Raw genomic sequence first — 72,089 nt, forward strand, 5'->3', positions numbered from 1 at the left:
CTCATTCACTCACTCACTAGGAATCATAAACTATTGAAGTCTAAAGTAAATATTTTATGTCATTTGAAACTTTGCATTTTAAAGATGAGGAAAACCCCAAGAACTAATGTCACAAAGTATTCTATAGCCCTGGCCTATGCACTTTCTACTAGTTTATGTGATTTCATTATATGATGCACATTCATATGCATATATGTGCATCTATACTAACATATATATATATATAATCAGTTCTATGTGTTTTCTACATTTCAATTGAAGACACTAAAAAACTCAAAGCTTACCATATAGTCAACAAAAGTTTTGAATAACTCTTAAATTTAAGAAAATTTAAATGGAATCATATTTATTTGTCTATAACCAAGTTTTCATTTTTTTGTTATTTTTAATATTCACTCATTTGATAAGAAGCATGTATTGAACTATACAGTATTTGGTGGAGTGAGGTTGTGTTCTGTAGTTGTCGATTACCCGTTATTCATATTCCTTTCCTACTTTGGGAGAATCATGTGTTGGGCAGAAATTAACAAGAGAAATTAACAAAAAGTACCGAATTCTTGCTATGAAAGAGAAAGTAGCCTTTTCCCATTTGCATGCTAGATATTTTAAAATGGAGCTTTTGGGAAAGTAGAATAGTAATATGTGGCAAGTTTTGGCCATTAAAGTATTTCTAAGACATTATAATTCACTTCTGCGCAATAATTTACTGGTGTACCTACTGGGCGGGCAGATGTGCCAACTCTATCTGTCACCAAATAATTGTCAGAAGCTGGAGAACCAGGCTCCACCAACGAGTGGGAATCAAGCAAGACCAAGCAGATGAGACACAGCTATGGTCACAGCATGGCACAAGCCTGGTTTAGGACATGACGGTACTTCCTGGGCCACCAGCCCCTCTCCACCAAGAACACTGTCTGCTTCCTCACCTTGCCTTTCTGGAAAGACTTTGAGTCACAATCATGTATGCAAGCTGCTTCTTTCTATTTCTTTGGGGAAAATTCTTTGATTTTATTTTCTAACCAGTTCACAGGCAGATTTTCAATACCTTATTTTTAGGCTCTCAGAACATTTCCTGCTCCTGGCACGCTGTTCCTCCTTTATGAGCATAAAATTGTCTCGAATTTTGCTGAAGATTCTTGCTAGCCTACCATTTACTCTGAGTCTGTCTTTGCTTGAGGGCAAAGTGCCTGTTTATCTTTGTTGTTTTATGTTGTAGACTTTCCTTTAGGGGCCAGGTGATCCTTGAGTGTTCCTTTATATTTGAAAACAGGTAAGAGAAAGTCTCACCTTAGAGCGCCCTGGTGTGCAGGTGCGGCTCTGCAGTTGAGAGGGGTTACTTTTGAGGGGGTGGACTGAGATCTGTAGTTATCTTGGAACTTCTGTATTTCTTGGTTCACCTCAGACATATTATTCCAATTCTGTACAAAAGCCTGAACTTTCCCTGCTTGGGATCAGCATCAGTTTGCTGCTTTCAGCCTTGTTTCTCACCTGTACTGCTCTGAGTAAGTACTGGCTTTCCTTAAGCTGGATGCCCCTTTGGCATCCTGCAGGTCTGTCTGCACCTTCTTGCTAGCTAACAGCCCCAGCACAGGAATTCCAGCTGTCTCTCACTCTGGCTTATGGGTAAACACCTCAGCAAACTCTCCCTTTTAAAAAATTTATTGAAGTTTCTTATGTACTTTCTCTTATGTGCCATCATTATTTCAGTTTGTTACTCTGATTTTTATTATTTTTGTAAAGAGGGTTAATAGCTAGGCTTGTACAAATGGTTTCCTAAGAAGAATATTTAAATACTTAAAAACATGCATAATTTTAAAGTCTTAAAAACTCCTGTGCAGGCTGGGGATGTGGCTCAAGCATTAGTGCACTCGCCTGGCATGCCGGGGCGCTGGGTTTGATCCTCAGCACCACATACAAATAAAATAAAGATGTTGTGTCCACCGAAAATTAAAAAAATAAATATTAAAAAATTCTCTCTTTCTCTCTCTCTAAAAAAAAAAAAACTCATATGCACAAATTACATTGATTTAATCCATCTATTTGTTTCTGGTCTTGGTAAATAGTAATCCATTTGTATTGATGAATTAAATTCAAATAAATAAAGTATATTTTAAGCACTTAGGGTGTTTCTCACTTTATTTTTGATTATGAAATATGGCAAATAAAATATATAGGAAATGACAGAGAATAACGGCTACCAAATACTGATACTTTTACATTGTCTTTAAAGTATTTTAAGAAATAAAATATTACATATATAGTTAAATTCCCCAACTGAATTTCCACTCTAAATTCCTTCCATCTCCACTGAAAATCATTATTTTGAATCAAATGTTTATCATTTTCAGCTGGGCCTATAGCTCAGTGGTAGAGCGCTTGCCTTGCACATCTGAGGCTCTGAGTTTGAACCTCAGCACCACATAAAAATAAATATATTTTCTACAATTAGTACAAGAGGTCATAGCAGTGTTGTTATATTGTTCACCTATAGAGAAACATATGATAAACAACAAGTTGATACTTGGTTTTTGTATTCAAAATTATGGTTTATAATGTTAACCATGCACCTCTAGCTCATTTATTCAGACATTTGTAATATTCCTTTGTATGAACTATGTATATATGTGTGTGTGTGTGTGTGTGTGTGTGTGTGTGTGTGTGTAAATATGCACACAGACATATCTATTCTTTTCGTGATGGATATTCAGATTGCTTAAACTTTTGCTATTAAACAACCCTACAGTGATTTTTGTGATAACATATGAGTTTTGCTTTAGTACTATGTAGAAAAATTTCTTCATGAATCTTACAAATCTTCTGGAAAATAGTTTAGCAGTTTACAAAAAGAACATGAACTAAATATATACTTACTATAAACCCAAATTTATATCCACATAAAATCTGTACCTCACAGCTCTATTTGTAATAGCTTAACCATGGAAATAACCACTGGTCCTCAATAGGCAAAGGGTTGGGCAAACTGTAGTCCTGCATGCTACAGAACACAGTGTAGCAGGAAGAGGGAAACTTTCAGCATTGAGACACCTTCAATGGACCTCAAGGATTTTTGTGCTGCATGGAAAATAAACAATGTAAAAATATCACTCACTATATGACTTTATTCACATAATATTATCTATATAACATGGAAAATAGGATACAGATTGCCAGATATGAGAGACAGCAGGCAGGGCAAGCAGTGGGTATGAGTTTGAGGTGGCACAGGGAGGTCTTTGTGAGGGCGGGCATCCCTCTGTCTTCACTACAGTGATGGTCACATAAGTTTACACATGTGATAAAATAGCATAAAAGTAACATGCAAGACACCATTGCAAATTTTCGGTTTTGACCTTGTCCCATAGTTTGTAAAATGTGGCCATTTGGTGAAACTGTGTGGATGCTAAAGGGAATTTCTCTGTACTATCTTTGCAACTTGCTTTGAATCTATAATTATTTCAGAATAAAAAGGAAAAGGAAAACAAAAAACTTCAAAAAAGACAGCAGTGAGTGTTCCTGGAATCACACCTGAGAGTTTCTGTAGAGCAAATAGGTAAAAGAGAAACCACTGGTCAACTTGAAGGATTCTCCAAAATGATCACATCATTTTACACCTCATCAGCAGGGAGTGAAATTCTCTGCATCTGCAAATTCCTGTGAGAACTTCACCTTGTTAGACCTTTTTGACACATGACACTCTGATAGGTATCTGTTAGATTTCATTGTTGTTTGACTTGCATTTTCTGGAATGCTCATCTTTTCTCTTTAATTCATTGATTGTCATGTGCTTTTACCAATTTTGTAGTGAATTATTTACTTTTGGATTTGTGCCGATCCTTCTTTGTCTCTGTGTAGTTAAAATGCATTTCCCATTCTATGGTATTGTTTTAAAATTATTGTATATTTGTTGACTGTGAGTTAGTTTCCATGCAGACAAATTACCCATTGTTTTTTACCTATTTCTTTCTTTTTTTTTTCTTAGTGGTAAATTTTTTATTATGCATACTCTACCACAATTCAAAAATCCTACTCATATTCCAAAATATTACTAACTACATAATCTTGTGCTATAGTTTGAGTCTGGAACATCTTCTATAAGGCCCATGTGGTCCTGAGTATGTTCTGAAAATGTATATTTGTAAAATATGCTTTTTAAAAGTTTGGATTTCTCTTCTCCATTATTGGCTGTACCGCATTTGTGGGCAGAGTGAATTAGATATGTAATTACACGTGCATATCTCTGTCATTCATCCATCTCTCCTAACACCATTTTGCCAAGTGTGTACTTCTTCCTCTGACTTGATATAAATACATTTTTTTAAAAATCACATTTGCAGTTTTCATACGTATGAATGTGTTTGACTGATTTTGGTTTTTTTTCCCTCATATTTATTGTTATCTCCATGAACCAATATCATTATTATTATATCATAAATATTATTATGGAAATATTTCTCTGATGACCAGTGGTAGTGGGTTGGGAAGGTTGTTAACTATTAATTTTCTGGTTTTTCTTGGCGATTGTTTCCTTTTCCAATATAACTACATTTGTCAAATTTCTTAACCTCTTTTAGAAATTTTTATAGCACTTGTACAGAATATAGAATACTTTTTAGGCAATTGCTAATGTAGAAAAATAATCTCTGTAATTTATTTTGACTTTGGGAAATATAGCAATTTTATTTCTAAATAATGATTAAAGGAGACAACACATTGAGTTGCATATCAAATAGTATAAAAGTCACTATAGTTTTTTTTATAGTATTTATGTACAAATAATTTGGGTACAAAAACAAAATAAGTTTTAAAGTTAGGTAAGTTTTATGTAACTTTACATAGAAAAGTGATTTCAAATAAGTGTACCAAACAATGTCTACTAACATTCCTATAAATATCTACTAACAGTCTAATAAACATAAGTACATTTAAATGGTTGTATGTGGATTGAATTACAATAAAACAATTTGGCAAAAGAGGCCTTACCTCTTTAAATTCAATGTCAAAAAATACAAAGCAAGTTTCATATGTGAAAAAGAATAGAGAAAGATATTAAAGGTTATATGAAATATTCACTTTAGTTCTGGTATTTTGGTTCGCTTTAATCAAATATGAGTCTTTGCCTGATAAACTCAGATACCCACACACTATTTAGTATTTCCCTTTAAATATATAAACATTATTACCAAATCTCAAGCAGAACTCATGATTTTTTGGCACATCTTCCTTCTCCCCATCAAACATATTCTCTGATTAAAGGAATCTTTGATTATTATAGGAAGAGTAATATTTCTGATGTAATGTTTTCTTTATCAAAGAGGAGGTTCACATTATTATTTTCAGAAGATCTTTGTGATATTGAATCCTCCGTCCATGAATATAGTATATACTTTTTAACTTTCAGGTCTGCTTTTAAGCCTTTCAGTAATGTCTTGAAAATTTCTTCATAAGAGAATTAAATATCTATTTAACTTATTTCTAGGCATTTGTGGGGTTTTTTTTATGGTATAATACATGAAATCTACACCTTTTCTGTCAATTACTAGTACAATAATAACATTAATCTTGCACCTAGAAAACATGATAAATTAGTTCATTACTCTTGCTATATAAGTTCTAAGTTGAAAACAATCATGTAGTTTGCAGGTAGAGAGTTGTGTAATTTGAAAATATTTTATAATTTGCTTTATAACTATTTTGAAGACAATTATAAGCATATAAAGTTTATTTTAAATTTCACTTAAAGTTCCCTTTTTATAATTATGCATTGCTTGTGACTTACTAATCATACAATAGCAAACATACATTAACCTCTTACCAGATATTGCCCTAAGATTTATAAATGTATTAAACCATTTAATTGACATGAAAGACTCCATAGAAAAATACTATTATTATATGCTTATCAAAAAGAAAATGAAAGCATAGAAAGTTTAAATCATTTTTTCAAGCTGACACACCTGATATCTAGCTGGCTGGGATTTGAACTCAAGAAATCTTGTTTCAGAATCTGTGAAAATACACTTAACAATATTGTTATATAATATTTCTTTTGAATAGAGTGCTCTATGTTGTCATCCTTCTCATTCCTTTATTGTCTGTAATTTTAGAACAATATCATGCTGATGACACACCATGTTTGGAACAGCATCAACCACCTTAAGCTAGTTTTCTTTCATTCTTTCCTTTGTTTTTTTTTTAAAAAAGAAAACAAACATTAAGCCCAGGGTCTTGATACATACTAGGCAAGTGCTCTAACACTGAGATATACCTTCCCCCCCTCCCGCCCATCTTGAGCTTTGAAGGAATGTACTATCAAATGCTGAAGTTCAGAAGCCACCTATATACTGATCACATTATCATAACTTTGAGTGATGAGTCCCTAAAACTGTTACATTTTACTTCTTGTTATCCACAATAACATTTCTTCTTATTAAGCTTCTTTGGCTAGATGTTTGCTTATTTGTAATGACAAACATTCTAGCTGTCAAAGTGGTATAAACTGTTTCCTCCTAATGGTTGACCTTGGATAAGTCTAGTCTTGTGGAGAAACCCAACAAACAGAAGCAACCTTCAGGATGACAGGTCACCCTGGAAGATAATATGCTTGATGGGAAGAAGGAACATGTACAATAAAATCATAAGTTTTGTTTTGGCCTTGGTAATAATATTTATGCATATAAATGGAAACATTGAATTGGAAGCGAATATCTGAATGCATCCTGCAAGTATGGTGTCTGGGTAAAAGATATATATATTTAGAAGTAATAGACATTGTGGTTGACACTTGTCAATATGGGAATGAATGAGTTTACCTAAAGAGAAAATCAAGCCACTGAGAATTTTTTAAGATATGTCTGTTCTTTACTTGCAGGTGTGACAGCAACTTTGAGGATGTGCAGATATCCAGTTTATTACACATTCAATAAAATATTTTTCTCACCCTGCTTCATCTCCATCAGATTCTTCTGTCACCAATGGCTCTTAAAACACTTCAGTGGGTTTGTACTTCACTCAGAGCAAAAGAAAAAGAGCTTTAATATCAAGGATAAAACTATGTTGTCCACAAGGATCGCATTTACTTCTTTCTTCATCTTCCCTTCTGTCCAAGTAACACTGTTCTACTCCTTTCCTCCAAAATAATTCCCTTACTTTATCTTGTGCCTTATTATTTTCCTCCCTATCCTTTTAGCTCTTTACCTCAAAATCCTAAAGCTGCTTGGGTCAAAGAACCTAGGACTCTTCCAATTCAGGAGAGGACAATGGAAGAGAAGAGAACAGATATCCCACCCTAGAAGGCAGGTCCTCAGACACTCCAGGAGAGTAGTAATTGGTTGTTCCTTCATGTAGGACCTGAAATCCATGAGGAGTGTTTTAAGAAGGAAGATGGGCCCTTCTCTTTGCTGCTGAAGAATATTGAAAAGTGGCCTTTGGATTTGGTGACAGTTGCAAGAGCTATTTTGGTAGCATCATGAGGTAGAAGGAGGCTGGAGTGGGTTAGGGAGGGAGAGGAAGGCAGGGACATGGAGTGAGGGGGTAGGTCATGCACTGGGAAGGTCTGCCTTTAGAAGAGTGGACAGGCAGGAGCTGTGGGGTGCTCGGGAGAGAGGACGAGATTGGTCATTGTTTTGAAGTGGGTGAAACTGGTGTGTGTTTAAAACCTGCGATCTAGTGTACTTTGACCTTATGGAAGAGAAAAGGAGAAAATCCTCAGATCATATCCTGGGAAGAAGCATCGGTGTCTAGAACCCAGAGCCCAGGGGGAGGGGTTTCCCTAGATTGAAGACATATTCTGGACCAAACCAGACAAGGAGGAGGCAGGACCATGGACAGAATGACTGTTGTTTTGAAGATTTGAGGAATTTAGGAATGTTACAGTTCACTTTGATTACTTTGTGTTACTGTTAGTTTTTTTTTCCTGATACGTACTCTTATGTATTTGAAAATCCTTTGAAATTCTAATCTACGATTAAAAAGAAAGGACTGTCGTTCCAATGTTTTTATATGACATTGAAAATAATAGCTAAGCTAACTATTTATTGTCATAACAAAGACCAGAAGCAAAAATCAAAGGCCAGGATCCTAGAGCCTTTCATGTTGACCTCTATTCTATTATAAACTTAAAGATCTGTTTTCCATCAGACACTGCAGGAAATAGGATAGGAGATCACGGGAAGAGAGTATGTCCTGCCAAGGATTTCTAGGCCAGGGGGATTGGTGATGTTACCTAAGAGAAACAAGCAGCTGTTGATGAGAGTGTTCAACAAGAGTAAAAATGCTTTGATGTTGGTGGATTTTTAAAAAAAGAGAAAGGAAGATTTTAGCAAGAAAATATCAAATAATACAGATTGACCAAGGTAATGTCCAGGAAGGAAAGTAACAGAGGGGTGAGTATGAGCAGAACAGCAGAGCACAAGCACCCGGGCTGCTATTGGAGCTGGTGGCATTCATGAAGAGAAATCGTTCTAGTCACAGGAATGTTTTCCTCTTATTTTGGGGATCAACACAGCACCTTGCTCATGAATACTTTGCCCCTGAGTGGCACCCTGAGACTTCACATAAAGTTTAAATTAAACACACTGTTGTTGTTTTTTTTTTAAATAGAAAATGTGATAAATTTAGAAGAATAAACTTTAAATATGATGAACTATTCAGATCCCAGTTTTCAGTGGATATTCTGCATTTCATTCAATTTTCAAATACTCTCTTTTTGCTTTGTAGAAACCATCTTAGAATATTTTTTATTACTCCCCCGGTTTCCTTCCACCCTTCCACTCTAGTCATTGAATTAAAAACTATTATCAGTGCAATGTTATTTACCCTTTCCTGACAAGGTTAAAAGCATTAATTGACCACGGGTGTCAATGGATGTGGTGTGGTAATAATTACAGTAATAAGTAAACAAGCTGTACAGCTACGAACATGATACCCACGGAAATGATCCGTGGGAGCCAGCATTTATACATTCCAGTGGAATCTTCCTCCCAGATGCTCATTCAGCACAGGGGTTATGTCTGGGAGGCCAAAGTCCATGTCCACATTATCCACTCCACAAAAGGCCCAGCTTTTCAGTTTCATAACTCAATTCCTCCTTTCCCAGTTGAGGAGATGCAGTTAGTAAGAAGGAACACAATGTACTCCCACTGGTGAATAATACCCCTTCTTTCAAAATTCCTTCTGTGTCTCTGGCATTCTATGTACTCTCTCTAAATGGCCTTCCCCTCAGCAGAACTGATTTCAGTCTCCTTGCACTTCTACTTTGGGGAGAGGATTAAGGAGAATAAATCTGAACTACTTCAATTTATTATTAATTAGATTATTTATCATATATATGCATAATTTTAAAATATACTGATATTTCTGTTCTGTAGCAGGATGGATTCTTTGTTTCCAACAACATACTAATCAATCTTGCATTTGGAAGGTTATAAAAAATCGGCAATCAAAATCTAAATAGAGTTGACTGACTATGTATTTTGAATTTGTAAATGAGACAGATTTAAAGCCAAGAAAAAAAAGTAGACCTAAATATCTTTTAATAATAATTCAGAATTTAGCTTGCAATAAATCTCGAAGAAGTTGACCTTGGTTTTGCTTTCCTGAAATCATTCTTCTTTTTCTACTAAGGGAAAAATAGGGAGAAGAAAAGCAACAATATTCTTGAGAAATTTATTTTATTTCTTTAAGCAGACTCAGATATTATAGAAATTCTGATGCTGTGCCGATTTTGAAAACTAATCATCTTTCATGTTAGAAAAGTTTAAATTGCCAGCTTAAGCCTGTTAAAAATATTTTTATTGCATTCTTAGTAATTTCCCTTGGAAGCATTTCTAAAGGCTCAGCAAAACATTTACAATTTTATAAAACCTTTTAAATTAATTTATAACTTAGCTGTGAGCTTCTTTTTGGGAGACTCAAAACAGTGGGTGACCTTATATCCATAATGTGTATGCTTAAATGTTTTATTACAACCAAGTGGATTAGGCTGGAATTATTTAACTTTAGATATCCCATTTCATTTAACAGCAATCTGGCCCTTTACTTAAACCAATTTAATTCCATTTTATACAACTGCAAATGTATGTTCTGTTTTGCTTGATTTTCAATTGCCGAATGGCTTTAAGTAGGGAAAAAACACTGACCAAATTTAGCAATTATCATTGGTGTTTTATTCCATCAGGTGTCTAAGACAATCACTATTTCCTCCTACTCTCCATTGGCAAGACATGTTCTGAATTTCTTTTGTGCCAGTGTCGCATTTTCTTGGTCTTTTTTTTTTTTGGCTTAAATCTCACGTTACCATGGAAACCAAAGGTGTGCAGGTGTAACTCGACAGCACATTGCCTCAGCTGTCCTCTTTACTTTCCGTCCAAAGACAGCTTGACATTTATTTTTGTTTCTATTTGTTTCCCATCCGTGCTTTACAGAAGACCCATGTTCCTCTGCATGCACTTCAATCATATTCTCATGATGAGCTAGATGGTGCTCTAATTGTTCATGTCCAATTAGAATTAATTGTCACCTTGGTCTCCCAAGTCAACCCAAGGGTTACTTCAAGAAGCTTTCTTAGTATCTGAGGAAATATTTGCCTTTATTTCCAAAGTTTATTGTCTAAAAATCTAGCCTGGGTGACTTCTGATTTGGAATCCTAATTTTCCTTTTGCCAAAAAATTAAATAGTCCTGTTTAGGCAATTTCCATCAATTATGAAAAATTTTCATGTATCAAGATGTGTTAAAGTTTAGATGTGGAGCTGCTCAAAAGCTCACGTGTGAGACAATGTCAGAAGGTTTAGAGGAGAAATGATTGGGTGGTGAGAGTCTTCACCCAATCAGTGAATTAATCCCCTGATAGTGATTAAGTTGAGTGGTAACTGACTGTGATGTGGCTAGAGGAGGTGGGAATTGGGGAGTGACTCTGGGTGTATATTTGTATCTGACCAGTGGAGTGTCTCTCTGTGCTTTCTGATGACCATGTGAGTTGTTTCCCTCTGCCACACTCTTCTGCCATCATGTTCTGCTTCACTTAGATTCCTGAGAAATGAAGCCAGCCTTCTATGGACTGAGACCTCTGAAACCGGGAGCTCCCAAATAAACTTTTTTCCTCTACAATTGTTCTGGCTGGGTTTTTCAGTCACAGCAGTGAAAAAGCTGACTAAAACCGGATGTTACATTGGAACTCATTCTACCTCAAGTTTGGCTGAGGTCACAGAAAAATTCAGTGGCATTGCACCCTGAGGGATTCTACCAACTCATGTATGTCTTCCAAAAGAAGTCCTGAAAATCAGCTTTGCTACCCTTGCCTGCCAGCCACCCCAGCCCATGAAACCATAAGCTCAGACCTGAATCAGAGACAAATTAATAAATGGGAAGAGATAGAGGATTTTTCTAGAAAGAACTGGGAATGGCTGATAGATACTGAGCATTGAGTACCACCTACCCCTTGGTGAAAGGGATGAGGATTCCAAGCATCCTGGGAGGAGATGTCACTGATACTACAGGGCAGCTCCATAGGAGTTTCCTAGAGTATCAGACACACTCCTGAGAGACTTAAAGAACGTAGATTATATGAAGCTCTTGCAACATCAGAGTATAAGGCTGTCATGAATTGTAAGGGCAGTTCTACCAACAGAGGGTCAAAGATGTACACTTTCCATTGTCAAGGCTACATGGGTGGAGAGTGGTCTAAGACTGACATTCGCTCTGTGACTGTTGTAGCACATGACGAAGGCGCAAAGCTAACCTTTCTAAGCAATTCACATCTCCCAATTGGTTTAATATATCTAAAATAAAGGAAAATTATTCAACCGATCTGGACTCTGAACGTTCATATTAAACACAGACTGGTCACATACTATTTTGGGCAATGGTAAAAGTCCTTTTACCCTTTAGGGGGAGGACATTTCCTTGTGGCAACAGACTGGGCCATGGCCGTGGAATCGATCCAGTAGCAGTGACTCTTTTTAGAATGAACTCTTCATTGTCTAGACAGATTCTTCAAGTGTTGGGAGAGGAGAGGAATAGCCAGGATCCTGCACTGGAAGAGAGTGCCTTCGAACTGTTTGTATTATTTATTTATTTATTTATTTATTTTACATTCTAACAGAATAGTTTTATTTTATTTTTTATGGATTAAATATTCTGCATTTTTATTAAAATATATCCATGGTAAGAAATCAAAAATCAGGTGTAGTTAAAAAATGTTAATCCCTCTGTTGTATCTCAGGGATTTTCTGGCCCAAAGCAATGAATGTAGAAAGTCCTTTTCTTTTTTCTTTTCTTTTCTTTCCTTTTCTTTTTCATTTTCCTTTCCCTTTTCCTTTCCTTTTCTTTTCTTTCTCTCCTTTCCTTGTCCCTTATTTTCCCTGCTCAGTAGCAAGGGAAATAGAACAGAAGGGAACACAGCCTGATTTTCCCATTGACCACTTCCCATTAAGACTGGAGACACCAGGGAGGGCTGGGCAGGAACTCCCGTGTCATCTCAAGCTCGGGCTCCAGCAGGGCCTGGATATTCTAGCTACTGAAATAGGTATGCGTGGAGATTCAAAATGAATGAGGCACTTTTTCAATTTCCAAGACTGATACAAAATAAAATGAAATAACTTAGATTTCACCCCAGGAAAGAAAAATGCTAGTCCCACAAGTGGTAGTCTAAGGTGAAAGTAGTTGCTTTCTCCTTGTTTCCTATGGGTCAGTTTCTTCAGTAGTTGTTTATATATTTACAGATAAACTTTCTTGTGCTACTCAAATCATCTCTATCAGAGGTTGGCAAATGGCAGACATGGGCCCAATCTGGTTTATCACCCAGAGTAGTGAATAAAGTTGTATTGGAATAGAGAGAGAGATCATGTGGCCCTCAAGGCCAAAATATTTCTGTGACTCTGCAGAGAAAGCTTGCTGCCCTTGCTTTATATCCTAATTTTTAGTCAGTTAATTGCTTCTTTTCTTTCTTTTGTTTGTTTTGGATCAGGGATTGAATTCAGGGGCACTCGGCCACTGAGCCATATCCCTATTCCTATTTTGTATTTTATTTAGAGACAGGGTCTCACTGAGTTGCTTAGCATCTTGCTTTTTTTTTTTTTTTGGCTGAGGCTGGCTTTGAACTCACAATCCTCCTGCCTCAGCCTCCTGACCTCTGGGATTACAGGTGTGCACCACTGCACCTGGCAGTTAATTGCTTGACTTCTGAGAGGTATGTGACAATGTCTCCCATTGTAACTGTGCACTTCTCAACAGGTAAAATGAAAACGACTTGTTATTTACATCAGCTTCTACTTTTTAAAATACCCCAAAAATATGAGACAAAGTTTCATGACCGCTGTGTCTTTTCATTGGCTTACTATATTATCAGTATCCAGTAGAGCTCTCCTCCTATTGGATTCTTTCATCTGGTTGTAAAAATGATATAACTGCTTTCTTTAAGTTTGTTAGCATTTGCCATTACTTACTTATCATCACATAACTTTCTATTTTTCCTTGTTCTTTTTTCTTTTTTCAGGATAGAGGATTAAACTCAGGGCCTTGTGCATGCTAAGCAAGTATTCTGCTGCTGAGCTAAATCTCCAACCTGAATTTTCTACCTTTCTATAGCATTGCATTTAAGCTTATCTTTATCATCTCTAGATTAAAGATTTTAACTGCATTTTTTTATACCTTTGACTTGGTAAATTTAATTAGTTTCTTGTTTTGTGAATTCTAAAATGCCCGAATTTTTCCTTGCCTCATTATTGCATTTTATATCACTCATATTTTTTCTCCTCTGATCCTGTATTTTCTTTATCTGCTTTTAATTTGATCCCTCAAGATTTCTATAAATGTTTAGCTATTTATAGGGTGAAGTTGTAAATCCTGTTTCTGCCTGTTGTATATCCTTCAAATCTTACCACATATATTTCTCCTTCTGTTCTGCTGTTATTTGGATGGAACCACATCAACTTACTCCCTGTCATAGGAAGAGAACCTTGTGCATGGCTCGTCTTTCTCACCTCTCCCATTACCGTGTTGTGAATGTGTGGAATGCTATGACAGATATTATAGGAATATTGTTTTTTAACCTTAGCATCATTTACTTATTCATTTTATGAAATTATTTTTCTTTATTTTGTTTTGTTCTCTACATTTTCCCTTTAAGGGATCATTATTTGCTTTGCTAATGTATATTTTCCACTTTGTGTTTTTAGAATTCATGGATATACACTTTAGGAGTCTTTGCATGGATGAAAAGTGTTCATTTTGATCTCTCTCACTTGTGAGATCTCAATCATGTTCCTTCAAATCTGTTAACTCCTCTGTAAAAGTCCTATTAAACTTTTTGCACTGAAAGTTGAGTGTGTATTGAATGTGTTCGTCCAGCATCCTGAATATGAGAGATTTTATAGCTTGAAAAATCAAAGAAATTGCAATGAAAGTCATCTCCATTATCATTTTGGTAAATTACTTGAACAGTATTGAAAACCTTTTATGAACATGTATGAATATATATATGTACACACATATGTATACATGCACACATGTACATATATAATATGCACACATAAATGTATACTTTGCACTCACACACAAAAAAAAGTGCTTAAGGTAGTTAACAAAATTTTTACATCACCTATGAAATAAATTAACAATGAAAGGAAAGCATAAAGTACAAATTTTCATAAATTCGTCTAGTAAACAAATTTCATTGATGTACAAGGAATATGACCTTAAAAAACCCACACACTTCTGAAGAGTGTATCAGTTAGGCTGGGTTCAGCTGAAAGATGAATGATGAAATGAAAGTCAAGCCTCCTGAAACCATACAGGCACTGCTTTTCAAGATGTAGCCGTCTGTGAGCGCACAGGCCCAGATCACCTGGGGTCTTGTGACAGATGCAAATCTGAGGCTTACTTCAGAAACACTGAATCAGTGTCTCTGGAGGAGCCGCCAGGGGTCTGTGCTTCAGCAAGCCTTCCAGGTGACTCTGTTCATACTGAAGTTCTTGAAGCAAAAGTGCAAGGGATTTAGTGGCTTACAAACTGCACATTGAAAGTTCAATTCAGTATTGAATAGGTCTTTTTTGCTTGTCTGTTCTGCCTTCAACTTGTCAATCAAATCCGTATTCTGCATCCTTTGGGGGATCTCTAGGCACCACCAAAATGTCAGGTTCTAGACTTCCTGACTTGAGGAAGAAAGAAAGAATAAGCTACATGTGGAAGTCACTTTGTGGACACGGGAAAATTATTTCTCAAGAACCCACAAATGCCTAGCCTGAGTCACAGGAATCTCTGTAAACATGAGCCAGGCAATGGGAAAATACTGATTACTATGTGTCACATACCCCTACCCCAGAGACATAGGAGGATTCATCATCTCTTAAACTCCTAAGATGCTTAGGGAATATGTGAACACTGATATTAACATCAAAGCTCAGGACAAGAGGAGAAGGAATAGTCAATGGAAAATCAACTGCAGGCACCAATTCTGTATCATGAAAATGCCAATCCGGCTATAGAAAATCAATTGGAAAAGTCTATTGGAATGTCTGTTAATACAAGTTAAATTTGTTTTAAAATTGCAATAGAAAATTGCAAAAATTTTTAAGTAGACAACCCTTAAGGGAGAACTCACTAAGGTTTTAAATTTATTGCTAAGTTATAATAATCAAAATTGCACACTCAATGTCTTAGTTTATGTTGATACAACTAAAGTACCATGGACTCACTTGGTGGCTTAAACACCAGAAACTTATTTCTCAGGATTCTGGGGTGTGAAAGTCAAAGATCAAGTTATTGGTCAATTTGGGCCTTACGAGGCCAGTCTTCCCAGTTTGCAGGAGATACTTCTTGCTCTACCCTCACATGATTGCTTCTTCTAATAAGGACATTGATCCCATTTATAAGGGCTCCACACTTATGACCTAATTACCTCCCCAAATTTCCACCTCCAAATAGTGTTACTTTGAGGACTAGAGTTTCAGGGTATGGATCTGGGGAGACACAAACTTTCCATCCATAGCACTGAAGAAACCGAATGAAATGAGAGCAGATGAACAGATTACTGGGAGTGAAAGCAGATCCAAAATGTGCAAGTGGGATCTTGTTGTATCTTAAATATGGCATTTCATTTTATTTTCTTCTGTTAAGTGCATTTCACATAGTCACCTAGTCATATATATAAAAATAGTTGGATGTTTTTTGTTACAACAGTCATCAACATAAATTCCATGTAGATTAAAGATATAAATGTAAAATACACACAGTACTAGTAAAACTTGAGAATGTTTTTAAAACCATGTAGTGGAGAAGACTTTGAGAAGCAGTGTAGGAAACATGGCAGAAAATGACTCAGAGAATTGATTACAAAGAAGTTTAAACTTTTTACATGGAAAAACATATCACAAAGCTCATGACTGAGAGAAAATATTTATCATGTATTCAGCAACAGTAAATAGATCAATAGAAAGTATATAAATACTCAATAAATGTTGTCAGTGGGCCAGGCATGGTGGTGCACACCTGTAATCCCAGCAGTTCAGGAGGCCAGGGCAGGAGGATTGAGAGTTCAAAGCCAGCCTCAGTGGTTTAGCGAGGCACTAAGAAACTCCGTGAGACCCTGCCGCTAATAAAATACAAAGTAGGGCTAAGGATGTGGTTCAGTGGTTAAGTGCCTCTGAGTTCAATCCCTGGTACCCCCTACCCCCAAAAAATGTTGACAAGGCATAAACCAGCAAGTCATAGAAGACGATCTACTAATGGACATTAATGTATGAAATGATGCTTAATTACACTAATAATTAGGAAAAATTGAAATTCAAAGGATAATGAAGATTAGCTTTTTCAATCAATGAGATTGGCAAAATGTGTGTGTATGCATGTATGTGTGTCTAATGGATTTCTGATCTAGGAGGCTGTAAGAAATTGAGAATACACATGTCCTGGTGAAAGTAGGAAATGTATGACCACTTTGAAGCAAGTGTGCAAGTATCTATTAAAATGAAACATGCACACACACACATACACACACACACACACACTCACCCTTTAAGCAGGTAATTTCAGTGTCTGGGAAACTTATCAAATAAAAAAACCCTACAAACATATAAGGAAATATGTATAAGTACATTTATATAGCATTATATAAGTGGCAAAAAATAAATCAGCAAATGATATTGTCAATTAATAGGAGACAGGTTGAATAAATTAAGGTACATTCATGCTGTGAAATGCTATGCAATTATAAAAAAGGAACGAGCTTATTCATTATTCATTCAACAAACATTGAATATGCACCTACAATGCTCAGGTCCTGTTTTAAGTGCAGACATTAAAGCTAGTCAGAAGGGAAAACACATCTTTTGATAACTCTTGCCTTGTAATGAGGATGAGAAATAAATAAGTAAACAAAACAAGATTATTTCAGAGAATGATTATTTACCAAGAATAAAATAAAATGGAGATATGACAAACAATGATAGATGGCAGGATAGGCTGGGATCTGAAGAGACAGAAAGATAATCTTGCAAAGATAACAGAAAAGGAATATTTTAGGCAGAATGAACATTTGCCTTATAGCCCTATTGAGAGATACAGAGGAATTCACAAATTATATTAAAAAGAAAAGTCACACGAAAGTATAGTATAGTGTGATCCAATTCTTGCTTTAAAAATATTTTAAAAAAATTACTCTACCTGGGAAGGTTGTGTGGAAATTTGTTAAAAGTGAGCATAAAGCAAGGAAGAAAACACTTCAGTTGAACACTAATTAATGCAGGTGACAGTACTGGGTTGGAGAGGTAAAGAGAGAATTTTTTCCTTTCACAATCTGTCTTTTGGCTCATAGCAACAAGCAGATTTGTACTTGATAGTCTGGGGTAAAACATCTAATCAAGATTTTTAAATCATTTTTTAAAAAATAATTTTAGTACCTGGACTATCTCAACTTTCGCTTACTTGGCAACAAAAAACTAGTTTTACGTCTTTGTTTATTTCCTCTCCATCTTCTCTCTAACATTCTTTATGGAACATATCTATAGATAGGTGGGTAGAATCAAGCAGCTTATCTACTCTAAATTCCAATGAATTATTTCCAATTAATTTTCTGAGATTCCACTAGAGCTGATTACTGTTCAGGGTCCTGTTGAGGATGGTTTGTCAAAACCTCCACCAAGTATCTAGTGTAGACATTTTTTTTTTTTAAACTATGGGTTTTTCTCTTTTCAGAACTTCTTCCTCAAAAGTAATTTTAACCCGTCTTTCCCTGCTCAATGTCCTTTATCTGTTTGTGAAGAAATAAAATACAGTCTCCTTGGATTTTCTGGCAGGGAAGTGTATATGGCCCCCCTACATTGTCTTTATCTAACTGCCTCCACTCCTTCTGCCACCTTAGAATGTTTCTGTTAGCTTTGAAGGACAGTATGGGCTAAGCGCGAACACTTACAAAACTGAAAGTTTTTAGAATGCAAATAACTCCACGCACTTTCTGAGTTTCAGCCTATTGCAGTCTTTAGTTTTTGGTTATTTTTCTCTCCACACTATTGGTTTTTAAGAGAGATAGGCATGACTGCCAGGGAGTAGCTCCTCAGCACACTGGGTCTTTTATTTCTCTTTTAACCAGATCCAATTAATTTTTATCATCATTATATTTTACTTATCTGTTTTAAGGTCTCATCACAAAAAGGGTAGTTATTTTTTAAATGTGGAAGCATCATCTTTAGAAGAAAAGCCAAATCAGTCAGAAGTCATGAGTTTATCTCGGCTCTCTCCCAGTACTCCCCTCAACCTTTGCTCATCTCTACTCCTCAGGACCTGCTTCCAGTGGCTTCCCCACAAGCTGTCCTCAGGTCCTCAAGCCCTGAGGTTCAGGCTTCTATCACGTGCTACCCAAGGGATCCAGAGTAACCTTTCCTTCTTCCCCAGTGAAAATGTAAATTCCACCAGTACATCAGATCTTATCAAGATGTTACAGGCTTATTTGATTAAAAATTCACAGGTAGATATTAAATGTGGAAAGGAAACCACCAGGAAGTTGGCTGCATTTAAAAATTAGATTGCATTATCCTCACTTATCTTGCTGGTAGATGATATGCAGGTGTGTCTGTGTCTGTGTTCCCTTCTCTCCCCTGTCTGATCAGGGATTCGATATAGTCTTCATTTTGAAAAAAAAAAATAAGACATGTAACACTACAAACTCCTTCTATGTGTCCAAACTGGTGATTCTCAAATTAGTGAAATTCTTTCGATGAATCTTTGGTGCATCAAGAACCAAATAAAGAACGGAAAAAAAAAAAAAAAGAACACGATAGTGCCTTTTCTTACAACCAAATTGATTCAGTTTGAAGCACTACCGGTTATTTTGTGAATTTTCTTCTGTTTTGATGAAATAGTCATTATGATAGAAAATGATCTTATTTCAGAACGTCCTGATCCTGATAAAGCAGGACGCTCGATTTTGAAAACAATTCCTAAAATGCCAACACTTTGTGTGTGTGAGTCAGGTTTTTGTTGCTGTGACCAAAAGAATTGGCAAAAAAAACAATGTGGAAGAGGAAGAGTTTACTTTGTCTCATGGTTTTAGAGGTTCAGTCTCTGTCTGACGTAGTCCGTTGTTCTAGGTCCAAGATAAAGCAGAACATCATGGTGGAAGGGCATAGAGGAGGGAAACTGCTCAGTTCGTGGAGAGCCAGGAAACAGAAAGAGATTGAGTGCAAGGAGCCAGGATAATATACTTCCCAAGGTCATGCCCCCAGTGACCTTCTTCCTTCAGCCATGCCCCACCTTCCTATAGTTACCACCCATTAATCCATTTTAATTACTAATCCACCAGATGGGTTAATCCATGGATAAGGTTACAGTTCTCATAATGTAATCATCTTAACTCTGAGCCTTCCTGCATTGTCTCACACATGAGCTGTTGAGGACACCTCAAATCCAAGCCCTGACACTTGAGGCACAATACATTCTGGGCTCTGGGGGTGGGGGGTGGGGAATGACTTTGTATTATTTTGCATGACATTCTTCAAGCTTCCTTATTTTGTGTCCATTACTTGGAGAATTGAACGATGAGGTCTTTAGAGAAAGCCAGGTCTTTTGATGTGATTCTCAGAGTTCATGCTGTACTGCCTGGTTTTAGCAGAAATCCTGTCAAAGTTTCATGTGATGAGCACCACTCTATAAACCTCAGACGGTGGTATAGGCCTAGCAGTGCTCTCTTTTATTTTTCCAATTAGAATTTTGCAGTTTATCCACCTGATCCCAGAGACTCAGCAAGATGCTTTAAGTTTTCTGCCTTCCCACTTGTCCATATCTTCATCTCTAGAAAATGGCCCCTTAAGGCAGGTTATAAACTTTTTACCATTGTACTAAAGCATGTTCTCAGCCATCAACACCTTGAGTCCTCTTACTCTCTAGCTCACTAGCTCCTCATCCATCTTTATATGTAAATTGTGCTAAATTTAACTAAGAGACAAGGGGGCCTAATTAAAAATTCCTCTGGCTCATTAGTGACTTCTGATGGTGTTGGAAGTATTTTCCAAGCAATGTCTTTCAGTCCTGGGAAAGTTGAAAAGACTCAATGTGTCTTGTTAGCAGTGATTCTTTATCCCCTTGGAACTTTAGCAAAGGATTCAAAGAAATATTCGTGATATGTATCTTACCCTGTATTAACTAGACTTTTGTTTTTCTCCAGTTTAATAATTTCATTCATATAATTTAACTTGGGCCAGTGGAGCTTTTCTGGATGATCATCTCTAGAAAAAAACCTTATTTATTCAATTAGAAGCCTGACTTGTAACAGGCCATTTCCCCTCTGCAATCATGCCAAGTACTGTTTTAGCTCAGTTTGTCATCTCCTGACAGAAACAAATCACCCATCCTCTTGGTCCCCTAAAACTGCCCCAGCCCATGGGAATACGTGGCAGTGATTCTGCTTAATGAAGACTCTCAATATAGAGGCGGAAGACAGGTAAGACAGTGGTTAATAAAACTGTTTATCTGGAATATTTGTCCCAATGCAAATGGGTAGCATAGGTATATAGCACAGTTCAGTATCAGTGGTTAAAATATTGCAAGTTCCACCTTGTCTTTCTCATCAGCTGCAGCTAATCATGCACGCAAATTTCTGCTGCTGCGATTCTTGGCTTTTGATCATTAATGAATGACATAAAGGACAGGTGGATAGCAAAAATGTCCATGGGGAAGCACAATGTTTCAATAACCAGGGAAAGACCCAGGGAAAATATCTTTAAAGTTGACCTTGAGCTCAGCTGCACTTCTGCTTTGAAGGGTCTCCACTGTATGGACATGAACTCAAATTGGGCTCTTAATCACTTCTAGTCAATCACACACCAGTTGTTGTAATTATTGGTCATTTCCAGGACTGTCATACTTTGTTTTCTATTCACAGAATAGATGGAATAGACCAGGAGGATTTAGTTTACATTTATGCCAAAAAATATATCTGTGTTATCATAATGCATGTATAGCTGAGAGTATATGTTCATGGCTTCATTTTAAACATGGACTTTTTATTCTAATATGCATTTTCTATTGATTAAGCATGTTTTGTTTATGATACCAGGAATTGAACCCAGGGGTGCTTGAACCAATCAGCCACATCCCAAGCTCCTCTTTATTTACTATTTTTATTTGAGACAGGGTCTCACTAAATTGCTAAGGGCCTCCATAAGTTGTTGAGGCTGGCTTTGAACTTGGAATTCTCCTTCTCAGCTTCTCAAGCCCCTGAGATTACAGCTGTGCACCACTGTACCTGGCAGATTAAGTATGTTTATCATTATATTTTTCCTCAATGACTCACAAAATATTCTCTTTAATTAAATTCTGAAGTCTTACTGATGGGTTTTTTTTTTCTGTATTTGGAATTGAACCCAGGGATTCTGAGCTAATTTCCAACCCCTTTGCCCTTTTTTTTTAATATTACAGATTTTTAAGAATATCTGCATTCTTGCTATCAATTGAATCTTGTAAACCTTCTTTGTATGCATGATGGTGAGCTCTCAAAATTATGGAAACATGTCACAGTCATATGAATAGTAGAAGTATTAATTTCAGAATTGTGAGAATATCATGGGGCTGATATCCTTAACTTAAATACTTCCTTTTTCACTACTTTGCTTTTAGAAACAAACTGTTTATTATTTCCAGTTTCAAAAAAAATGAATCAATCTTTTGTCTTAGTAGGAAATATTAAAAAATAATTTTGTAAGGAAATAAATATTAAAATTAACTTATTAATTAATAAAATTACAAAACTGGTTTAAAGAAAATTCAAGATGCCCCAAATGTTTAGCCAGGTAAGAAATACTGAAATAATGTGTTAACCAATGTATAAAAAATTGACCAACATGCACAGGTCAAAATATACTGGTGAAATGTATTCTACCAGTCAAGCTTATGTATTTGCAGAAAAATTATTTGCAATTCTATTAGATAAGTTAACGTTTATTTCTACAGAGTTGAAAAAATGGGATAATCAAAGACAAAATAAAGTGCATAGATTTGTAGGGTCAGTTAATTCACAGAAACTGTGATCTTCCATAGATAAGACATACAGTAGTTTCTCTTCTCCAATTTAAAGTTGTCTGTAATTTATTCCACCATTGTGATTATAATAAATGACAAAGGAGAAGGAGAAGGGGAGGGAGAGGATAAAAAAGAAGAAGGAGGAGGAGGAAAAAGAGGAGGAGAAATTATTCATGGTCACAAGCTAAGGAGGGATTCATTAGATTTGGCCTGATTATTTGCATAAATGCAGCAAGAGTAAAACCCAGAACCCAATGGTATTGAACAATCATAAAATTAACTTCATAGAGATCATCAGGAGAAATCTCAGACTGGATTTTAACTTTAAAGAACTTAATTACTTACTATCCTGAAGTCAGAAAACCAAATCTAAACAACAACAACAAAAAAAACCTCTTTAATTAATTTCAATCTCATGAATGTTGGATGATTTTTTTTTCTTTTTCAAATCTCTCGTGCATCTGTATTTTTCTTGACCTGTTAGCAAGTGAGTTTTGTTACCACCAATAAGGCTTCAACTCTACATTCAGATAACAGGGCCGTTTCCTGCAGAGAATTCTGTAGGTATAGGCTTCATTGGGAAAGTCACAGTTTCATAAAAGTGACTGTCACATCTGGTTAACTGAGCTTTCCATGTTCATCCATGTAAAAATCTACCTTTGTTGAAGTAGAAAACTTCAATAGCCTTTAGCAGATTTGTGAGACAAGTAGAAAAGTAAAATAAAGACTATGGTAGATAGTAGACACTTAATAGCTGTTGTTAATCTATTACTGAGAAATTTCAAATCTCAAAGGACAATAATGATAGTTCATAATAATGATATAGAAGAATGAGGCTTCATAATAATAACAAAAAATTATTGTTTCCATGGCATGGAAAAAATAATTCTAAAAACAATTTATTTTGTTTGTGTTGGGGATCAAACTCAGGAGCTCATGCATGCTAGGCAAGTGCTCTATCCCTGAACTATTATCCCAGCCCTCCAAAAATAATATTAGATAAACTTTCTCTAGGAGTAACTCATTTGCCCATTTTTAAAAATTCAGTGAACATTATACTTGATTTATAAAACTAGATGAGTCTATTTTTTATATAGAACAATTCTGAGAAGTTATATGCACAATATACCAAAAAATGTATCTAGAATATGAAGTAAGTGGATGTATTAGGTAAGGAGTAAGAATTAGACATCTGTATTTTTATATAACTCTGTGGGTAATAAGTTGTATCTTCAACTGAGAACCAAGAATCTAGCTTTGAAGATAGATTCAGATTAAGGATACAAGATTCTAGTCAAGTATACATTTAGATAATTACTGAAATTATGACCAATAATGCTATTGATACTATAGTCAACTAGTATCTTTGGATAAATCATCAAGACTATGAAAAATATTTTAAAAATCAAATGAAATATTTCATAATATCTTAAACTAGTGTTTCCTTGAGCATAAAAATTATGATTAGTGAGGATATTAGCCATTTGATCCTCATTATTCACTGATTTCACACCAGTGAATTTACCTACTCACTAAAATATATTTGTTACCTTGACATCAATGGCAGGTTACCTTTTAGAGTCAAATAAGACAACCCTCTGCTTTCTTCCTTCAGCTCTCATATTGCATGTTTCCCCTTAAGGTCAGCTTAAGGTAAAACTAGTCACAACATGCTAGTGTATTATCTACATAGTGAAAATGGAAATACTTCCAGACTTTGCCAAGTTGGTCCTCAATTGAGAGTCACTAGCCAAACAGCTTTGCCACTCACTAGTCGCTAATTAAACTTGAGCAGGTTGCTTAACTATTCTGAGTCTTAGAATACTCAGAATACTATTGTCATCCAGTAAAATGGCACTTTAAAGAGATAAAAGCTAATACATTTCAAGTCCCCAACAATAAATCTGACACAAGGACCCAAACGGAAGCTTTTACTATATTATTATTTATGGTAGATAGTCTGGTGAATAAGTAATCACCAAAAAAAATTTTTTTGCTACTTCAAAAAGTGTTATTCCATAACAGCTATTTACAATGACTAATAAGACAAAAGTAGTTGTTTTCCTAGAAGGTCTATTTAAATTATTTTATTGATTCAGTTGCATTAGCATCAATGAAGTGATAACATTTTTCCCAATACTTTTTTGAGGGCTGTCATCAATTACCTAGGAAACCTTACACTTTATGTGCAGATTTGTCACTGAAATATTGCCATGAAGAAGCCATTGTCTATTTCCCCATAGTTAAGTAGGCTTCCCTAATAGAAGAAACAAGTTCCCTCATGCCAATTCTGTGTTCTATTTATTTTCTATGCAGTAGGCAGACCACTATGACCTTTAATGAGTTCAATTGGGTAGTCTGCTCTCTTCTGGGAGAAGCTTTTAGAACTGACATTAACTCTTGGAGAGTGCTCACTGATTATATGAGCTACCTGAGGTAGCTAAAGAAAATCAAGTCTCAACACAGGTAAAAGAAGAAATGTATGAAATGACGAATGCTGAAATACCTGCTCACTTCAAAGCAATGCTACTTCGGAAGTTCCCTTTCCACTAAAACATTTCCTCATTAGCATATATTAATACCTTAGTCTAATAGAGAGTAAGAGAAGGGGGCATAGGAAGATGGGCATGTAGCTCAGTGGTGAAATGCTTGCCCAGCCTGTGTGAGACCCTGGGTTCCAACCCTAGTACAGAAAAATAAACACAGAGACTGTGATGTGGGGGAGGTGGGTGATGCTGGAGTACTCAAGGAAGGGACTTTTTTTTTTCCTCTCTCTTTTTTCATGAGATTCCATGAGTGAGTGAGAGCCAGTGGCATTCCAAACAGAGGATGGAAAGGAACATCAAGTGAACCATGGCCAGTAAGAGGATCCAGGGGAGCAGATCTGGGAGATGGTGGAGTAAGCAGAGACCAGTCCTTCAGGATCTAATGGGCCCTCCAAAGGCTCTGGGTCTGTATCCTAAGCTTAACAGGTAATCACTGAAAGTATTAAGCAGACAGTAAATGATCACACCTTTAGTTTAAGAGTACTCTTTTGATAACTGTGGTGATTGGATGGTAGTCTGTTATGATGGTTAATTTCCTCCTTGACAAAGCAAGGCATACCCAGATACTTAAATGTGATTCTGGGTGTGTCGAAGGTGTGTTTTCCACGAGGCTAATGTTTAAATCCACAGCCTGTAAAGCAGATCTCCTCCCTACTGTGATGTTATCTCTTCCAGTGAAGGCTTGACAGAAGGCCCAGGGAGAAATCCCTGCTCTGCCTGGCCATCTCAGTGCTCCCACTGGAACTTAGACCGTCCGTTACCCCATTTTCTCAGGCCTGAAGCCATAACATCCACTCCTTTGGGTTTCCAACTTGTCAATCACAGACACTGGACTTCTTAGTCTCCATAATCATGTGAACCACTTTTTAAAAGTGAGTCTCTTACATAAGTATAAATGAGTAAATATCTGTTTATCAGCTGGGTGTGGTAATACATGCCCGTAATCCCAGCAACTCAGGAGACTGAGGCAGGAGGACTGCAAATTTGAGGCCACCCTCCATTACTTTGTGAAGCCCTAAGCTCACAAAGGAAGACCCTGTCTCAAAATTAAAAAAAAAAATCTATTTATTATCTATATCTTTGTCAATCACTATACTCTTGATTGACTTTCTCTGGAGATCCCCCAAGAAAAACTGGAAGAAAGAGAGGTTATAGGAAGTTCCTCAGTAGGCTGTGAGGCTGCTTTAATTCTAGTTAATTATACATCAGTTTATATGAAGAGCCGTGGATGAGTGCGGAGATGGATCACAGGCCTACCTGACAGGATTTGGTGATGGGTTAGACTTGGGTGTGAGAGAGGAAAGCATCGTGTTGATACAAGGAGTCCTCACTTTGAAAACTGAATGGATGGTGGTGCCCTCTGGTCCGGTCTGAAGATGAAGATCCCAACAACACAGAACAGTCTGAGGACTCTGAGTACCAACCACAGGTGTCCAAAAGGCAGTTCTGGTCTGGAGATATAAATCTGTGAGCCATTTCCTAGTAAGATATCAATTGAATCCATGGACCTAAATGAGATTTCTTAGTGCAAGACAATAGAATTAGAAGGAAAAGAAAATGAAAGCTGAGCCTTGAAAACTTCCACTGTGTAATATTGATTAGAAGCAAAAACCTCAGAAAAAAGAATGAAAAGGAGAAGACAAAGAAGTAAGAGAAAGGTAAGCAAAGTGTGGCACCAACAAAGACTAGAGAAAAGTGCTTTGGCAGAAGAGAGAATCTCAAGTGAACAAGATGGGCTGCGGAGTAAGGAAAGACAAGGCTTCTTTTGATCTTAGGGCAACTGTTGTACTTACATAAAACTCAGCAAGAGATGTTGTGCTGAATGTAGGTGCAGCCTCCTGAGGGCGTTTGAGTCAGAAAGAGCAAGAAACAACAGTAGTCAGGAGTTTGTAGAGAGTGTTAGGAACATAGGAGGGGAAGGGCATAGGTCATAGGGAAGTTACAAAAAATGAAGTAAGAAGAAACTCGAGGACATTTGAACATGCACAAGGACGTTGTGCTTAAACATGATTCATAGGTTAGAATTTTTTAAAAAAATGTATCTGAGAATGGAGAAAATTTGCTTAGAAAAATATTTGTAATTAAATGTCGGTGGCTGAAATGCTATTCAAGGGGGAAAGGGATATGGATCCCTGTGTTAGTCAGTCATCTATTTCTATAAGAAAATAATGGAGATAAATAAATGCAGAAGGAGGAAATTTTATTTCATTCCATGGTTGGTTGGTCCTGTTCCTTTTGAGCCTGTTGTGAGGCAGCTCATTGTGGGGGCAGCACATGGTTGAGGAAGCAAAGAGAGAGGAAGAAGAGGGGCTGGGTCCCAATAGCCCCCTGGGGGTCACATTCCAATGACTTAACTTTCTCCCACTACATCTACCTCCTGAAGGTTCCACCACCTCCTTATCTCACCAGGCCTTGACACATGGGCCTGTGGAGACACTTATTTGAACCACACTATACCCCTTACTTCTTTTCTTATCATAGATCTATGGACATGAATTCTTTGCATTCATAGTTTTGTGTTCTTACAGAGGCCTGCCCCTAATTAGGTAAGAATCAGGCCACACATAGTCTAAACTCCTCCCCTTTTTTGAAAAAATTTTTTTTTAAACTTCACCTTATTTTTCCTCCAAACTTACTAACACAGCACAGTTTACAGTCTGAACGGGTTTCCTCTGCGACGATCTTGGTTTTCACTCTCCTCATTCTAATGGTCTGTTATTTTTGCTTGGGTTACCTTCCCTTTAAGTAGAACTAAAGTACAGTATTTTATAGGAATCCTCCAGAGAACAGTTTTCCTGGAAGTTTTCTTTAACATACAATGACAATCCTGTAAGCTCAGCCAGAGCTTTGAAAGTTAAAGATCTGGAGTCCCAGCTCAGTAGTTGCAAAAGCAAGGCATCTATATACTGTCAGGATTTGCTGGTACCTAAGCAGCAGGAGGGATGGGAAGAGAAAAAGAAAAAGAAAAAAACACTGGATGACTGGATGGGTTCATCAGGCAGAGAGGAAGAACCCGAAGCCTGAGCTAAAATGTTGGCTATTGTTTAAAAAGGAAAATGGCAGGGAAGGGACCTGCCTATCAGTGAGACCTGCTGTTTTATGTGTATGCAGATACTCTTTGCTGAGGGCCAAGTTAGGCCGTGTCCTTCAGTCTGCACACAGGAGGCGTATGTTTCCAGGTGGGTCAGTAATGGAAGACAAATACTGCTCCTATCTGCAAATGCCATGCAGAATTGCAAGGGTTCTTCCTTGCAGGGTGATAGCCAGGAATGGCCAGGACCTTTCATGTCACCCGGCCTCTCTAAAGCTTCCCTGTCTCTGTTCCTTATCCAGCTGAGGGCTTTCCCTGTTTTACCACATCTGGTCAAAGTGAAGGAGGAATGAAGAATGTTTTCATGGGAACTTCTCTTTGGCATGTTATAATACTTGAAAATGTACATTTGTTGCTCAAAGTACATTTGTTTTTGAAAAAAAAATATATTTTTTTTGAAATGGGAAGAAGAGTCATTACTGGAAAATTTATGAAGTCAATCAGCAATTTAAATATTTCTGTATCAGACAGGGATGACTGCCTATCTATGTAGTATACTCATATGTATGTCTGTATCATCTGTCTACCTTCACACGCTTTAACGTATCATGTACTTTATTTCTCTATTAATTACCTATTCATTGAGGCATTGTCAGGTAGATTAGTTAGGACTCTTTAAAGAAAACAACAACAAAGATTAGTGGTTTCATATAACTAAAAATTTCTAGAAACAAATCTGGCAACTTCAGACCCATTTGGATCCTGGGTGACAAATTTTATCATTTATAGTTACTTCTGCCACCCTGTCATCTCTCTCCCTTTTTCCTCCTCTCCTTTTCTCCCTCGTTCTGATGCCTTTTGTATGCTGATTTTGTGTTTCCTGAGGATTGTTTCTTTCAGGTATACGATACTACACAGCATCTTTTGGAATTATAACATATAAAATTTCCCACCCCACTTAAGATTGCTCTGTGAGCATAATTTAGTGAGAGTTATATTACCAGAATTTCCTCATGACACTAATATTAGGTCGAAATTTTTAACTTGACCATTTTATAAATTATCATATAAATTGAAAGCTCATAGAAAGTGCTTCCTTAATTAATAAAGAAATGTTACTTTTAAATTAAAACACTCTGACTTATTTTTGACTTATTCTTGACAGGCATTTCTTTTTTTTTTCCAATGAGGAAATTTAAGAACAATATAGAGACCGGAGAGTGGTGGTATTCTATTCTTTGTATATGAAAATGACAGTCCTGACCTGCCATTAGTGGGGGCACTGATGGTTAGGATAGAATTTTCTGGATCTATCTGCTTTTCCTTCCAGGCACCCCAGGCTTCTCAGGACCAAAGGCATAATCAGTGGCCTCAGAAGAGAGCAACACTAATGAGGATGACCCTGACCTCATGAGCATAGTGTTCTGACCCCCTGATCCCAGCAAAAATAGAAAAGCTGGAGCAGTACATTTAGAGTAACTTTTGGGATTAGCTCTACGAGTATCAAGATAAATGAGAAATAAATTCAACTCACAAGTAGAGAGACTTAGATAATTACGTGATATTTGAAACATAAAACTTAAACCGAGGACTATTACATGGGTAAATTGAATTACATTATCATTCCTTTTAACTAACATCAGAATTACCTTTCCTTTAATGTTTCTTTAGTTAATAAGAGCCAAATCTTATAATAATAATTAAAGCTACCAAAGTGCTTTAAACCATTTTTTTTCATTTTAAGAGATGCATTTATTATCTATTTATTAGGTCTTTCTGAAACATTGCACGGTTTTTAGAAATTTTGAAATACCATTTTCATCAATTGATATATATATTATGATTATAATTGCATAGTATCAGAGAATTCTTTCCCAGTAGAGGCTTTGAAGAAGGCCTCTTCAGGCTGTAATTAGACAACTACCATGCAGCTTATTTCTATTAATATTGATAGTTCTGAATTACTATCTTGACTCTTTATTACTACAATGCTTATGTGATAAATCCATTAATATTTTTATTATATGATGGTGTATGGAAGATCTACTAATAGCAGAAATGTAAAATATGCTATCCTTACATACAAATTATGTGGCAGCATACAGAATAAAATTATTGTTCATCTTTTTCCTTTTTCTTTTTTTTACTTAAGTAAGTAGTAGGGTTAATTTTTACCATCAATCATTAGCATTCGCATACAGCATATTGGTTGACTTGGGGCATAAAAAAGAGAACTGTCAGCTGGGGTAGGGAGCTATAATCTTTAATTATTCATTTTTTCTTGTAAAAAATAAAATTCCTTCACCAGTGCGTTCTGATTGGACCAATCTACTATTTGTCCAGCTTTTTTGTTGTTGTCACTGTTGTTTTTGTTTGTTTGTTTTTTAAAAATGTCAGCTTCAGCTCTAGGTTGCCGAATAGTATGGGAATGCGAAGCAGTTTTTGACCATGGGCATCAGATTTCCAATAAGACAGAAAACCAGCGTCCTGTGCTAGTGCTTTCTGGAAGAGTGCAGGCACAAGCTTCAGTGTTCTGGCTAAATTTCAATTTGGTTAATTCAGTTCTGCTTCTGTTAAAGGCTCCTAGTTGGCTCAGTTTGATGAGGAGCTCTTACTTCTGGCCTGAACAGTTACAGAACAGGGCTATGCTGGAAGGGACTGCTGGGTTTGTTCTTTAGATTAGTGAATGTCAACTCTGCAGATACACATGCACATGTACACCCGCGTGCACGCGCACACACACACACACATATGTGAATAGTGAATTGAAATCTCCCTATGAAATGTGTGTTTCTACACACCTCTATATTTTCATAAGATCAAATCTTATGTACCACCCGCTGATCCCATAGAAATAGGTTCTCTTTGTGTCATTACAAAAAAAAAAAAATTCCAGTTATTTAGGAAGTTAATGATTATCTAATTTTAAAAATTCTAATCTATTCTAACTGGAGCCATACTATGTAAAGTGTTGGGTGCTCCATCTTATGGCTCTAGGGATAACCAAATTGATAAATGCATTACTGTGGCTTGCACAGAGAAAGCTTCATCACACGCGCAGTGATTTTTTAAGGAGATTTCCAATAACCCCTAACTACTCCAGGTTACTATTCACAATAAGAGTAGAATTTTAGAAGTCTCCCTAAAGAGAGTAATAGCAGGATTTAGTTCCTAGTGGATTACAGCCCACATTATGAAACTACTGCACATTTGGTACAATTATGCACCACTGGCAGCCTTTTCTCAAAGGAAGCCTCATGTTAAATGAACACTTAGAATCATTTTGGAACTCATGCATCTTGCAGCTAACACTGTGCTAAGTTGAGCAGCTAACACCATGCCCATCTGGTAGAGAGAGAATATCTGGGCTGCAATATCAGCAGTCCTTTCCCCTTAAAAGCTTTGATTTCATTAAAGGTGACCTGTCAAAGTGCTTTAGAAAATGAGATACTCTGTGAAATGTGCTGAATAGGGCGGAGTGGCATTCAGTACGTAAATGACTGTCTTCCCCATTGTTGTCTTAAAGAGTTCCCAGGATCATGCAGGTTGGCAGTTTTTCTCCATTGGTGTCCCATGAAGTACAGTTGGGCCTAGGAGCACATCCTTGCAATAAGATGTCCCAGCGGCCATGACTGCGCAAGGTGTGATCCCATGGGAGGTTATCAGAGAGGAATCTGGGAACCTCACCAACAAAATGCAGGCTTTGATGATCCGCTAGAGCTGACCGTTTGGGGAAGTAAATTTCAAAGGATGAATATGGGTTTATTTCATTTCATATACAGTCAATACTCTCACCATGAAAAAGTACTTTAAAAACTCTGCCACATTTATTAAAAAAAAAGAAAGAAAGAAAAAGAAAATTGCAATCATGCCCATCACATATCATGAATTCTAGCCCAAGCCACCTCAAAATAATATCTGTTTGGAACCTGGTACAAAGTGTGAATCAAGAAATTAAGACTCCTGGAAAGAAAACCAATTAGAGAAAGTTCAAATTGACTATTACTTTAGCAAAAAGCCTCTGGAGCTACTGTTCAGAGATGATTTATTTCATTTACTTCTTGAAATGACTTATTTTTTACTTAACTCATAGTGCCCTCAACTTTTTATCCAACTTTTAAGTCAAATTTAGAAAGAAAAAATTACAACAGGAGCCGCCATCACCAAGTAAGTCTATGACTATTAACAGAAAATGATCACTTTCAACATTTCAGAAACTACGGAAAACATTCAATTTCATTAGTAGATTTTGTTAGTGGATTCCAGCAGGGGATAATGTAGGATAATCTCAGCTACTAGTTTTGGTTTTTTTTCTTATATTTATTTATTAATTTTCAAAATACAAGGTTGAAATTGAGATGCAAGTTTAACATTAACTTTCTTTTCAAATCTTTGCTTAGGCTATGATCTGTACTGAGCCATTCAGGAAGAATGGTAGCTACTGTTTCATAGACATAGATACAGGACAAAGTGGAAATTTATACTTTGACAGGTTCTGAACCTATCACTATCTTATATAATAATAACAGCAGGACCACATTTAAAAAGTCAGGAGACTATATTTTAGAAATATTGTTATTTGAATTAATTAAACTAAATTTACACTGTTGAAAATTTTAGGGTGAATTTTCAACTAAGAATGAGTTTACTCAGACCATCACGATCCTCAAGGGTTCCAAAGAGTTTACATTATGCTCCACACAATATTTTAGCTTCATTTATTTCTTAATCCTTTAGTAGATCCCTGGAGAAGACAAAGAGGAAGAAGAAAAGTCATACACACCGTAGGTGTTTGTTTTTCTCTTCTATTCTATTAGTTTTTAAAATACTGACAGAGAATTAAAAGCAGGCTTTAGTTCATGCTTTATTCATATTATATGCTGTAATTTATTTATCTTATATTTATCATTCCAGTTTTAAATCTTTGTTGAATTATCAATGTTAAATTTTTTGCCTCAAGAACTTCTCAATCTTTTTGTAAGTTATAGAATGTAAATTTATGTTATCACAATTGAAAAATTGATCCACAAGTACATGTTCATCATATACATTATAAATATTAAGAAATTAATAAGATATTAAAAGTCCATTTTTATTCCCTCCCTACACTAATTAAGTAGCCACCTTGGAGTTTGGAGTTTTTATACGTTTGTATGAATGTTACATGTCATTTATTTTATATGCCTCTATGTAAATTTTATGTTTAGGCTTACTTGATACTGAAAATATTGAGACTTTAAATATATTTGAAAATGCTATATCATTGGATATGAACTTAATTAATTTTTAAATCACTGAATAGTGTTAGATTTTGTTTTATAATATATATAAATAGAATATTTTTTAATTACCTTATGATAGACATCTTAATTTTAATAGCTACTAAATTGCCCTCTCCATGCTTCTCTCAATTAGTAGTGTTTTTTTCTCTAGTATATGAGGCTGAAAGTTTTTTTTAACTGAAAAATATTAATCTTTAAAATATTCTTTAAACTGAGGCAAATTATGATTTTATTTTTGTTTTATTTCTTATAAAAATTTTATTGCTAACTGAATAATGCACAGTTTTTCCTACCCCGTATGTATTTTATGTATTTGTTTGGACTGCTTATTTATATCACTTAAATTTATGCTTTTGTTACTGTTATGGCTTTTATAATTGAATTTATTTTTAACAGATACACAAAGCAAAAATCGCACATATTAATCGATCACCGTGAAGTGTTTTGATTCATATGTACATTGTGTAATGTTTACATCAGGTTAAACATACTTATCTGCTCCAACATTTACATTTCCTTAGGTTAACAACTTTTAAAATCCTTTCTTTGAGCTTTTGTAATATACAACTGGGCATTATCATCTCTGGTCACCCTACTGAGCAACAGCACACCAGAACTTCTTATTCCTACCTCACCGTCATTTAGAACCAATTGATCACCCTTTCCTGCTCCCCTCCCCAGCCCCTGGAACCTCTATTCTATTCTCAACTTCTCTGAGATGGAGAGAGATGATGCAATACTTGTCTTTCTGTGCCTGCCTTATTTCATTGAGCAAAATGATCTCCAGTTCTGTCCTTGTGGTTGCAAAGGACAGGATTTCACTTTTGGTGTTCCACTGTGTATAGGAACCACACAGCCTTTAACCCTCAGCAGACAATGCTTCTGTCCCTTGGCTGTGGTAGACAGTGCTCCTGTGACCATGGCAATGCAAATGTCTCCTTGGTGTACTGATTCCATTTCCTTTGAATATACACTCAGTCATGGAATTGCTGGATCATGTGATAGTTCCATTTTTAATTTCTTTGAGAAGCCCCCATGCTATTTTCCATAGTGGCTGTCCTCATTGACAGTGCGGAAGGGTCCCCATGTCTCCACAGCCTTGCAGCACATTCTACCTTTAGTCTTCTTCATAATGCCATTCTTACTGAGGGGAGGTGAATCTCTCTGCAGTTTTGATTTGGATTTTTTTGATGATTAATGATGTCAAGCATATTTTAATATACCTGTTGTTCATTCGACTGTCTTCTTTGGAGAAATGACTATTTGGATCTATTACTCATTTTTAAATTTGGTTATTTGGACTTTTGCTATTGAGCTTTTGGAATTCCTTATGTATTCTGGGTTTTGACCCTTTGTTAGATGTTGTCTTCTCCCATCGTTTAGGCTGTGTCTCTTCACTCTGTGCATTGCTTTCTTGGCTGTGTAGACTCTTTATTTTGATGTATTCCCACTTGTCTATTATTGCTTTTATTTTCTGTGCTTCAAGGAATCTTGTCTAAAAAAATTCCTTGTCCATTCCAAAGTCCCCAAGCATTTCTCTTCTAGTAGTTTTGCAATTGCAGGTTCTCCGTTTAAGCCTTAATCCATTTCAAGTTGATTTTTTTAACTGTTAGGAGATATACTGGTTTCTTTCTTCAGCATGTGGACATCCACTTTACCAGTACCACTAACTGGAAAGCCTTTCCTTTCCCCAGTGCATGCTCTTAGCTCTAGATGTGTGGATCTTGAGGGTTTATCCAACTGCCTAATGGAAAATATGAGAAGATAAAGAAGTAAACCTAAGGAAACTCTAAAATATGAAGTCTACACACTTGCCATCATTGAAAATACAAATTATTCCCATTCCCAAACTCTCCAGAGGGACAACAAAGAGATTAAATCCAGGAAGCTTCCAGAAAGTCATGATCTAAATATGAAGCCACCAGTGTGTCACTATTTTGCTAACACCCCAGTTAAGATAGGGCTTCAATTCGAATAAGATTCTTCTAAGGATCTGTGTAGTCCTTGTTAAATGACAGGACCTCAGGATTTAAATGACTTTTCCCACAGATGCCTTAGAAGAGTGCCAATGTTTGGAAGAACCTCTCCAAAAGAAATGTATATGTGAGGCTTTCGTCCACTACAGCAAAGACCCCACTGAGATTAACCAAAAATTCACACTGACTGATTTTAAAAGGATGTATTGTTTATTGAAAGCCCTTTTAGTTCAAACTAAAAGAGGTGAACTAACCACAAAATAGAAAAGCCTTTGGACTCTGAACCACTGTGACATAAAACCAGACTCAGAAAATTACTCAGCAATTTATTATAGAAAACAAGGGTGACCAGATGGAGAAGATCAAGACTCAGGATGTGAGTTAGTAGTAACCGAACAAGTAAATGGGAAAATCCCAACCCCACTTTAAGGCCATGGGCCACTTAGGCTCCAACTAGAGCACAAAGATGCCTGGAGCCTTAGTAGTACAGGAAATCTTGGGGTGAGCGGACTTTTCGGGTGGTAACATTGACCTTCTTCTTCTGGTAACCGGATGAGCTGCCTCTGGCTCCTTGGAATCACAGTCACTCTAGTGAAAAGGCAGGAACTTTTAAGCTACCATACTATTGTCACTTCCATTCTCATTCTCTACTGTGAAAGTCACTTTCACTATCTCCAAACCTTTGGCAAATTTCCATGAAAAGTTTCTTCTGGTATTTGCTCTTGTGTTTGTGAAATTAAGGGAAAAGACCTGTTTGATACTTGAGGTCAGGTAGATAATCAGCCAGGAGCCATGACACATGTTTGTAATCCCACCAGCTCAGGAGGCTGAGGCTGAAGGATCATGAGTTCAAAGCCAGCCCCAGCAATATCGAGGCACTAAGCAACTCAGTGAGATCCTGTCTCTAAATAAAGTACAAAATAGAGCCAGAGATGTGGTTCAGTAGCGGAGTACCCCTAAGGTCAATGTCTGGAATCTGACCCGCATCACCCTCCAAAAAGGAGAAGACGTCAGGGTCTGATTACTAAGGGGAGATGGCTGTGCAGACTCTAGTGAGAAGGGGTACTTAGCAGAAGCACTGCCTCCTGAAGTTCACCAGAAGTAAAGGGATCGTCTGGGTGGCATGATTCTGAAGACTAGAATTGAATGATCCAGTCCTGAAATTGAGGGTGATTAAGCCAGCACTTTAGGAAGTCCTTGAAGAAGGCTAATTTACATCAGCAGTGTTTCTGGGAAGTTTTTCCATGTTAATGTGGATAATAGCAGTTCACATGCTGTTTATAAGATGCTTGACCAGGTATCATGGCAATATTTCCTTGCCTCCTGATATTCTGGGCAGAGTAGTAGTAATATGTATGTCACGGAATTAGTGCCATAATTAAAAAATTACTGTGAGTGTGTTGATTCGACAAAGGTCTTCTCTTCTAACCAGGCAATAAAATTAATTTCAAAACTGAATTTAGTGTAATGTTAACATGAATCACTCAGAAGAAAATATAGAACCCCCCCCTCAAACTTGGGTTTGAGAAGGATTATGTGCAAAAGGGAAGAAGACACTAGTAGGGGAAAGATTCATTTGACTTCCACAAAATTATAAAAGACAAGAAAACTTTTAGGTGGTACCTGCCTGTAGTCCAAGTGTCTTGGGAGTCTGACACAGGAGGACTGAAACTTTGAGGTCAGCCTAGGCAACTCAGTGAGGACCTAAACCACTTGGTGAAACCCTGTATCAAGTAAAATATTAAAAAGGCTGGAGGTGTAGCTTAGTGATAGAATGTCCCTGGGTTCAACCCCTAGTATCTCAGAAAGTATAAACAAACAAACTTTGATGTTAAAAATTTTTTAAAAAAAAAAAGAAGAAATGAAAGTTGACAATAGAAAACTTGCCAACAAAGAAACGGGCAAAGACTGAATTTATATAATTTACTTAAAAATCAATCTGAATTTTCAATAAAGTATGAGAAATGCTTAGCCTCAGTAACAAAGAAATGATTATCAAAATTCTCCCACTGAGACTATTTTGCTGTGGGAACTGGAACATTCCAAGCCAGATAGAGTAGGAAACGAGAGTGTTCTCACTTTGATGGAAAAAGCACAAATTGATGAAAATTTTCCAGACTATTGAAATATTCTCGAATCTAGAGAATAGTTAAAACCTAAGAAAATCTGAAAAATTGCACATAGATTGATCCAATGTACTACTTGAAAGAGTACATTCTAAGAAATAATGAGAGACAAAGAAACGAAGGGATTTTACAGTAATTTTAACTAAAAATAATACAGAGGTACAAATTGAAAATAGTACAATAGCTCAAATACAATACTGATATAATATCATGCTGTCATTGCAAACTATTATAGTGATAGAGTAAATGATTAAGCAACAGATTCCTGAGAAACAGAATAAAGGACAAAAAGTGAAAATGTAGGACACGATTCCAAAATGTGCCTAAGACAAAGACTGAAATCAAAAGTAACAAAATAATTGAATGATCTATTTTAACATAATTTTGATGTTCTTTAATTTTTCTATAGTTTATGAATTTTTTTACAAAGAATTTATATTACTTTGTCAATCAGGGAAAAAAAAGGGTTTAAATATTAGAATTGCTAAACATGTTGTAATAAAACACAGAAGATTTACAGAAGTTTTACAATTTCTATGGCAAACACTTTGATTTACAGATTAAATTGTTATTTAAGTGCATTGAAACTTGCTCAGCTGTGATAATTGAAAGTCTTGTTGTATGGCCCAAGTGCCCCAAGTAAAATTACAATTTGAGGGACCCGACTCTTGAATAAGAAATAAAAAGGGCATTCAGCTGATAAATTTCCACTGGTAATAAGAGATCTGACTTTTAGTATCAAAGTATATCTGAAAACTGCTGAACTAAAAGGTTACCTGAGTAGAAGAAGTCAGGTTTTGAGAGCATTAATTTTGTTCCTGTTGCCAAGACAACCATTTCTTTTCACTATATGTTCAGATGGTGGCTCAGGTGGAACCTGCCTTTTAGGATGTCTGGACTTCCCACCCACCCCCACCCACCTCCAGACCCCCATGGACAGAAGAATAGACAGAGTAAGAGCTGAAGAAATGGCAAGTGCTGATGGGGGATATTTAACTGTAACCTTAGCAAACTATAATCTGGCAGAATATCCACATCTATCATCAAGTCAATATTAAATAACAGTACACAGAATTTTATGTATATAAAAAAGTTCAACATTTACCTGTATATAGTTATGTAGATGGAAAATCAATTTTGCAAATATATTTTGAGTAAAGTTATTATTTAAAGTGTGTATATTTTAAATTTCCAAAATGTCTTTTAACTATTCATTAATTTAAAATGCTCCAAACATTTTTTTTTAATATATTATGACTCCCCAGTGAAAACTTGAATTTACAACTTTCTAGAAACTTAAAGCCAAACACATTAAGCCCATAATGGGATCTGTCTGGATTATCTCAAAGTGAATTTTTCATATTGCAAATATTCTTAGTTATGTTTCTAAAATAAGCACAGAGATGTAATTTCCACTTTGTCACTTAGATCTTTTTTGTGTGTGAAATTACTAAGATATACAATTTATAACAAAAAACACTTGTGAATAAATACTGAAATTTTGATGTGAATGAGATCCAAACAAATGTTATTTTGGATTCTGTTTATTGGAATCCTGAGTGAATCAAATAAGAGCCTCAGCACAGTTGACATTTTTAGAAGCCTGAAAGTCAGTATCTTCTTCTCTATCCAAGTTTACCCTACAGGGAAAGTTAAGGGCAATTGGGAACTTTATTATTTATATAGATAATGTTGGAGAATGTGGTTTATAGCTGTAGGCAAGTGAAATACCTAATATCACACCCCACATTAGGATTTAGACAAGAGATATCTCCCAAAATCTTCCCAGGTGTCTCCCCAGGTATAAGGCAGTGTAAGAATTCTCAGAGGCAAAATATTATGTTGTGAGAGGTGTTAATCTGATCCGTGGATTAATCCATAAATAGGGATTAAGGTAGGCAGGTCGGGTGTGGCTGAAGGCCTTTCTTCTGACAAGGCCACTTGTTGGTGGTGACTGGGGGTGTGCCTTTGGGGTTTATATTTTGGCCCTTGGGGAGAGAGCACTCTTGAGCTTTCCCATTGCCTGGTCCTGAGCAGCCCTCTTCTGCCATGTCCTTCTGCCATAATGCTGTGACTCACCTCATGCCCAGAGGTACAGAGTTGGCCGACCCTCACTGAACCTCTGAAAACATGAGCCAAAATAAACTTTTCCTCCTCTAAGTTGTTCTTGTCAGGTTTTTTTTGGGTAAAAGTGACACAAAAGCCGAGTAAACATACCTCAGAATTAAGCATATTTATGCATTCAAAGACAAGAGTTGTTCCAAGGATGATTCTTCTATGTCTAAAATTGCATTACATGGACAACCATAGTTAACTGAATACTCATTGTGGGCAACTGCCTCAGGTTTACAAACTTGCCAGTCGGGTAAGCCATTCCCTCTCTAAGAAGGGAAAATGAATGGCGGGGAGGGGAAAGGCAGGCCAGTGATGTCATCACAGTGGACTTTCCCCCACATGGATGAGAAGAGCATCAAGGGGGAGAAGTTCTGCCCTGTCCTGCATCCTGCAATAGGAATCTCATGAGTTTGCATTTATACCTAGCTTTTCAACCTCCTGGCTGAGTAAACCTGAGGGGAAAATTTTTTTTTTTTTTTTTTGGTCTTTCGTACCTCATTTTCACATTTGTAGTATGGAAATGAGAATAGTTCCGGTCGCCTCTAGAACAATTAATTAAGCTACCATAAAAATATTTGACATTTCTTAACATGGATAGATCAAAGAGCTTTTATCTGTTTTACTACAGCTACCAATACTAATGAGTAATTAAAAGCCCTAGAAAGGCAAATTAATGTGGGTACAGACATTTTACCTACTTATTCAAAGATTTTAGTAGTGTATGTTTCAAAAATTAATAGAATAATAATATATGATCTGTTTCTACTTATTATGGCCAATGAGGAAAAAAAATAACCAATTCTTACATAGATATTCTTAAACAAGTTTGTATCTTTAGAGTAAGTGAAAATTACATCCCTGTGCCTAGAAATATGCATTTTACAAACAAACTAGTTTGCATCTTCAGCTGAGGCAGAAAAATTCAAGGCCTTTCTAAAGGAGAGCTGGGTGTGTGAGAGAGCACATTGCTGATACAGAGGACCCATGTTGTCTGTGTGTTTGTGTTACCCCCACATGGCTCCAAACACCTACTGCTCAAAGATAAGTGGGAACACAGGATTGTGCAAAACAGCAATTTTCGTAGCTAAGATAAATACCATCTTTAAAAAAAATGATAAAATAGGAGTATGATTGAACCCAGTCAGAATGGGGAAAGAAATTTAGTGGATTTTTATGCAACAATTCGGAAGAATTCTAGACCCTGTAACAAGTGCACGGTGTGTGTTTACCTCCTAGAACCCATGACCTCTGCTTTCTAAGGGAATTTCTTTCTCATCCTCCCTTTTCCTTGTACCATGTGTTCATCAGCACTGATTTAACACACCGTCATCTAAAGGACGTGATAAGTTGGTGTTTATATCTGTCAAGGGACCAAGGAGATGAAAACTAGGTATCACCAAAAGATGTAATTTTAGGTTGGTGGATACTCCTGCATTTTTCTTAATTATTTCTGACAGTTTATCTATTTCACCATGAGCTTCCTTAGAGACTACAGATAAAGAAAAAAATGTTCTTCGTGACCCAGGAGAAGAAATACATCTTCTCTTAATAAATCCCACCTGAAATCTTGTAGGGGAAGGGAAGAAGGAGTAACAGTTAACATTTATCACTTGTACTGTTTCATTTGCTAAACTCTTCTTGGAACCTGAAAGATAAGTTTCTTTTCAGCCTGAAGGAGATTTGAGATAAAAATGTGAGGGTCTGAGAAAAAGACTTTTAGATAACTAGGTAGGGATCTGTGCCAGGGAAAACTGAAATGTGAAAGCTAATGCTCTATTGGGCCTCGTCCTAAGCTCTCTGAAGAGGATAGCATCTCGTCAATGGGCGATTGCTCTGCTTTTAGCATGGTTTTTGGTGCACAGTAGGTATCGACTAAATGTACCTTCAAATACTTTGGATTTTCACATGGTAATTTAATTAAGATACCATGAACCCTCCCAGAAAGGAATATGTGAAACTACAACAACGTGCAAGGTACAAATGAGTCCACAGAGGGAGGATCTCTATGGTCCACCATTCTCGTTTGTGCCTAGTGTGAAAGGTGCTATGGTAAGCAATAGAGCATGGTGTTGAAATCAGATTTTAAAAATTGGAAATGTTAAGGAAATATTAGGTGGCAAAGGTAAAAAAAAGTTAATCTCATAGATGGTCAGTGTTAGCTGTCCCCTGCTTAAAAGGGTGTGAAAGATGGCCCAAACTCATCAAAAATGGCCCTAGCCAACTGTGCCCTAGGTATTGATACATTTGAGTAATCCCTCCTTTATTGAATCTAGACAGGCTTGAAGTAACCAACAGAATGCAGTAGGAGTGCTGAGCAACTGTTAGTGGCAGGTCATAAGAAACCTAGACATTCTTGATCTCTTAGAAGGAGCAATCTTAGAGATGCTAGCCACTGTGAAAAAGCACCTGCCTTACTGTGAGTCCAGGTTGGACTCAGGGAATTTGCACTGGAGAAAGAGGCACCCACCCTATCTCCTCTGGTTCTAGCCTATCAGCAGAGGAAGTAGACATGTGAGAGAAGTCCTGCATCTCAGACATGCAGCCTAGTGCACCCTCAGATGGCTCCATTTCCAGTTGCCATCAGACTGTTACCAAGAGAATTCAGGCAAGAATTAGCTGAGCTCCTTCAATTCCTAGAATTAATTTTGCGATGGTTGTTAAGTGGTCATAGAAGCCAGGACAATTTCTTAGAAAGTCATCAGACTATGGTAGAGTTCATCCATATTTGTGGATTGTTATTTATTTAATGGAATACCAGAGAATTGTTAAACAGTTTTTTAAATTTTAACATGGAGCTAAACCAAATATAAAGTAGACATGCCAAAGCATGGAATCCATCATAAAACCTGCTGGGACTTGAAATGAGGTGGTTGAGGGCTGAAGAGATAGCTAAGAGGAATTTCAGTTGCTCTGAGTTGGAATGCACTTACCGTGTGCACCAGGGCCAATAGGATACTGAGGTTGAAAAGATGAGCAGCCTTTCACAGTGTAGGTACCCAGGAGTTCAGGTATGACTTAGAAAGTCCCTATACTTGAATTTAATATTTAGATTGGTATTAATTAAATAAATGCCTCTTTTAAATTATTTTTATTTCTATATGGTGGGTTGAGATTTCAATTTGTTTGATTTTCAATCATATGATCTTATGTTAAGAATATGTGGGGCTGGGGATGTGCATCAAGTGGTAGCGCACTCGCCTGGCATGCGTGCGGCCTGGGTTTGATCCTCAGCACCGCATACAAACAAAGATGTTGTATCCGCTGAAAACTAAAAAATAAATATTAAAATTCTAAAAAAAATAGTAATAATACGTGGATGTCCAGTATTAAATATGGTTTATCTTTTTTTTCCTTCCTGGTGTGTGTTTGGGTACATGGATCAATCGAGGTACAAGATTTTCCTTATTCTGTCTGACAGGTGACATAAAGCTGAGAGACCAAAAGGATGATATACCTATGAACAAATATTTTACTAATTTTCCTCTTTGTTTAGAGGCTGAAACTAAACATGATTACAAAGAGCTTCAGGAATTGATTTGAAATGAAACAAACAAAAAATACTCATTGGAGACTATATTTTTCAGCCTGACTGGTTTTATCAACAAACTCATTCAAACATTTTTCCCCCAATTCTAAAGGAGTATCCATTATCTGTTAAGGAGTGTAGGGGATATACCCGAAAGAAGGCAGAGGAAGCCTTTGTCCTGAAGTTTAGTGGTGGAGCTGGGGAGTAGGGCAAGAAAACAGACAAGGATGTAGAGGGTCAAAGTCAATCTCCTTCAAGAAGCCAGATACTGGGGCATGTTAGAACTTCAAGGTAATCCTCACGTATTTATTGATTGAATGATCTCAGAGATAGTATTCCATATCAATCAAGTAATAAAAGCAATTCATTTCTAAACAGACAGTGTATGCACATTTGATTTCAAAATACATACATGCATGTTCACCCATATAATGCTTATGTATGTGTTCATATATGTATATTAATGAATAACATGACATCTTTCCTGAAACCTGACCTTTCATTTGGATTGAAATTTTATCTTAATTTCACCCGTCCAAATAGACACCAAAAGGTATCAGTTCTGTGAAGCATTTCTAACAGGCAAACTGACTTTATATGAGTTTCTAGAAAGTCATATAAAGAGATGACCATGTCTTGTTCTCTAGTCTCTTTCATGGTCAGCACTTGTTTTTAAAAGGCCCAGTGTTTCAGTTCAAAATCCCCCTGCATAGCTCTCAAAGGTCTCATTCCCTTTGGTTGCCCCTAAGGAATCTCATCATTTTCATCTGCAAATTAAATTCTCATGACATTTTTCCCTTTAGTAAAAACATCACTAAACCTCCAATCTCACAGCTTTACAACCTCAGAGTATTTTTCTTTTAACTTTTTGCCCTTATGTCAAATGAGCTGCTAACCTCTGAACACAGTCATCTTTTGTCTTTTTAATTTAGGTCATTCTTCTATCTCCGAAATTCTGCGTTCATAATCACTGATCTGCACCACCCCATCCTCCTGGGAATGACCAAATTACTTTTACCTTTCTCTTGTAGTCATTAGCTTCTAGCATACCTGATTATAAATGCATTATTTACGTTGTTTACTGCATGTTTTTCCCTGCCAGAAAGAAATTTCTACCAGGATGGTAATTTTGAAGTATTTCAAGCAACTATGACACCACTAGTTGCATAGTAGACCTCACTAAACATTTATTGAATAAGCAGAAACTGGTGTACTTATGTCATGCTGCTTTCTGTAAGAATTTAAAAAATATATTTGGCCATAATTTCTCCTGTCTCTCACTTTAGCAAAAATTACTTCTACCCAATCATGTGTCCAAGATGTTTGCTTGAGAGACTGTATTTAGGCTTCTGTTTCACAGGCCTGCAATGAACTAATGATTTTAGTCTTTAAAAATGTAACTCTAAACAAATGTCAAATGTCTTCTTTGATATAAAGAGAGCCACTAAGAATAGAACAGGAAGGAAGAGCATGAGGAAAAGACTAACAGTAAACTAAGACGAATGGGGGGAGAGAAAGGAAGAGAGAAGGGAAAACATATGGAAATGGTAGGAGACCTTCAGTGATACACAAAATAAAAAGAGGTTATGAGGGGCAAGGGGGTGGGGGGAAAAAAAGGGGAGAGAATTGAACAACAGCAGAGGAGGTAGAGAGGGATGTTGGGAGGGGAGGGGAGGGGAGGGGGGATAGTAGGGGATAGGAAAGGTAGCAGAATACAACAGTCACTAATATGCCATTATGTAAAAATGTGAGTATGTAACAGAAGTGAGTCTGTATTATGTATTTGGGGAGTTCAAAACCCAATTGAGTCGAATGTATGAAAGATGATATGTCTTGAGCTCTGTAATGTTTTGAACAACAAATAAAAAAAAAAATGTAACTCTATCCAACTTTAGCTCTTGAGTAAAAGGTATCATTTAAATGGCAGATCAGTGCTACAGTCTCACATGACAGGTTTGTTTTTTCAATGGATCTTATGGGCTTTCTATTTCTCTCACTATTCTTAGGTTTTTAAAATTATTATTATTATTATTATTATTTTACTTAGCAATGATTTCTCTACTCTTTTGTCTCAGTTCTTATAATTCTATCTCATTACCTCTTTCTCTTTGCATGTTCCTGTACTTAAATCACAATATGCTCCCTGCCATGATGTTCTGCCAAATCACAAGCCCAAAGATAGTGGAACCAAGGGGACCCATGGGCTGAGCCCTCTGATACTATGAGTGAAGATAAATCTTTCCTTCGTTAAATTGATTTTTCTCAGGTATTTTGTCACAGCCACAAAAAGCAGACTCACACAGGAGGTCCTAATTAGCCTGAGTCATAGACTGAATTAAAAGCTAGTGAGGTCTGCTGGCTTGATACTTGTGCTCTGAGATGGGTGAAAGTCCAGGTAAAGGTTTGTTGAGGACCTGCTCATTTTTTACAAGAACTGTACAGTGGAGAGGGAATGTAGAGATCATCTCATCTTCTTATATCCTGCATATTATAATATGCAGAAGTTGAAGCCCAAAGAGGTTATGCAACTATATGAGTGCATATTACTTCATTAGCTGAAAGTTCTTATCACATATAACCCAGTGTGCTATAATTTGATATACGACCCTGCTCTTCCTATCCTGTATATTTATTACTTTCAACTTGACATAGCCTCTCATTACAATTCTGTTGATGGTAGCTTCGTGTACAGAACAGTCACTATGATTGCAGTATTGGCAGTTTACAGCAATACTTCATGATGAGCTCATTTATTTATCACCTTCAACTAAGAATACAAAAGCAAGCAAAAAGATCTCTAAGCTAAATTTTCTGTTTCTGCTGCTGCACTATAGTTCTTGGGTTGGGAAATCAAGTCTGGAAGAGTTAGAGAGAACCCTAAATAAATTAAAGAAAAACATTTTGTTCGCTTACACTCTGTCCAACAAGTGGGTGATTTTTCATGCCTTGTGAAAAAGAAGAAATAAAACATAAAGAAATGTGTTCAAAATACCATGACATGGCTCAAGAAGCAAATACCCTTGCAATTGCCACGAAGTAGAACATGCTAGGATTCTGGAAATGTCATTTGTGGCCCTTCCCAATCCCAAATTCTCCAGGGAACCTCCTCTCCATACATAGAAACTATAGCATATTACTGTAAACATTTATTATACTTCCCATTGAAAAGCAATGCATGTTAATTACATAAATTTGAAGAACAGCAGAAAAATAAAAAAGAACAAAGTTAATCACACTTCTATCGCTGTTCATATTTTGTTATGCTGTTTTTTTTCTGTTGTCTTTTTGTAACAGCTTTACCGAGATATATTTCACTACTGTGCAACTCATCTGTAATAAGTATGCAGTTTAAAGTTTCTTGGATTTTTCAGTTATTCTCACACACTGAAAGTGTATTTGGAGTTGTAAAATCATTACCATGGCTGCATTTAGAACATTTTTATCATGAAAAATCTCCCTGTCCTTCAGCAGTGGAATCCCTACTTTTCGCTCGGAACTTCAAGCCCTAAGCAATCCCCATCCACTGTAAGTCTCCGCAGACTTGCCCACTCTGGACATTTCATATAGATAAGATCATAAAATATAGGATCATCTATGACTGGATGTTTTCACTTATCCCAACTAACAGTGGAACCATGGAAGAGAATAACTCTTGGAAACCCCAAAAGTTATAGACGTGTTGGTGTATAATCAGTATGTTATTCTTGATAGCTATGTAGTATTCCATTAGTATGAGCCACAACGTACCACATTTTGTTTATCCATTCTTCAGGTGATGGACATCAGTTTTACAGTTTATTTTTATGTCCAAATATTCAGTTAGACATTTCACACAAAATAATTCACCCTGTGAAGTGTAACTCCAATGAACTTTGACAAATTTACCCACTGTACTATTTGGTCTCACTGTTTTTGAAGTTCATGTCATCTTATGACCAGTTCTTTCTGTGTCCTGCTGAACTAATTTTTCCCTACCCCCAGGTCCTGAAAAAGGCTTCTTACCTGTGTCCTAGGATTCCCAGATCTGTACTGTGTGGAAATTGTATTTTTAAAAATGTTTGACAAAGGTTGAACTTCTTTTTTGTTTCCACGTGGGTATCCAATCCATCCAGCGTTCTCTCTGGAACACGCATGTCTTTCTCCAGAGCCGGCAGGGCCACTTTGGCTGTGACCTTTGTGCCCTGTGCCCAAGGGCTACTCTGGGCTCTCTGCTCTCATGGCTGCATTGATCTGCCTTGAATCAGTCCCATCCTGTTCTAGTTCTGATTTTGCACAGGAATCCTGAGCATCCAGCAGAACAAGTCCTCCTTCCCTGCCTTCTAGGATATCCACTGAATTCCATCCTACAAATATCATGTAAATTTTTAAAGGAGTCATTAATATATGCAAAAATTAAAATATATTGGTATTTCAATGAATAAATTGATTAACTCAAAGAGAACAGATACCTCCAAACTATTAAGTCTTCCAGATGGAGAATATTGCATATCTTCTATTAGTGGCATATTCAACGATTTTATTGTTTTATGGTTTATTTTAAATAACTCAGATTCATCCTTTGCTCAAGTTATTTATAGGCCTCATAACATTGGTATTTTTGAAAACTATATTAACTATTTAGTTTTTTGATGCTTCTGAGTAGAAAAAGCAGTGGATTTTTAAAATTTAAAATTTATACTTCATTTTGTATCCAATGAAGTATAAAAATCATTGCTAATAATTTACCTGTAGACACAGTTGCATTTTCCATGAGTTCAAATAATATGTTCTGAGAATAATGATAGCTATATTTCTTCTTTTAGTAATTTTATACCTCTTTATTTCATTATCTTGCATTACTACACTGAATAAGACCTCCAAGTATAGCATTGAATAGAAATGTTAACAATGAACACCTGTAGACACTCAGAAAAAGAAAGTTTACAACATTTTACCTTAGTATGCAATATTTGCTGGAGATATTGTGTTTGTGTGTGTGTGTGTGTGTGTGTGTGTGTGTGTTTGCAAGATCGAGTGTGTAGGAATTATGTTCCATAGAGGACTCAGCCCCTCTAAAACCATAAAACTCAGACTCTTATTGTAGCCAGTGGCCATTTTCCCTCTTGAAAAATATGCCCCTCTGCTGTTTAATAAAGCATCGCTGATCCATTGAGATCTGCCGCCATTTCTTTTTCTTTGTGTATTCTCTTTCATTTATTTTCAGTATCTAAAAAATTATTTGGAATTTTTTTTCAAAGAGAGATTCATCTTGGGGCTGAGGAGATAGCTCAGTGGTGGAGAATGTACCAGGCCCTGGGTTCAATCCCCCAGCACAAGAAAGGGGAGGAGAGGTAAAAGAAAAGATTTGTCTTATCTTCTCTGTTTATTGTGTAATCATTTGTGTCCATTGGCATACCTTCAGAAATATTTGTTTATATATAGTTATATAAACAAATATTTGTTTATAAATGTTATAGTGCTAGGTGTGGTTCAACTCCACATAATTCATTTGGTTATTCAGTGTACAATATGTTGTTTTAAAATATGTATGCACTGTGGAAAGTCTAAATGTGGGGCCAATTAGTCCATGTGTTACTTCCAAATTTTTCCTTGCTTTTTGTGTGGTGAGAATACTTGAAGTACCCTATCTTGGCAAAGAATACAGGTATATTACTATTTACTATTGTTATGGTTTCTATATGAGGCTTCCTCCAAAAGATCACATGTGTGGAGCAATGCAAGAAAGTTTTGAGATGAAATGATTGAGTTATCAGAGTTTTAACCAGATCAATTAGTTAATCCCCTGATAGGGATTAACTGGGTGGTAATTGTAGGTAGGTAGGGTGTGGCTGGAGAAGGTGGGTCCCTGGAGGCAGGACTTTGGGGTATGTATTTTGTGAGTTGAGCTTAGCTCTGTCTCTGCTTCTTGGTGCCACTAGAGAGCCTCAGTTCTCATTGCTGTAGAAAGGTATTTAGGAATGAAGAAATAAGTGCTGAGTGTGCTCACTGGTATGATTTTATTAATCTTATTTTTAATCCTACCTGACTATCTTTGTCTTAGAAACGGAGAACTCAATTTTATTTTTAGTGTAATTGATATTGTATTGAGATTTAAATATATTATGCTTTTTCATTTCTTATGTTATTTTAAATATATTATGTTTTTTTCACTTCTTATGTTATTTTCATTTGATTGAATGCCTTATTGTTTATGTTTCATTAATGTGTAAGTCATGAACCACCTATGGAATTCTAGTGTTTACCCTAAGTTTAAAGCATTCATTCTTGACTCATCAAAACTTAATAAAACTCCATATATTTTCCTTTTTTTTTTTTCTGGAATAATGCGAAATATTTCTAACACTTTTTCTTCATTGATTACTCCCAGGCTGTTTCTATTGCTTTAGACAATCTATTTTCATTTAACTTTATCCATTTTTATTTATCTAGGTTTTGGTTTGATTTTGTTTGTTTATATTTAGTTTATATTATTAGGGGTGAACTCAGGGCCTCATGGATACTAAGCTCTTTCTTCATTGTTCTTTACTTTTTTCTGCATATCTGAGTTGCACCTGAGAGGATTCCCTTTGATGAACTTCTGCTGGTGATGAATGTTTTCATCTTTTCTTTTTATGCTAATATATTTACTTTATGTGTATGTATATATATATATTAATATTTATTTTTTAGTTGTAGTTGGACACAATATCTTTTATTTTATTTTTATGTGGTGCTGAGGATTGAACCCAGGGCCCCGCACGTGCCAGGCGAGCGCTCTACCACTAAGCCACAATCCCAGCCCACTTTGTGTATATTTTTGAAGGATACTTTCTGTGGAAATAGAGTTCTAGGCAGGTTGGTTTGTTTGTTTTGTTTTTGTACCAGGGATTAAACTCAGTGGCACTTGACCACTTAGCCACATCCCCAGCCCTATTTTGTACTTTATTTAGAGACAGGGTATCACTGAGTTGCTTAGCACCTTGCTTTTGCTGAGGTTGGCTTTGAACTTAAGATCTTCCTGCCTCAGCCTCCCCAGCAACTGGGATTATAGATGTGCCCTACCATACCTGGCTAGGTATTTTCATTCAGGTTCTTAAAATGTTTCATTATCACTGACCAAATTATATTGTTATATTGTGTTCATGTACAAATATGCAGCAAAAAACACCACCACTAATGTACAACTATAATGCTACAATAAAATAATGTGGGAAAGATGTTTCATTATAAAAAAAAGAACAAAAAAAGTTTCATTATCTTCTGACTTCTATTATTTTATTGTTAAGTCAATTGTGAGCAAATTGGTAATTTTTCACAGGCATAATGTTCCTGCTCCTTGCCACTAGCTGCTTTGAATCTTTTCTGTCACTGGTTTTTCAAAACATTTAACATGATTTTCTAGAGGTGTGTGTGTGTGTGTGTGTGTGTGTGCGCGCGCGCACGTGTGTCCTATTGTAGTTTGTGAGGATTTGTGAATTTGTGGTTTGTAATTTTTGGAAAAGTCTCACCCAACAATTATATTTGAAATCATTGCTTTAACCTTCTTCCCCTCTAGATCTCACCTCTGTTCCTCCTCTTTTCTTTCTTTTTTTCCCCTCTTCTCTCTCTGCCTATATCCTTATCTATAACTGTTTTATATTTCTACCTGTATCTGCATATATATGAATCTACATCTGAATTGCGTCTTTTCCCATTTCCCCTTTTCTGTTAGAACTTCACTCTGAATATTTTCTTTTGATTTATCTTCCAGTTTATGAATGCTCTCTTCAATTATGTTTTATTGACTAATAAATTTTTCATTGTTTGTGATACAATTTACCATAATTTTTATATCTAGAATTTTGTTCTATTTCATAGTTTTAAGTTCCTGAGCATCACTGTTAATTCTCTTATCTGAAACATAAATTGCAGACAGGGTACTGTTTGTAACTTGGTGTTCCATATTGCAACAATCAATCAATCTGTTTGATCAACTCTTGATTCTCTCACTTTTGATTGCTTTTTCTCAATGTATATGGAATTCATTATTCTTTATGGTCAAATATTTATCGGAAATCTTGTAGTCATAATTGAGATTTCTAGGTGGAATTTACATTTGCTCCTGGTAGGTAGTTAGTACTTTTGCAACCCCAGATAACCTAACAGAATCTAGAATTGGAGCATACGCAAACTTTAGCATTTTCTAGGGAGAATCTTCTTTAAGTTCCCTCATTCTTAGATAACAGCCTCTCGGGGTCAGAGTGTACTTATAAAAATGTCTACTCCCCACAAAATCATGCTTCCTGGACACAGGAATCCAGTGTTGACCTTTGTAGTTTGGAAACTTTTATAAGTATTAATTAGGTTATTAACTTTAAAGTTTGTGACTCTGGTGTAAAAGTGACATTCCCCCATACACTGCTTATTGGCCTGCAGAGTTTGTTTTTCTTTATTGCAACTTGGTGTATCTTTCCTGCATTTTTAGTTCTCTGATGTATTCAAGCAGTATTGTTTTTTAAATGTTTCATATGTCTTTCTCTTTTTCCTCACTGGAAGAACAGGTCAACTAGATTATTCCCATATTACTAGAAACAAAATTCTACACCTGTGCTTCTTTATTCCAATGAACAGTTAATTAAAAAGCAAAATCTGACTTGGTCACAATTCAGAAATTTCTTTCATACGTAAAGATGCTATTTGACTATGATTGGGGTACATGCTAATAAATAAACCCACTCTAACTTGGAATATCATAAGTTGAAGATGCGTTTATTACACATAACCTACAAAGCATTACCCTTAGCAACACAGTATGCTGCATTTGTTAACCCTGGCAGTCACGAGGCTACATGAGAATTGTGGTACAAGAGTATCCAACCACATACCACACCAGCCTGGGAAAAGATTACAATGTGAAGGACAGATCCTATTGAAAGCTTTTACTTCATCACTTTGACAACACCATAAAATCAAAAACTTGCAAGTTGAACCATGGTGTAGACTGTCAACACAGTATATAAACATAGGTATTGTTTTTTGTAATGAGATTATCTTTTTCATAAGAATATTTTAACTTGTTTTTATGATTGTCCACAGGTTCAATGTCCAGATTTTAAGGGTATATATCACTTGGGTTCAGATTAACACATCTCTCGTGTTCAACGGTCAGGTTTCCTATATATGAATTATTAGTTGAGGATCAAGGAAGGTGATTTACAAAATTTTTCCATGGCAAATTTCATGTTAAATTAAAAGTTCAAGGTGCTTTGGTAACATACAATAGAAACTATTATGATTGTCAAAAGCCTCAGGCAATTCTGAGACCTTAAATGTGGAACTAAATGCAAAGCTTTCCCAGGAGCATGAACTGTTTGAATAATCTCCAAACATTTTTATACAGTGAGTCTCTCCACTTTTTCAATCTTGGAGTCCTATGAACAAGGAACAGCAACACTTGACCTTTTTTTACATAACATTTTACTGAATATGTTCTTTTCTAGATACTGTTATAGGTGCCTTGTTTGATTGCCTATTCATAAGAATATAAATACTATAATTTTCATATTTTAAAGAATTTAACTAACTTGCCTAATTATCTTCTGAGTCACAAAAATATGAGTAATACTGGCCTCACTTTGGAGGACAAAACAGGCTTAAAAGTTGAAATCAAGTTCCTAAAATCATAGAATCACAAATGGTATGAGTCTTTCTTTGATGCAACATTATATCTTTCCATTTGGTTATAGCCTGTTATCAAGAAATTCATAAGAAAGAGTTAGGATAGAAAAAAAAATAGAATTCTTCTGTTGACCACAAAAGAATGATAAAAAATTAAAAGTCGCCTTTCTACTGTGTTCAGTTTTTTTTTTTTTAAAAAACAACATCTTTAGGATTCTGATTTCTATGGACTCCAATCAATTTTACAACTATGTTAAAATGTACAAAACACCTAAGAATATAATACCACAGTGATCTGCATATTCTGGAGTGGAACTATTAAACCAAATTGCCAGACATCCAGAGAGTGACACTGCTGAAGGGTAGTGACAGCAGCCATTGGTTAGTGACAGTGCACCATTACGAGGCCATTGGTAAAACGTCTTTTCCACATTGGACAGGTCTCTCCAGGGAAACCTTAACATTAAAAATATATGTTATTATTTAGTTGAGCAAAATCCTTTTTTTGTAAAGGTCAAAGGAATTATGTAAGCAATCAGTAGTTCTTGCTAAGAATAATGCTAGAAATCCCCAAAAGTTAGACTCTAGCCAAGTTTATAAGAATTTGGAGTAGTCTCTAGTGTTATCTTCACTGTGCCCTGTGACTAGCTCCCGAATATTCTTTAAAAGTCACCTACTCCCACAGCTGAATTTGATTTTCATTTCAGGTGAGTTTTTCTCATTTATGATGAAGGAAATTTTGGTAACCTATAACTGAGCCAATAATTCCAGTAATTCTTGTGTTACCTTACTTATTTGGAATCTCATTTGTAAACTGATGTTTGAAAATCACTACCTAGTCTAAACAATAAACATGGTAACTGTTTTTGTTGTTGTTGTTGTTGTTGTTCCCTTCATGAAATTATGAACACAGAATTCTCTAAACAATTATTGTTAGATGCTTTATTTTATGATATCAAATGATCATATTTGGAGGCATATTGGGAATCAAACTCAGTGCCTCTTGCATGCCAACAACTGCTCAACCACTAAGCTACAGCCCCAGGCCTCATTTAATTTTAACATTTATTCATATTTTGAAGACTGCCATCATGAGTGTAATAATATATTAAAATTATTCTTTTCAAATTTAGCATTGTGAGACCCTCTTGGATAGTTATACACATTAAGTCTGTTCTCAAAATCTGCAAGTAAAAATTATAGAATGTCAGTGTGCAATTACATGTAAGTGCTTTTTCCGCTAATGTAAATAATAAAATGTACCTGGGCTGTTATGAATGCAAAACTAAACTATTGAATACTGAGTTATTTGGTAAAAATACATTGATTCAAAAATTACTAGGAGGGTTTTGTGGGGGGGGGAGTACATGTGTGCATATGTGTGTGTGTGTGTGAGATAAAGTGACAACTAGGAATGGGTACCAATTGTTATTAAAAGATGGGATGGTACCTAAGCAGAAAATTCTCTTACCAGGCTTAGTGCACCATGGTGGATATATCTAGTATGAACCAGGTAGAAGATAGAAGTCAGCACAAGTAGTGGGTTCCAGAGACAGATGGAAGACGTACATAAGCATCTTTCATACCAGCCGGTAAAGTAATGCAACCTGAAAAGATGAGGGGAAAATACGGGGACTTTGCGCACTGAGATAGCCTTAGGATTCTCACATTCTAAATGTTGTCCAAACACTGAATATTTGATTATTGTGCTGTGTAGTGTTTTCGATTGATTGAGGTTCTCTACTATTTCTTTCTTTTGTGTTGCTAAGGGCAATGTGATTTTTTTTTTTTATTTAGAAGGTAGAGATTTTTCTATCAAGCAACAATGTGTGGGGTGAATTACACAATAATTTTAATGCTTCACCTCCCTGAGACAGTTATTGCCTTAAGTTATTCCACAAGGTCATCTCTTGATCCTCAAAGCCACCCCTCAGGCGCAACTTGTCTCCCTCCCTGCACACCAACCTATGTGGTGAGGTGAGGTCCCCTCAGCCCAAGTATTGGCATTTTTATTTTTTAAAACCAGATTTTCTGACTAAACTCTATCCTTTTTGAAGTTATTAGAATGCAAACAATACTTTGTTCCCCCAAATCCAAGAATATTTACACTCTGAGTGCGGACTCTTCCATGTGCATAAAGGTTGCCTAATCAAGTCACCATCACCATAGCGTGAGTCCATATTCAGTGTCGTTTTTGTCTGTTCCATCAGTAGCGACTCTATTTTACTTCTAATTCCTTGTTTCTTATGATTTCGTATTTCTAGTAATTTGCAAAAAGACTGAGTAGGCAGTTACACATCAGTGAGATCAAACCTCTTACAAGAGCTCAAGTCTGTGTGTGTAACCTCAAAACACCCTGCTTTGTCCTTAGTAGTGCTATGTTTGCACCAAACCATTACATATATTTTTGGCTGTCATAGAATGCCTGAATTTGGACAGCCCTTGGGAAAAATGTATGTTAGGAATGCATGTTTTTGGTTTTTTTTTTTTTTTAGTATTTTCTATATTCCTTCATGTTTCTATTTTCTTTTCCCAATCTATTTCATTCCATATCACATATTTTTTTTCAAAAGACTGGTTATCATTTTCTAAGTATATTAATTGATCACCTTGAACACAAAATACGATTTTATTTAAAATTCAGACGAATGGAGCCAAACACTAAAACCTCAAGTGATAGAGCGTAGATTTTAGCTGCCTTTCTTTGTGTCCACCTCAAAGAACATCATGTGTGTGGTTGCCAAGACTGCTAACCTATGAATTTCTTGTGGAAAGAAACATATTTGTTTTTGTATGAATCTATATATGTGCACCTGTTAATACACATATAACTACTTTTATGCATCCCCACAAGTATACACACACTAGTGAGTGTTTGTAAATATCCCTGAATAAAAACATTATCTATCTCCTCTGACTATTCTGAAACGAATCCTAATTTAAAAGAATTTCAGTGTGAACAGATTGATCTTTAACTCTTTCAGTATACAGAAAGAATAGTTAATTGAAGCAGAACATCAGAATACATATTATACAAAATGATCAGAAGTCGAATAACTATAGATCTTTCAGCCAGTTCCACATTAAGATTATTAGCAGCAGCAACCACCTAGATTTGACTCAGGCATCATTTGCATGCTATTATATTGAATTTTAGTAGCAGCACCTAAATTAAAGATAATTAAATTTTTTAGTATAGCAATTTGTTAATAGCACTCATGAGTAAAAAATTGTACAAACTGATAAAACGCAACACTTTTTTTTTTAATCTCAAAGTTATTTGCCAACAGGAAGTTAAAAGCAAAACTATATGCAAATGGGAAAACTATACCAACTAACTACTATATTTAAATGAAATCTATTTACCTTTTATCCAGTCTGAATAGATGCTTTTTAATTATTGCTAATTGTTTAAGATGACTTTGCATCCCCCAGAAGATTTAGTCTGAATAAATTTAATTCCTTTAAAGTCTCCTTCAGTTACAGGCAAATACAGTAAGAAGCCCCATAGGTATGGCAGTAAAATAGTCATAAAGGCAGAAGCATTTAAATGAGCAGAGCGAGGAAGTATTCCCCGAAAGAGGAAGAAAAGCTATATGGCTGGAGATGCAAGAACTGAACATGAAACACACAGTCGAAGCATTTAGGACGACTGTGGAAAAGGTCGCCGTTCACTTGCTAAGGAATGTGCAGGGGCCCAGTACAGCCTGTGAATGGTCCTTTCACAGGTCACGGCGTCCATTCAGCTCACGGACATTGTTATGACCCGGCGGAAATAGATGGGCCTAATTAATATTCTGAACATACCTGAGAGAACATTCTTAAGGAAATCATCCTCTGGTGGTTTGGAAATGAAGAAAAAAAAAGAAAGAAAGAAAGAAAACTGAACAGTAAGCATTAAAAATTGGATCAAGATAGCAAAGTCAACTGCTCTCAAAGTGTAGTGCCAGCTGCAAACAGAAGTCTTGTTTGTGTACGTTTTGTGGTGCAAGTGGCTGTGCCTGGGGAAATAAAGTCGAACACAAGTTTGAATTTACTGGTAACAATGTTCTCCCTATTTCATTGAAAAACAGGCAAAAGTCAGCTGCAGAAAACTTGTCATACATGCCTGCAAATTCAGATGCTAACAAATAATGAAGTAATTTATGAATCCTGTATTGATTAATGTAAAAAGTATACAATGAAAATACTATCGAGGAAAAAATTAATATTTAAATGAAAAAAGTAAGAATGCCAATTTATGAAGTATTTAAAATATTTTCTAAGTAAATTATTAATTTAAATGTTAATTTTCTGTATGTGATTAAATCCACATTTCTCATATGAATGCTTGTGGTTTTTTATTTTGAACACTTATAATGTTATTTATGCAAGATCAGCTATAACTCATAAAAAATTCACTGTTGCATATTGGGATATTAAAATCATCATTTTGAAACACAATGAAAAATACTTGACTCAAAATAAGGTCAAAATACAATATAGAACAAATTTCATGAGCTACTTTAGTATTTTCTGAGGAGATGCTCCTAACATATGTATAAAATGCATGTCTTTATGAAGAGATAAAGGATTGCTATATAAAATGTCCAACACGATGTAAGTACTTATTGAAGAAATTAACTGCTAAAGTCCCTATCTTATTTAAATACCTACATTTAGCCAAGTAATTCATTCTGCAATGAGAGTCAAGTGTTTGGTGCTGGAACCTAATACAGTCCATATAAAACAAAATCCCCGTGGAAATGAATGGAGCCATTCAGTTCCGAGACACAAAAAGCTGTCCTTTCTTTGTGTGGCTACTTTAAAACCCCTTGATAGTCTTTTTTCCTTTTTATGGTGCTTTCGATATAGATGTTTCTCTACTCAAAAAAATCACCAACAAACTACAAGTAGCAAATACCTAAATATGTACCAGATGTGCAAGTGCTCCCTGGGACAGCTAGATCATGGACAATTAACTGTCATGCCATCCCTGCCTGTGCTTGTGCTCGCTCCTGTAGTAGGCACCTGTGGCTTATTAGGAATATAACCAAAGTGGTAACACGAATTCCAGGTTCAAAGGTAACCTGGGAAAAATCTCCTCTCTCACTTCTCGAGTGTTCCTTTAAAAAAAAAAAAAAAGACAATAAAATAGGATGTAGACAAGCAATGGATGAATATCATTCAAGAGAACTATTACCAAGGATCCCATCCCCTATCTTTGTCCAGTTGTAAGTGTATATCAAGTCAAATGATCAAAGGAGGATTTGACAGCACTTCCAAAGTGCTAAGTGCAAGAGCTGGTCCTTGTTTGTATTCTATTGTGATTCAAACAAACTAGACCAGTTGTGAACAATGCCTAGGAAAAAAATCAAGGAAAATTGAACACTGGATACTTGATAACACTAGATAATTATTAATGTTTTAGGCGTGAAAATGATATTATGGTTTTGTTTTTAGAAAGTCTTTTTTTTTCTTTTTTTTATTGTTGGTTGTTCAAAACATTACATAGTTCTTGATATATCATATTTCACACTTTGATTCAAGTGGGTTATGAACTCCCATTTTTACCCCGTATACAGATTTATCTTTTGGAGATGTGCACGGGAGTATTTGTAGATGAAATGGTGTGCCTCATGGAATTTCCTTCAATATAACTGGCATTAAACAGGCAAAAGTCAGCTACAGAAAACTTGTCATAAATGCTTGCAAATTAATATGGTAATGAGTAATGAAGTAATTTATTTGTCATGTATTAATTAATATAAAAAGTATACAATGAAAATACAATATTGGGGAAAATTAATCTTATCAATGTTTTGAGGATGAAGTGGGTGGACATATTGCAGTGATCTTAAAAATATGTCCCCAAAATATGTCTTTTTCTTTCAGGAAGTGGAGATTTATTCCTCTCTCCTGTGTGCAGGCATTTAGTGACTGAGTTCTAAAGAACAGAATGAGGCAGAAGAGACAGTGTCTGATTTCCAAAAGGAAGTCTTGAAAAGCATCCAGGCTTCCTGTTAGTCCCCTGAGGGAACACAGGGGGCACGTTCTGAGAGTATTCCAGCAGCCCTGGGTGGTGGGCAGCCCAGAGCCTGTCAACTACTGGGGAGTGGGCCTCCTGCCAATGGCCATAAGGAGAGACACCTCGGAAGTGGATCTGCTGTCCAGGTGGCATGTCACCTCTCAGCCAGAGCCACAGAGCCAGGTCTTTGTCAGTTGCTGACCCTCAGAGAATGAGATTATGAATACTTACCGTTTTAAGCCACTGGGCTTTGCTTTTAGTTTTTCATTTCTACCCTTCTTTCCTCCCTCCCTCCCTTTTTTCCTTCTTTCTTTCTCAGCAATGAGTAACATGTGCAGCGCCTATGAAGCCAGATTCACTCTGATGAGGTTTCAAGGCAGGATAATGAAAACATCAGGGATCACCATGATATTTTTATCTACTTTCATGTATATTTGAATAATTCTGCAATAAAACTTTAAAAAACTCATTTACATTTTCTCTATCCTGAAAAGATCTACTTTTGATGGTAACTATGAATACTTTAGTTAATATTTAAGAGCTTTTAATTTTTCTAAAAAAATTTGTTTAGACTCATTAACTTGATTTAAATTAGGCTTTGTGAATTTTCTTATTTCTGATACATTTACATGGAATATAAGACAATATGATATTGAGTTTTATATAGGAAATGAAGGCAAAACTCAGTGACCTGTGCTTGCTATATTTGGAGATTGGTGGCACTCAGACTTTGGACTGAAATGAAGCTGTATGTTTTGGAGGGAGGAAGGCAATTTTCCGGAGGAATGATCAAGTACCAGCTCTCTCATGTAGATTTGTCTTGGGGAGATGAGTACTGGGGATTGACCCAAGGCACTTTACCACTGAGCCATATGCCAGTCCTTTTTTTAAATTTTTTGAGAAAGGGTATGGCTAAGTTGCTTTGGGCTTAGCTAAGTTGTTGAGGCTCATCTTGAACTTGAAGTCCTCCAGCCTTAGCCTCCTGAGTCACTGGGATTACAGGCATGCACCATGTCTCCCAGCAGCCTTGTTTTATAAACTGTTCAGAATAGACACAAACACAAATGCAATTGGTCATGAGTGGATTCTACATTGAGAAATAGTGAGTGAAATGAATGAAAGCCATACGAGGGGACCATTTAATCAAACTGCTAAGCTTAAATTGTAGATTTGAAGAACGAACGTGGAGCTGTGTGCTTGCTGAGTGCGCTTGCTTAGCATGTGCAGAGTCCTGGGTTTGGCCCCCAGTATCTCAAAACAAAACAAACAAATACAAATCGGCAGAATCTCAAGCTTCTGTAACAGGAAGGTAGCAGTTAGAAGGAAGAAAATCATGGATGGAGACAGAGGGGTGTAGTTAGGAAAGGAAGCATCAGGAAAGCCAAGGGAGACAGGTTTGGGACTGAGGAAGTCAACAAAATAAAGCACAGGGTTGGAATTCAGCAAAGACTCTGTAATGAGAGCCCAGCTGATTAGAATGAGCAGGGCAGTTCAGGTACTGCTTGGGTGATAAGAGCTTGCATCCAGGAATGAGGTAATACATGGCAGGAGAGAGTAGGGAATGTTTAGGAGAAATAGTGACGGTAGAAACATCCTAACCCTGATTAAGTAAAGAGCCAATCCCAAGAAGCAGGTGTGAGATTGGCAAGAAGGGTCTGGAAGGTGGAAGCAGGTTGCCCTTATTCAGGAAGTTTTGGACATTGCAGTTCAAAAGCACAAACTCCTTTCTGCTTAAGAGTTTAAACGAATACTTCAAAGATCCTTTGTGTGGTTTCACTATGATAATTGCTTTTAAGCTTTTGCAAAAACTGTGTGAACATTTTTTGTGTTGTACAAAGATTATAGAAAATATTTTCTCCATTTGATAATAATTGTCCTGAATGTGTTAATGCAGAAGTTGCACGTATTAAGCTCTTAATGAAAAAGTTTCTTCCTACTTTTCAAGATCTTATAAAAATTTCCACAGTATGTTTAGACAGAAAAATGTCTTTTGTTCATAGAGAAACTTTTAAGTGTATTTTACTAATGCCTTTATATCCAATTTATACGAGACATAATGGTTCTTTGCTATCTACATCTTCATCATTATTATACAGCATCAGAAAGCTATAAATCATATCTTATTATCATGACTCCCTACAAAATTGCCTTTATAGGATTATATGTCATTATTTTATTTTAAAATCATCCTACTACTTACATCTAAGATCTATGTAAAAAATATGAGCAAAATATCTACATTAAATATTAAAACAAGAATCAACAATTAAAGTGACTACAAAAAGATAGCTTGCCATATGTTATTCATTATCTTCTACGTATCATCCAGGTGATTAATTCCTTTTATGAAATTTACCTTAAAAGTAGATAAAAGCAAAAAAGTCATTAGAACAGTGAAAAAAAAGTATGCTTCAGATTTCAGTTTCTTAAGACAAAATAAAAAGACAGTAAGACACCCTTTGTTCCAAATGAAAGTTCTGCAAATGTTCAAGTTTCTCATTTTCTCTTGAATCTCAGGAAACTCAATTTGAAAATGAATAGTCTCCAATAGATTAGTTGCTTGTAGCAGAGTTAGTTATACATTTTGTGTTTACTCCTTGGATTTTCTATTGTTTCTCGAAATAGAAACAATATTTGATATTTTATGATATGTATATTAATGACATCAAATTTCTTATAACCTCTTTGGATGTAGGTAGAAAGTAAATGATAAATATAATTTATACTATTATTAAAGTTCAATAAGCAAATGCATTTCAAAAAAAATTGAATGACTGTAAAGAGCATTAACTTGCCTTAAATTAAAAGTACATATTTAAACTCTGTGAATGTTGAAATTGGCCCTTTTAGTGGATCATACATCATCGTTGAAATAATCTATAGATAAAAGAAGACAAGAGATGAATTATTAGAGATCCTCTGAACTGAATAAGACATGAAATTAGTATTAATATCAGCTAAAAGATAGAAGAAATTTTCCTGGCTTGGGAGACTTGAAATTCACTTCTTTCTCTGACTATGTCATCAACAATTTACCTGACTTTGACCCACTACTAATCTTAAGTATTTCAGTTTTATTATGGATAAAATAAATAAATTTGACTTACTAACTTGTAAGGCTCCGTCCAACCCTAAAATTTCTTTCCTAGGTGTGGGCCTGGTGCTGTGCACCTGTAGTCTCTGTTACTTGGAAGGCTGAAGCAGGAGGATTGCTCTAATTTGAGCCCAGGAGGTCAGGGCTAACCTGGACAACAAAGCATCATTTCACCTCTTTTTAAAAAATTCCTCCCTCGAATGTTTGTGAAGTCTCTCTATTAAATATACTATTTATCTTTTTGCTTGGTCTTAATTTGTCATTATCTGGAAATACTAATGTGTTGGGAGAAGCAAAAAAATAAATCACATAAAAAACATGACAGGATAAAAAGAAGAATAGATTTCTCTGCTTTACTTGTGAGTCTTTTGAAGGACTATACTTACTACACTTTGGTAAACTTAAATTAGAGATGTTTAACATCTACAATTTTGTAGGAATGGAACAAAGAATAAACAAACCTTAAAGCCATCACATTTTTTTCCCCAAAAAAAGACAAAAAGTGGGATTCTTTTAAGAGCACTTACAATTCTGACATCTTACAAAGTTGCATTTTGGATCACAGATTCTGTGCGTAAAGTATCATAGAAATGCATGTCATTTCAGAATTTGAATACATTGAGCCCAGTAGAAATCAAATCAGAAAAATAAAGTTCTATGAAAATGAAAATAGAGTATTTGGGGGCTGGGGATATAGCTCAGCTGGTAGAGCACTTGCCTCATAAGCACAAGGCCCTAGGTTCAATCCCCAGTACGAAGAGAAAAGATTTTAATTTTATCATATTTTTCTCTCAGCTTCCAAAAGTTTTGGTTCTAATTTGATTTTCATTTAGAGTAATTTGGAAGTGAGTTTACCGGATTGTCTCTCTCTATTTCAGATTGACAGCTGGAAGACGTTCAACAACCACAGACCTAAGGCAGCAAAATAAAATCATTATTGAAAGGAAACAAAGGAATCTGTATCAGTGTAGATTCAAGTTTCTTAACCAGCTGGTGTGGTTTCTTGTTTATGTTCTCTTTCAACTTTTTTTTTTCTTTTTCTTTCTTTCTTTCTTTTTTTTTTGTGTGTATCTGCATTTTGTAAGCATTCTACATATTTAGAATAGTTCTGTCTACCTCTGGCAAAGGAGTGGAATCCAAGGGAGCAATATTATTTTGGCTGAAATACCAAAGAGTACTGACAAAATCATCAGTTCTCATAATATCTCCCTGACACCATCAGACTCCAAGTTCTTTCTTAATAACAATGTACAACTCATTATAATATTTCAGCTTCATTAACATTTTTAACTGTCTTCCAACCTATTGACAGTTGTAAAGAGGCTGAAGGGTACTTAAATAGAAGAAGAAAATCACTACTTACAAACACTAACAAAGATGTTAGATCAGTTATTGAAGTAATTGATTCAGTCTCTACAGCTGCAAAATTGATATTCTCCAAATGTTAAATTAATTTATGCAACAGTTGTTTAAAAGTGAATGCTGTGTCTGGGGATGTTACTTAGTGATACAGCAATATGCTGTGGATCTCGCATACCCAAAGCCCTGGCTTTGACTCCCACAATTGTAATAAGCAAACAAACAAACAAATAAAACCATAAATAAATAAATAAATAAATAAAGCAAAGCAAAGTAAAACAAAATTTAAGAAAAAAGTAACTTCTGAGTTTTTCTTATCTTTCTGAGGAGAGGCATAATATAATCATCAACCCCCCAGAAATGATTGTTTAATTGAAAGAATCAACAAAACCAGAAGTTGATTCCTTGAAAATTTAATAAAACTGACAAGTCTTTAGCTAATATAAGGGGCCAAAGGAGGGGGAGAAGACGCAAATAGGTAAAGTCAAAAAAGTGAGAACTCTACTACCAATCTATTAAAAAGATGCTGTGTTAGTCATCTTTCTGTTATTGTGACAAAACAATTAAGAAAGTCAATGAAAGGAAAGGTTTATTTTGGCTCATGGTTTCAGAGGTTTCAGTACATGGTCTCTGGACTTTATTGCTTTGGGCCTGTGGTAGGACAGTATCTTATGAAGGGAGCATGTGACAAAGGAGGTCTCCTCACCTCATTTTAGTCAGGAAGCAAAGAGAAACAGCAATAGACCAGCATCCCAATATCCCCTTAAGGACTTGACCCCAGTGATGTAATTTCTTTATGCTACTCTCCACTTCCTAAATGGTCCACCACCTCCCAATAGTGTCACCTTCCAATAATGCATTCCAGATCCAAACTGTAGCAGATATTCATTATAAACCAGCAAATTTCACCATAAGGATAAAATGGACAAATTTTTAGAAACACCCAAATTACCAAACTGACTTAAGAAGATATGAAAAATTTCAATGGCTGTATAATAAGCAAAGAATTTTGAAGCAGTATTCAAAAATCCCCTGACAGGGCTGGGGTTATAGTTCACATGCACAAGGCTCTGGGTTCAATTCCCAGGACAAAAAAAAAAAAAAAACCCTCCCAACAAAAAAAAGCCCAAGACCAGATCACTATACAGAAGACTTTTAACAATGATTTAAACACATCACCCTGATACCAAAGACAAAGACACCACTAGAAAAGTACAGACAAAATTTCTTACGGAGATTGAGGCGAATATTTGTTTTCTCAACAAAACAATAGCGTAACAAATTCAACGATACATTAAAAAGACTATACTCCATATCAAATGGACTTATCCCAGGAAAGCAAAGATATTTCAACATGAAAAAGTAAATTAATATAATATGCCGTATAATTAGAGCAAGGAAAAAATGATCATCTCAATGGATGCAGAGAAAACATTTGAAACATTCCAATCCACTCTCATGATAAAAGAAGTCAGCAACACAAGGCATGTAAGAGGGATTTACTAGAGTATAAGTGCCATATGTGAAAAACCCAGAGCTAATATCATACTTAGTGTTGAAAGGCACAACATCTCAGCCCAGACCAAAACAGGACAAGGTTGTCTGCTTCTGCCACTTGCTATTCAACACTGATGAAATAAATACCTAGCCAGAGCACATGGGGAAAAAATAGAAAAGAAAGCCTTCCAAATGAGAAAGCAAGAAATTAAACTGTCTCTGCATGCGGATGACATGTTTCTTTACAGAGAAGTCCAAAGAATTCCAAAGAATCCACAAAAAATACTGCAGCAGTTTCCCCCTCATATGTAAAGGGGTGTATTCCAAGACCCCTCTCCACCACCCTTTGGAGGCCAACACCACAGATGATATCAAGCCCTATGGAGATGATTTTCTTCTTTAAATAAAGACTCACAATAAACTTTAATTTATAAGTAAGCACAGTAAGAGATTAACAACTCCTAATTAAAATTATACAGCCTCAACAACTTAGTGAGGCCCTAATTAACTTAGGAAGACCCTGTCTCAAAATAAAATAATAAAATAAAAAGGGCTGGAGATATGGCTTTGTAGCAGAGTGCCTCTGGGCTCAATTCCCAATACCCAAACAAACAAAAAATTATAAAAATATACTTTAAATAGGAATTTAGAATGTATCAATTATTCGTTTCTGGAAACTTCTGTTTAATATTTTCAATATACACAATTAACTGTAGGTAAGTGAAACTGCTGATATGGGAGGATACTGTACTCAGAGCTAGTAAATGAATTTAGCCAAGTGTCGGGGTAGATGATCAGCCTACAAATCATGTGAGTTTCTCTTTATCTGCAATGACTAAACCAGAAATAAAGTTAAGAAAAGTTCATTTATAGTACCATGCACAAGGATTCATAAAGTGCCTTACTACACCAAAAGCTTCCAAAAAAGCTTAAAGAAACTGAGGAAGATCTAATTAAATAAAGTATCCTTACACATTCATGAATTAAAATTGTCAAAATTCCAATGGCCTTTTTTTTTTGGTTTTTGCAGAAATTGAAAAATCAATTCTTGAAACAAGGAATTACTAAGGACTCTCAAATGCCAGATAATTTTGAAAAAGGAAAAGGAAGCTGAAGGAATCATACTTTTCAATCTCAAAACGTACTACAAATCTACAGTAATGAACATATTGTGGTACTGGCGTGAAGGTAAGTTCCTAGGTCAAGGGACAGAACTGACAGTCCAGACAGAGTGGCAAAATCTGTGACCAGCTTAACAAGAGTGTCAAGACCATTCTATTTGAAAAGCTTAGTGGTGCTTAAAAGGCAGGGTAAGCAAACACCAAAGAATGAAAGTTTTTGTTTCATTTTGTTTTGATTTTTTTGTTTGTTTGTTTTCAGGGCTGGGGATGAATCCAGGGCCTCTTGCATGCTAGACAAGTGCTCTGCATGGAAGTCACCTTCTCAGCCTCCAGGGGCACAGCTCGATCTCTTCCTCACCCCATCTACAAAACTTAACTCAAAATGTAGTAACAACATAAATGGAAAACTTAAATCTATGAACTCTGAGAGGAAAATATAAGAAGAGATCTTCATGACCTGAGATTTGACAACAGATGCTTAGTTTTTACACCGAAAGTACAAGAAAAAAAAAAGGTCTTTATGAAAACTAAAAACAACAACAACAACAACCAAAAAAAAAAACAAAAAAAAAACTTTCAAGTATCAATGGAGATTATCAAGTAAGTAAAAAGAAAACCTACAGGATGGAATAAAACATTTGTAAATTGTGTATCTGGCAAGGATTTCATATATAGAATAAATAATGAAGGGTTACAACTCAATGCCTAAAAGACAAACAACCTAGATTTCAAAAAGACTTTTGCATCAAATGTTTATAGTACCACTATTCATAATAAAATAGACATGTACTTTGGCTCAAATACCCATAAAAGGACGGATGTAAATAAACCTACATGAAATGGAATATTACCTACCCATAAAAAGGCATGAATTACGTTTACATGCTACAACTTGATTGAATTTGCAAAACGCTAGGCTAAGTGAAAGAATCTCAACACAGGCAAAAAACCCCCGCAAATATTGTTCTATTAATTTTTTTTATAAAATCTTCAGTATAGGCAAATTCATAGAGATAAAAAGCAGATTAGTGCTTTCTAAAGACAGAGGGGGAGAAGTTAAGGATTAATTACTTTAAGGGTATAGAATATTCTTTTGAGGTGGTAAAAAATGTTTTAAAACTTTAAAACAAAATTTAAAAAGGTAAAATCTAGTATCTAGGGATGTTTTGTAGACTAAATAAAATAATGCATATACACTATTTAGCCTGCTGTTTGGAACATAAAAATCACTCAGTAAATATTCCCTATGATAAGAATAGTTCTTTCAAATGATTAAAAAATATTAATGATGATTTTGTAAAAATGGCATCACCTTTCTACAAGTGTAGAAGCTCTTTTCTGTAAGATTTATCCATTTAACTCCAGAGGTCTGTTAATAGACATGGCTGCTGGAAATAACAGAAAATAAGCTATAAAATTAGTACAAGAAGGAAAAACCTAAACTCCATCATGGCCTTCACACCTGGTGTTTTGTGCAATAGGAACATCATATTCCTGAAAATATCCTAGCAGGCTAGCAGGAGCTGTAGGATGCTTATCAGAAATGGTATAATTATTAACCATAGAACTTCAGACTCAACACCTTTCTCAGTGTATCATTGGCCACTTCAGATACCTTCTTAAGCATCCATTTTATCCCACTGTGAAACTAGATAATATTTACAAATTTCTAATAGTTTCTAAAAAGCCTATCCAAGGGAACCTGGCGCCTGATATAGTAACAGTCATGTTGTATGAATGACTATTATTTCTGGCTTGCATATAATGATGAACAGAATGTTGTTCCTTGTCCAGAACTTTTGACACTTTCCAACAATGGATAGGAGATAAAATTGTCCTCTCAGTTGTAGCAGGGTTGCTTTTTCTAGTAATAATTGGATTATTTGCCTGTTCGGAATTATTGTGCTAAAGATCCTTTTCTTAGGAGAATGAGAGTCAACACAGAAACTGCCTTGGAAGATCTTCTCTCAAATGCAGCAAGATTTCAAAGGCAGAGTATTGAAATCTGAATAAGCGGTCTGCGATTCCCAAACATTAGCGATGTTTAGAATGCACTGGCTTATGATTAACAATTTTAAGTTTCTTTTGGTGCAGATACTCAAAACTACATCTTTGAACTTTTATTACCTTCATAGTTATTTGTTGAACACTATTTTAAGAAATCTGGAAAATTCTATCAGGGAAATATCCTCAGATTTTAATTGTAGATGCCACTTGTGAACTATTCAAATATCTAAGAATCTCATCAGTTTATCAAGCAATGTCTGTATTCTTTCTAGCACATGCAGGAACATGCTTTACTATTATTATTTATTATTATCATTATTATTATTTTGCTTTCTTCTACCATTTTTTTCTTTATTTTCTTGTTTTTGCATAGCCTAGATACCTCTAGAACCTTCCATCGTGTTTGCTTGTATTAATGATTCTGCTTTATAATTCTCTGAGGGAGAAGAGAAGATTTAGGGCATAATTTTATCCTGTTTCATTTATTCTTGCTTCCTAGTATTATAAGGATTAAGTATTTATTTTTCTATATTGGTTTCAGTCCTTAGAGAAAGGGAGCCCAGAAAGCAGGCCCAGGAGCCCACAACATCTTTGGCAAAAGCTGATTATAGCTATACTATCAATAAGAGATAAGGCAAAATATCAGAAGCTCTGCTAACTGAAAGCTGTATCCAGAAAGTTCTAAGAAGGACTCGGGTCCCTCTATTGACCAGAATAAAATTTCCTACTTGTAAAATTGGCAATAATATGGGTGCAGATTAAGGGGGAAAGTGTAGTGCAGACTTATCAGCGCCTGTGGGAAGAGCTCAAGGCCTGGAGCAGGAGGATGCTTCTGGAGACCCTGTGTCATTTTGTACTCTCTAGGAGTAATCGGTCAGACCAGCCTCCCGGGACCTGCACTCCTCATCAGCAAGTCATGCTAAAACTTGTTACAAAATCTTTATATTGTCAGTATTACAAGCTTTTATAGTGTTTTTTAATATAACGGATTCTTAAATCCTACTTTTAAAGTTAGTTTTCATAAATGTAGCTTTCATTCTCTACTTTGGATGTACTATGATTTATCTTGATCTCTTATTTTGAAAATAGAGTCTCTAGGACAAATAATTTGTATATCCTACCACTTGCCATAATGACTGGGTCATAGTGATTATCAAAAGCGTATTAATTACCTAATTGTTACTAAACAGTTGACTTTAAATCATTACATCATTCTAGAATATATTTTCAAAATATCACTTGTCAAGAAATTATCAATGAGTGTGCATTTTAGTTAATGCTTCCAAGAAGCATTTCCTCTCACTTTAAGAAAATTGTGTAAACAATAAAATATAGCTAGATTGTGAAATAAATCTAATTTATGAAATAGTTACATTCATGGCTTAATTCTTTAAACCACAAACTGGGTCAGTACTGAAAAATATTGCAAGATGCCATTATAGAATATAAGCAGTTAAAATTCAAAAGTAAAATAATGATATTATAATGGTTACATTGTATGATTGAAGTGTGCAGTTAATAGTTATTATTGGAAGTGCTAGAACAAAGACTAGAGTTTATTGAAAATACTTCAAACAGAACACTTGAGACTTAATTAATTGGTAGTTACAAGTAAAAATTCAGAATGAGCAGTGCTTTCTAGGTAAATAAACAGTTCCAAAGAGTTAATGTACAATGTATACTTGGAAAAATACGTTATAATAGAACAAAGAATTCCTCAGAAGCCTGTAAATTAGAATCATAACTTGTTTTTGTTTTTAATTATGGCAAAAAAAGTGTCTTAACTATGTTTGCATGTGAGGAAACCCTGCTCCAGCCTCCCTTCCTGAGCAATGAACGCGACTAGTCAGTTTGGACCAATGGGGGAATGACAAAGATTGACAGTTTCCTCAGTCCCTTTTCTTACAGGAGGAAAACTTGATGGAGTGGTTGGATAAAGGAGGCAGGGTGTCCTTCTCATGAAAACCCTTTTCCAGTGAGTGTGAGCTAGGCAGATGGAACTGGGCCCAGGAATAGGGTTTGCTCCAGAGGTGAACACCAGTGCTCCAAATAAGCCCAGTTGCAAATGACACTTGGGATCTCTTTACTTGGCTGGAGTGTAGGGAGGAGGGAGAAGTGCTCCGGGGGAGGACATAATATCTAAGCAGTCAGGACAAGAAGGAAAGCCAGGCTTATGGGCTGAATTATGTTCCCTGTGAATACAGATGTTGGCTCGGAATGTGATGTATCTGAAGACAGGATCTTTACAGAGGTAAAGTTAAACATGAGGTCATATCAGTCGGCCTCAACCCCAAATGACTGGTGTCCTTATAAAAAGAGACTAGGACAAAGACATGGGAAGGAACATGTGGATACAGAAAATGGGCATCTATGAGCCAAGGAGGGAGCCTGAGGTTGCTTTGATCTTGGACTTGGAGCCTCCACAGATCCCTACAGTTTAATTCCTCCATTATCTTGTATTGTTCATGGTGACCCACCCAAACTCAGTCAGCAGGATCCCTTAGGGCCTCAGTGTGCAGCTTCAGTACAGGTGTTGAAGAATAGGCTAGGTTAGTCCAGGAGATTAATAAGCTCGGGTGCCTCCAAAAGTTCGTTTTGTATCTTTACCTTTACCTAAAGGGTGGGGTAGAAGTGTGGTGAATAATTTTCTAAGATAAAATGAGATGGGATGCTACAGGGAGATTTTGAGGGTCCGTTAATGCCAACTCTGTACATATGACATTAGAAGGTAAAGTTGGCAAATTTTATGAAAAAACAAAAAAGAAATTGCTTTGGGGACAGCTCACAAATGGACATCCATGATTAGGATTATCTGGGAAGGGAACAGGGGTCATAAAGTAACTTAGTGAAGCAGTTGGCTAATAGGTGGCATTAGGAAAATTGGCAGATGCCAGTCAAATAAGTGGGCTTTACATAGAGTGAGGTGAGATTCCGAATGGAGTTCCTTAGGTAAGATTCAAATTCAGACCATCAATGTTGTCATGGATATGGAAAAGCTTCTCAGAGAACTCAGTTGTCCTGTGCCTCTGGTCACCAGAGCCTTGGTTAACAGGCAACCTGGAGATGTCCCAGGGGAGGGTGCTCTGTGGGAGCAGCTCTCACAGAACTCATTGGTTAAGTGTCATGGGAGACAAGGCTTTCACTAATATAAAACAAAACTTCTTCCTCCCTCTCTCTACCCTTCCCTGTGTTAAAATATAAAAATGTACTAAAAAATGAAAGGCAAGCTTGCATACCTGCTGTGGGAAAGGCAGCTTTTCTGATAGACCACAGGAGGGTACATCCTGTGCCATCCTTACTGCACACCCCTGCCCTGCCTTGGGCTGGTGGCAGCCATAGGGCATCAGAGGTCGCTTCCAGGAAAGGCAGTGACCGATAGAGGGAGGGTAGCACCTGCACATCAGTGACATCCGCCTGCACTGTAGCGACTGCACGTCCATCAAAGAGTGGGAAGTGCTCATGGGATCGTGGCTGGCAACCACAGCATCTGCTCCTCGTGGTGTCCAGAAGAAGTGGGAGCTTGCCGTGCCCTGCCCTCTGGCAACAGCAGTGGTAGATCAGGAGAGCTGCCAATCCGAGAGGGGCATCCACGCCTGGGAGGAGAGAGCTTATTTTGGTTTTGAGCAAGTGTGAAACTCCCTCTGGGAACTCCTGGAAGCGCTTGGGTTGGGGGGTGGTGCTCTGAGACAGGTGTAGGTCATCTTCAATGCCCATGAGGGGGCTGGGCACTGGACTCCACTGATGAATGTTAATGTGATCTCATTTTTTTTTTTCCCTAGGCTGGTGTGGCCTGGGGAAATTTTGGTTCTTTTGTGTGTCACGGGGAGCTAGTGACTTGTACAAGAAGGAGAGTGACATCATGAAAGTCGTGTTTCAGAAAGAGTCAATTCCAATTTATGAGGAAAGAGAAATGAGTGAAGCGCTAGGAAAACATTAGTGACCTGGCTTTAAAAATTGAGAAAATTTCATTGTGGGTTTTAAACAAACCCACCCCATTTAGCATGCTGATTTATGTACATACCTTGAAGTAAAAGAAAATGTCCCAAACTTGAGAATAACTCATAGAGGTTTACGAAACTGATTTAGGTTCTTAAAAATTCTTTACCTCAAAACAAAGGTAACCTCCCATGACTTCCAGTCTCTGGAGCCTCACCCTCTGAATCCTTGCTAACTTCTTGTTTTTGTTTTTGTTTTTTTTTTTTGTACGTGGTCAATGTCCTCTTCCCTGACTCCATTTCTGAATCTTACTATTTACATGCTAC

General features: G+C 36.1%; 2 long non-coding RNA genes across 4 annotated transcripts in view; one reads left to right on the top strand and one right to left on the bottom strand.

The window, feature by feature from the left end:
- The window catches only part of LOC110598178 (uncharacterized), a 14,113-nt gene extending 7,172 nt beyond the window's left edge, over positions 1–6,941 (top strand). For all 3 annotated transcript variants that reach the window (XR_002484024.3, XR_002484023.3, XR_013436564.1), the window contains one exon: positions 731–6,941. This is a non-coding gene — a long non-coding RNA (uncharacterized LOC110598178). The remainder of the gene's footprint in view (positions 1–730) is intronic.
- Positions 6,942–34,625: 27,684 nt separating this feature from the next.
- On the bottom strand, positions 34,626–56,680 carry LOC120884330 (uncharacterized). The gene is made up of 2 exons (XR_013436565.1): positions 56,550–56,680; positions 34,626–35,107 (listed from the first exon to the last, which is right to left on the bottom strand). It is a non-coding gene; the product is annotated as an uncharacterized LOC120884330 (long non-coding RNA).
- Between the last annotated feature and the right edge of the window lie 15,409 nt (positions 56,681–72,089).

The sequence above is a fragment of the Ictidomys tridecemlineatus genome, chromosome 3 (genome assembly GCF_052094955.1).
Source record: "Ictidomys tridecemlineatus isolate mIctTri1 chromosome 3, mIctTri1.hap1, whole genome shotgun sequence".
Classification (NCBI taxonomy): Eukaryota; Metazoa; Chordata; class Mammalia; order Rodentia; family Sciuridae; genus Ictidomys; species Ictidomys tridecemlineatus.